Source organism: Phalangium opilio, unplaced genomic scaffold (assembly GCF_054372755.1).
Source record: "Phalangium opilio isolate 3A_F unplaced genomic scaffold, DU_Popi_V2 ptg000017l_1, whole genome shotgun sequence".
Lineage (NCBI taxonomy): Eukaryota > Metazoa > Arthropoda > Arachnida > Opiliones > Phalangiidae > Phalangium > Phalangium opilio.
The window spans coordinates 12918133-12990221 of NW_028324151.1; the positions used below are offsets into that span (position 1 = coordinate 12918133).

At 47.4% G+C, this 72089-nt stretch overlaps 11 non-coding genes across 11 annotated transcripts; all 11 read right to left on the minus strand.

The window, feature by feature from the left end:
* Positions 1 to 5113: 5113 nt before the first annotated feature.
* TRNAK-CUU (transfer RNA lysine (anticodon CUU)) lies at positions 5114 to 5186 on the minus strand. The gene has a single exon. It is a non-coding gene; the product is annotated as a tRNA-Lys (tRNA).
* Positions 5187 to 5995: 809 nt separating this feature from the next.
* Positions 5996 to 6068, minus strand: TRNAK-CUU (transfer RNA lysine (anticodon CUU)). The gene has a single exon. It is a non-coding gene; the product is annotated as a tRNA-Lys (tRNA).
* Positions 6069 to 6877: 809 nt separating this feature from the next.
* TRNAK-CUU (transfer RNA lysine (anticodon CUU)) lies at positions 6878 to 6950 on the minus strand. Its single transcript has one exon. It is a non-coding gene; the product is annotated as a tRNA-Lys (tRNA).
* Positions 6951 to 7464: 514 nt separating this feature from the next.
* TRNAK-CUU (transfer RNA lysine (anticodon CUU)) lies at positions 7465 to 7537 on the minus strand. The gene has a single exon. It is a non-coding gene; the product is annotated as a tRNA-Lys (tRNA).
* A 514-nt stretch (positions 7538 to 8051) lies between these two features.
* On the minus strand, positions 8052 to 8124 carry TRNAK-CUU (transfer RNA lysine (anticodon CUU)). The gene has a single exon. It is a non-coding gene; the product is annotated as a tRNA-Lys (tRNA).
* Positions 8125 to 8933: 809 nt separating this feature from the next.
* TRNAK-CUU (transfer RNA lysine (anticodon CUU)) lies at positions 8934 to 9006 on the minus strand. The gene has a single exon. It is a non-coding gene; the product is annotated as a tRNA-Lys (tRNA).
* A 514-nt stretch (positions 9007 to 9520) lies between these two features.
* TRNAK-CUU (transfer RNA lysine (anticodon CUU)) lies at positions 9521 to 9593 on the minus strand. Its single transcript has one exon. It is a non-coding gene; the product is annotated as a tRNA-Lys (tRNA).
* Positions 9594 to 34602: 25009 nt separating this feature from the next.
* TRNAY-GUA (transfer RNA tyrosine (anticodon GUA)) lies at positions 34603 to 34675 on the minus strand. The gene has a single exon. It is a non-coding gene; the product is annotated as a tRNA-Tyr (tRNA).
* Positions 34676 to 37983: 3308 nt separating this feature from the next.
* TRNAY-GUA (transfer RNA tyrosine (anticodon GUA)) lies at positions 37984 to 38056 on the minus strand. Its single transcript has one exon. It is a non-coding gene; the product is annotated as a tRNA-Tyr (tRNA).
* A 1396-nt stretch (positions 38057 to 39452) lies between these two features.
* TRNAY-GUA (transfer RNA tyrosine (anticodon GUA)) lies at positions 39453 to 39525 on the minus strand. The gene has a single exon. It is a non-coding gene; the product is annotated as a tRNA-Tyr (tRNA).
* Positions 39526 to 44442: 4917 nt separating this feature from the next.
* Positions 44443 to 44515, minus strand: TRNAY-GUA (transfer RNA tyrosine (anticodon GUA)). Its single transcript has one exon. It is a non-coding gene; the product is annotated as a tRNA-Tyr (tRNA).
* Positions 44516 to 72089: the final 27574 nt, after the last annotated feature.

A 72089-nucleotide genomic window follows, 5' to 3' on the forward strand; every position in this document is an offset into this window, starting at 1 on the left:
TAACAGCCGAACGCGATAACCATTTTGCCACCGGAGATCAGAAATTAAATGGTTGTCATGTATTGTGGAAAAGTTATGACTTTTCACGCTACATCTGAGACCCAACAACACCTCTCCCGGGTGGGCTCGAAACACCAACCTTACGGTTAACAGCTGAACGCGCTAACCATTGTGCCACGGAAGCCCAAAAATTAAATGTTCGTCAGGTATTGTGGAAAAACTCTGACTTTTTACGTTACATTCGAGATCCCATAACACCTCTCCCGGGTGGGCTCGAACCACCAACCTTTCGGTTAACAGCTGAACGCGCTAACCATTGCGCCACGGAAGCCCAAAAATTAAATGTTCGTCAGGTATTGTGGAAAAACTCTGACTTTTTACGTTACATTTGAGATCCCATAACACCGCTCCCGGGTGGGCTCGAACCACCAACCTATTGGTTAACAGCCGAACGCGCTAACAATTGAGCCACGGAAGCTCAGAAATTAAATGGATGTCAGGTATTGTGAAAAAGTTATGACTTTTCACGCTACATCTGAGACCCCACGTCACCTCTCCCGGGTGGGCTCGAACCACCAACCTATTGGTTAACAGCCGAACGCGACAACCATTGAGCCAAGGGAGCTCAGAAATTAAATGTTCGTCAGGTATTGTGGAAAACCTCTGACTTTTTACGTTACATTTGAGGTCCCTTAACACCGCTCCCGGGTGGGCTCGAACCACCAACCTTTCGGTTAACAGCCGAACGTGCTAACCATTGCGCCACGGAAGCCCAAAAATAAAAATGGTCGTCAGGTATTGTGGAAAAGTTATGACTTTTCACGCTACATCTGAGACCCCATAACACCTCTCCCGGGTGGGCTCGAACCACCAACCTTTCGGTTAACAGCTGAACGCGCTAACCATTGCGCCACGGAAGCCCAAAAATTAAATGTTCGTCAGGTATTGTGGAAAAACTCTGACTTTCTACGTTACATTTGAGATCCCATAACACCGCTCCCGGGTGGGCTCGAACAACCAACCTATTGGTTAGCAGCCGAACGCGCTAACCATTGAGCCACGGAAGCTGAGAAAATAAATGGTTGTCAGGTATTGTGGAAAAGTTATGACTTTTCACGCTACATCTGAGACCCCACTACACCTCTCCCGGGTGGGCTCTAACCACCAACCTATTGGTTAACAGCCGAACGCGCTTACCATTGCGCCACGGAAGCCCAAAAATTAGATGGTCGTCAGGTATTGTGGAAAAACTTTGGCTTTTTACGTTACATTTGAGATCCCACAACACCGCTCCCGGGTGGGCTCGAACCACCAAACTATTGGTTAACAGCCGAACGCGATAACCATTGAGCCACCGGAGATCAGAAATTAAATGGTTGTCATGTATTGTGGAAAAGTTATGACTTTTCACGCTACATCTGAGACCCCACAACACCTCTCCCGGGTGGGCTCGAAACACCAACCTTTCGGTTAACAGCTGAACGCGCTAACCATTGTGCCACGGAAGCCCAAAAATTAAATGTTCGTCAGGTATTGTGGAAAAACTCTGACTTTTTACGTTACATTTGAGATCCCATAACACCGCTCCCGGGTGGGCTCGAACCACCAACTTATTGGTTAACAAGCCGAACGCGCTAACCATTGAGCCACGGAAGCTCAGAAAATAAATGTTTGTCACGTATTGTGGAAAAGTTATGACTTTTCACGCTACATCTGAGACCCCACTACACCGCTCCCGGGTGGGCTCGAACAACCAACCTATTGGTTAACAGCCGAACGCGCTATCCATTGAGCCACGGAAGCTCAGAAAATAAATGGTTGTCAGGTATTGTGGAAAAGTTATGACTTTTCACGCTACATCTGAGACCCCACTACACCTCTCCCGGGTGGGCTCTAACCACCAACCTATTGGTTAACAGCCGAACGCGCTTACCATTGCGCCAAAGAAGCCCAAAAATTAGAGGGTCGTCAGGTATTGTGGAAAAACTTTGGCTTTTTACGTTACATTTGAGATCCCACAACACCGCTCCCGGGTGGGCTCGAACCACCAAACTATTGGTTAACAGCCGAACGCGATAACCATTTTGCCACCGGAGATCAGAAATTAAATGGTTGTCATGTATTGTGGAAAAGTTATGACTTTTCACGCTACATCTGAGACCCAACAACACCTCTCCCGGGTGGGCTCGAAACACCAACCTTACGGTTAACAGCTGAACGCGCTAACCATTGTGCCACGGAAGCCCAAAAATTAAATGTTCGTCAGGTATTGTGGAAAAACTCTGACTTTTTACGTTACATTCGAGATCCCATAACACCTCTCCCGGGTGGGCTCGAACCACCAACCTTTCGGTTAACAGCTGAACGCGCTAACCATTGCGCCACGGAAGCCCAAAAATTAAATGTTCGTCAGGTATTGTGGAAAAACTCTGACTTTTTACGTTACATTTGAGATCCCATAACACCGCTCCCGGGTGGGCTCGAACCACCAACCTATTGGTTAACAGCCGAACGCGCTAACAATTGAGCCACGGAAGCTCAGAAATTAAATGGATGTCAGGTATTGTGAAAAAGTTATGACTTTTCACGCTACATCTGAGACCCCACGTCACCTCTCCCGGGTGGGCTCGAACCACCAACCTATTGGTTAACAGCCGAACGCGACAACCATTGAGCCAAGGGAGCTCAGAAATTAAATGTTCGTCAGGTATTGTGGAAAACCTCTGACTTTTTACGTTACATTTGAGGTCCCTTAACACCGCTCCCGGGTGGGCTCGAACCACCAACCTTTCGGTTAACAGCCGAACGTGCTAACCATTGCGCCACGGAAGCCCAAAAATAAAAATGGTCGTCAGGTATTGTGGAAAAGTTATGACTTTTCACGCTACATCTGAGACCCCATAACACCTCTCCCGGGTGGGCTCGAACCACCAACCTTTCGGTTAACAGCTGAACGCGCTAACCATTGCGCCACGGAAGCCCAAAAATTAAATGTTCGTCAGGTATTGTGGAAAAACTCTGACTTTCTACGTTACATTTGAGATCCCATAACACCGCTCCCGGGTGGGCTCGAACAACCAACCTATTGGTTAGCAGCCGAACGCGCTAACCATTGAGCCACGGAAGCTGAGAAAATAAATGGTTGTCAGGTATTGTGGAAAAGTTATGACTTTTCACGCTACATCTGAGACCCCACTACACCTCTCCCGGGTGGGCTCTAACCACCAACCTATTGGTTAACAGCCGAACGCGCTTACCATTGCGCCACGGAAGCCCAAAAATTAGATGGTCGTCAGGTATTGTGGAAAAACTTTGGCTTTTTACGTTACATTTGAGATCCCACAACACCGCTCCCGGGTGGGCTCGAACCACCAAACTATTGGTTAACAGCCGAACGCGATAACCATTGAGCCACCGGAGATCAGAAATTAAATGGTTGTCATGTATTGTGGAAAAGTTATGACTTTTCACGCTACATCTGAGACCCCACAACACCTCTCCCGGGTGGGCTCGAAACACCAACCTTTCGGTTAACAGCTGAACGCGCTAACCATTGTGCCACGGAAGCCCAAAAATTAAATGTTCGTCAGGTATTGTGGAAAAACTCTGACTTTTTACGTTACATTTGAGATCCCATAACACCGCTCCCGGGTGGGCTCGAACCACCAACTTATTGGTTAACAAGCCGAACGCGCTAACCATTGAGCCACGGAAGCTCAGAAAATAAATGTTTGTCACGTATTGTGGAAAAGTTATGACTTTTCACGCTACATCTGAGACCCCACTACACCGCTCCCGGGTGGGCTCGAACAACCAACCTATTGGTTAACAGCCGAACGCGCTATCCATTGAGCCACGGAAGCTCAGAAAATAAATGGTTGTCAGGTATTGTGGAAAAGTTATGACTTTTCACGCTACATCTGAGACCCCACTACACCTCTCCCGGGTGGGCTCTAACCACCAACCTATTGGTTAACAGCCGAACGCGCTTACCATTGCGCCAAAGAAGCCCAAAAATTAGAGGGTCGTCAGGTATTGTGGAAAAACTTTGGCTTTTTACGTTACATTTGAGATCCCACAACACCGCTCCCGGGTGGGCTCGAACCACCAAACTATTGGTTAACAGCCGAACGCGATAACCATTTTGCCACCGGAGATCAGAAATTAAATGGTTGTCATGTATTGTGGAAAAGTTATGACTTTTCACGCTACATCTGAGACCCAACAACACCTCTCCCGGGTGGGCTCGAAACACCAACCTTACGGTTAACAGCTGAACGCGCTAACCATTGTGCCACGGAAGCCCAAAAATTAAATGTTCGTCAGGTATTGTGGAAAAACTCTGACTTTTTACGTTACATTTGAGATCCCATAACACCGCTCCCGGGTGGGCTCGAACCACCAACCTATTGGTTAACAGCCGAACGCGCTAACAATTGAGCCACGGAAGCTCAGAAATTAAATGGATGTCAGGTATTGTGAAAAAGTTATGACTTTTCACGCTACATCTGAGACCCCACGTCACCTCTCCCGGGTGGGCTCGAACCACCAACCTATTGGTTAACAGCCGAACGCGACAACCATTGAGCCAAGGGAGCTCAGAAATTAAATGTTCGTCAGGTATTGTGGAAAACCTCTGACTTTTTACGTTACATTTGAGGTCCCTTAACACCGCTCCCGGGTGGGCTCGAACCACCAACCTATTGGATAACAGCCGAACAAGCTAACCATTGCGCCAAGGAAGCCCAAAAAATAAATGGTCGTCAGGTATTGTGGAAAAACTTTTCTTTTTACGTAACCTTTGAGACTACACAACACCGCTCCCGGGTGTGCTCGAACCACCAACCTTTCGGTTAACAGCCGAACGTGCTAACCATTGCGCCACGGAAGCCCAAAAATAAAAATGGTCGTCAGGTATTGTGGAAAAGTTATGACTTTTCACGCTACATCTGAGACCCCACAACACCTCTCCCGGGTGGGCTCGAACCACCAACCTTTCGGTTAACAGCTGAACGCGCTAACCATTGCGCCACGGAAGCCCAAAAATTAAATGTTCGTCAGGTATTGTGGAAAAACTCTGACTTTCTACGTTACATTTGAGATCCCATAACACCGCTCCCGGGTGGGCTCGAACCACCAACCTATTGGTTAAGAGCCGAACGCGCTAACCATTGAGCCACGGAAGCTCAGAAATTAAATATTTGTCACGTATTGTTTAAAAGTTTTGACTTTTTACGCTACATCTGAGACCCCACAACACCTCTCCCGGGTGGGTTAGAACCACCAACCTTTGGGTTAACAGCTGAACGTGCTAACCATTGCGCCACGGAAGCCCAAAAATTAAATGTTCGTCAGGTATTGTGGAAAAACTCTGTCTTTTTACGTTACATTTGAGATCCCATAACACCGCTCCCGGGTGGGTCGAACCACCAACCTATTGGTTAACAGCCGAACGCGCTAACCATTGAGCCACGGAATCTCAAAAATTAAATGGTTGTCAGGTATTGTGGAAAAGTTATGACTTTTCACGCTACATCTGAGACCCCACAACACCTCTCCCGGGTGGGCTCGAACCACCAACCTTTCGGTTAACAGCTGAACGCGCTAACCATTGCGCCACGGAAGCCCAAAAATTAAATGTTCGTCAGGTATTGTGGAAAAACTCTGACTTTCTACGTTACATTTGAGATCCCATAACACCGCTCCCGGGTGGGCTCGAACAACCAACCTTTCGGTTAACAGCCGAACGTGCTAACCATTGCGCCACGGAAGCCCAAAAATAAAAATGGTCGTCAGGTATTGTGGAAAAGTTATGACTTTTCACGCTACATCTGAGACCCCACAACACCTCTCCCGGGTGGGCTCGAACCACCAACCTTTCGGTTAACAGCTGAACGCGCTAACCATTGCGCCACGGAAGCCCAAAAATTAAATGTTCGTCAGGTATTGTGGAAAAACTCTGACTTTCTACGTTACATTTGAGATCCCATAACACCGCTCCCGGGTGGGCTCGAACCACCAACCTATTGGTTAAGAGCCGAACGCGCTAACCATTGAGCCACGGAAGCTCAGAAATTAAATATTTGTCACGTATTGTTTAAAAGTTTTGACTTTTTACGCTACATCTGAGACCCCACAACACCTCTCCCGGGTGGGTTAGAACCACCAACCTTTGGGTTAACAGCTGAACGTGCTAACCATTGCGCCACGGAAGCCCAAAAATTAAATGTTCGTCAGGTATTGTGGAAAAACTCTGTCTTTTTACGTTACATTTGAGATCCCATAACACCGCTCCCGGGTGGGTCGAACCACCAACCTATTGGTTAACAGCCGAACGCGCTAACCATTGAGCCACGGAATCTCAAAAATTAAATGGTTGTCAGGTATTGTGGAAAAGTTATGACTTTTCACGCTACATCTGAGACCCCACAACACCTCTCCCGGGTGGGCTCGAACCACCAACCTTTCGGTTAACAGCTGAACGCGCTAACCATTGCGCCACGGAAGCCCAAAAATTAAATGTTCGTCAGGTATTGTGGAAAAACTCTGACTTTCTACGTTACATTTGAGATCCCATAACACCGCTCCCGGGTGGGCTCGAACAACCAACCTTTCGGTTAACAGCCGAACGTGCTAACCATTGCGCCACGGAAGCCCAAAAATAAAAATGGTCGTCAGGTATTGTGGAAAAGTTATGACTTTTCACGCTACATCTGAGACCCCACAACACCTCTCCCGGGTGGGCTCGAACCACCAACCTTTCGGTTAACAGCTGAACGCGCTAACCATTGCGCCACGGAAGCCCAAAAATTAAATGTTCGTCAGGTATTGTGGAAAAACTCTGACTTTCTACGTTACATTTGAGATCCCGTAACACCGCTCCCGGGTGGGCTCGAACCACCAACCTATTGGTTAAGAGCCGAACGCGCTAACCATTGAGCCACGGAAGCTCAGAAATTAAATATTTGTCACGTATTGTTTAAAAGTTTTGACTTTTTACGCTACATCTGAGACCCCACAACACCTCTCCCGGGTGGGTTAGAACCACCAACCTTTGGGTTAACAGCTGAACGCGCTAACCATTGCGCCACGGAAGCCCAAAAATTAAATGTTCGTCAGGTATTGTGGAAAAACTCTGTCTTTTTACGTTACATTTGAGATCCCATAACACCGCTCCCGGGTGGGTCGAACCACCAACCTATTGGTTAACAGCCGAACGCGCTAACCATTGAGCCACGGAATCTCAAAAATTAAATGGTTGTCAGGTATTGTGGAAAAGTTATGACTTTTAACGCTACATCTGAGACCCCACAACACCTCTCCCGGGTGGGCTCGAACCATCAACCTTTCGGTTAACAGCTGAACGCGCTAACCATTGCGCCAGGGAAGCCCAAAAATTAAATGTTCGTCAGGTATTGTGGAAAAACTCTGACTTTCTACGTTACATTTGAGATCCCATAACACCGCTCCCGGGTGGGCTCGAACCACCAACCTATTGGTTAAGAGCCGAACGCGCTAACCATTGAGCCACGGAAGCTCAGAAATTAAATATTTGTCACGTATTGTTTAAAGGTTTTGACTTTTTACGCTACATCTGAGACCCCACAACACCTCTCCCGGGTGGGTTAGAACCACCAACCTTTGGGTTAACAGCTGAACGCGCTAACCATTGCGCCACGGAAGCCCAAAAATTAAATGTTCGTCAGGTATTGTGGAAAAACTCTGTCTTTTTACGTTACATTTGAGATCCCATAACACCGCTCCCGGGTGGGTCGAACCACCAACCTATTGGTTAACAGCCGAACGCGCTAACCATTGAGCCACGGAATCTCAAAAATTAAATGGTTGTCAGGTATTGTGGAAAAGTTATGACTTTTCACGCTACATCTGAGACCCCACAACACCTCTCCCGGGTGGGCTCGAACCACCAACCTTTCGGTTAACAGCTGAACGCGCTAACCATTGCGCCACGGAAGCCCAAAAATTAAATGTTCGTCAGGTATTGTGGAAAAACTCTGACTTTCTACGTTACATTTGAGATCCCATAACACCGCTCCCGGGTGGGCTCGAACCACCAACCTATTGGTTAAGAGCCGAACGCGCTAACCATTGAGCCACGGAAGCTCAGAAATTAAATATTTGTCACGTATTGTTTAAAAGTTTTGACTTTTTACGCTACATCTGAGACCCCACAACACCTCTCCCGGGTGGGTTAGAACCACCAACCTTTGGGTTAACAGCTGAACGTGCTAACCATTGCGCCACGGAAGCCCAAAAATTAAATGTTCGTCAGGTATTGTGGAAAAACTCTGTCTTTTTACGTTACATTTGAGATCCCATAACACCGCTCCCGGGTGGGTCGAACCACCAACCTATTGGTTAACAGCCGAACGCGCTAACCATTGAGCCACGGAATCTCAAAAATTAAATGGTTGTCAGGTATTGTGGAAAAGTTATGACTTTTCACGCTACATCTGAGACCCCACAACACCTCTCCCGGGTGGGCTCGAACCACCAACCTTTCGGTTAACAGCTGAACGCGCTAACCATTGCGCCACGGAAGCCCAAAAATTAAATGTTCGTCAGGTATTGTGGAAAAACTCTGACTTTCTACGTTACATTTGAGATCCCATAACACCGCTCCCGGGTGGGCTCGAACAACCAACCTTTCGGTTAACAGCCGAACGTGCTAACCATTGCGCCACGGAAGCCCAAAAATAAATATGGTCGTCAGGTATTGTGGAAAAGTTATGACTTTTCACGCTACATCTGAGACCCCACAACACCTCTCCCGGGTGGGCTCGAACCACCAACCTTTCGGTTAACAGCTGAACGCGCTAACCATTGCGCCACGGAAGCCCAAAAATTAAATGTTCGTCAGGTATTGTGGAAAAACTCTGACTTTCTACGTTACATTTGAGATCCCATAACACCGCTCCCGGGTGGGCTCGAACCACCAACCTATTGGTTAAGAGCCGAACGCGCTAACCATTGAGCCACGGAAGCTCAGAAATTAAATATTTGTCACGTATTGTTTAAAAGTTTTGACTTTTTACGCTACATCTGAGACCCCACAACACCTCTCCCGGGTGGGTTAGAACCACCAACCTTTGGGTTAACAGCTGAACGCGCTAACCATTGCGCCACGGAAGCCCAAAAATTAAATGTTCGTCAGGTATTGTGGAAAAACTCTGTCTTTTTACGTTACATTTGAGATCCCATAACACCGCTCCCGGGTGGGTCGAACCACCAACCTATTGGTTAACAGCCGAACGCGCTAACCATTGAGCCACGGAATCTCAAAAATTAAATGGTTGTCAGGTATTGTGGAAAAGTTATGACTTTTCACGCTACATCTGAGACCCCACAACACCTCTCCCGGGTGGGCTCGAACCATCAACCTTTCGGTTAACAGCTGAACGCGCTAACCATTGCGCCACGGAAGCCCAAAAATTAAATGTTCGTCAGGTATTGTGGAAAAACTCTGACTTTCTACGTTACATTTGAGATCCCATAACACCGCTCCCGGGTGGGCTCGAACCACCAACCTATTGGTTAAGAGCCGAACGCGCTAACCATTGAGCCACGGAAGCTCAGAAATTAAATATTTGTCACGTATTGTTTAAAGGTTTTGACTTTTTACGCTACATCTGAGACCCCACAACACCTCTCCCGGGTGGGTTAGAACCACCAACCTTTGGGTTAACAGCTGAACGCGCTAACCATTGCGCCACGGAAGCCCAAAAATTAAATGTTCGTCAGGTATTGTGGAAAAACTCTGTCTTTTTACGTAACATTTGAGATCCCATAACACCGCTCCCGGGTGGGTCGAACCACCAACCTATTGGTTAACAGCCGAACGCGCTAACCATTGAGCCACGGAAGCCCAAAAATTAGATGGTCGTCAGGTATTGTGGAAAAACTTTGGGTTTTTACGTTACATTTGAGATCCCACAACACCGCTCCCGGGTGGGCTCGAACCACCAAACTATTGGTTAACAGCCGAACACGCTAACCATTGAGCCACGGAAGCTCAGAAAATAAATGTTTGTCACGTATTGTGGAAAAGTTTTGACTTTTTACGCTACATCTGAGACCCCACAACACCTCTCTCGGGTGGGCTCGAACCACCAACCTTTGGGTTAACAGCTGAACGCGCTAACCATTGCGCCACGGAAGCCCAAAAATTAAATGTTCGTCAGGTATTGTGGAAAATCTCTGTCTTTTTACGTTACATTTGAGATCCCATAACACCGCTCCCGGGTGGGTCGAACCACCAACCTATTGGTTAACAGCCGAACGCGCTAACCATTGAGCCACGGAATCTCAAAAATTAAATGGTTGTCAGGTATTGTGGAAAAGTTATGACTTTTCACGCTACATCTGAGACCCCACAACACCTCTCCCGGGTGGGCTCGAACCACCAACCTTTCGGTTAACAGCTGAACGCGCTAACCATTGCGCCACGGAAGCCCAAAAATTAAATGTTCGTCAGGTATTGTGGAAAAACTCTGACTTTCTACGTTACATTTGAGATCCCATAACACCGCTCCCGGGTGGGCTCGAACAACCAACCTATTGGTTAACAGCCGAACGCGCTAACCATTGAGCCACGAAAGCTGAGAAAATAAATGGTTGTCAGGTATTGTGGAAAAGTTATAACTTTTCACGCTACATCTGAGACCCCACTACACCTCTCCCGGGTGGGCTCTAACCACCAACCTATTGGTTAACAGCCGAACGCGCTTACCATTGCGCCACGGAAGCCCAAAAATTAGATGGTCGTCAGGTATTGTGGAAAAACTTTGGCTTTTTACGTTACATTTGAGATCCCACAACACCGCTCCCGGGTGGGCTCGAACCACCAAACTATTGGTTAACAGCCGAACGCGCTAACCATTGAGCCACGGAAGCTCAGAAAATAAATGTTTGTCACGTATTGTGGAAAAGTTTTGACTTTTTACGCTACATCTGAGACCCCACAACACCTCTCTCGGGTGGGCTCGAACCACCAACCTTTCGGTTAACAGCCGAACAAGCTAACCATTGCGCCAAGGAAGCCCAAAAAATAAATGGTCGTCAGGTATTGTGGAAAAACTTTTCTTTTTACGTAACCTTTGAGACTACACAACACCGCTCCCGGGTGTGCTCGAACCACCAACCTTTCGGTTAACAGCCGAACGTGCTAACCATTGCGCCACGGAAGCCCAAAAATAAAAATGGTCGTCAGGTATTGTGGAAAAGTTATGACTTTTCACGCTACATCTGAGACCCCACAACACCGCTCCCGGGTGTGCTCGAACCACCAACCTTTCGGTTAACAGCTGAACGCGCTAACCATTGCGCCACGGAAGCCCAAAAATTAAATGTTCGTCAGGTATTGTGGAAAAACTCTGACTTTCTACGTTACATTTGAGATCCCATAACACCGCTCCCGGGTGGGCTCGAACAACCAACCTATTGGTTAACAGCCGAACGCGCTAACCATTGAGCCACGGAAGCTCAGAAATTAAATGGTTGTCAGGTATTGTGGAAAAGTTATGACTTTAAACGCTACATCTGAGACCCCACAACACCTCTCCCGGGTGGGCTCGAACCACCAACCTTTCGGTTAACAGCTGAACGCGCTAACCATTGTGCCACGGAAGCCCAAAAATTAAATGTTCGTCAGGTATTGTGGAAAAACTCTGACTTTTTACGTTACATTTGAGATCCCATAACACCGCTCCCGGGTGGGCTCGAACCACCAACTTATTGGTTAACAAGCCGAACACGCTAACCATTGAGCCACGGAAGCTCAGAAAATAAATGTTTGTCATGTATTGTGGAAAAGTTTTGACTTTTTACGCTACATCTGAGACCCCACAACACCTCTCTCGGGTGGGCTCGAACCACCAACCTTTCGGTTAACAGCCGAACAAGCTAACCATTGCGCCAAGGAAGCCCAAAAAATAAATGGTCGTCAGGTATTGTGGAAAAACTTTTCTTTTTACGTAACCTTTGAGACTACACAACACCGCTCCCGGGTGGGCTCGAACCACCAACCTTTCGGTTAACAGCCGAACGTGCTAACCATTGCGCCACGGAAGCCCAAAAATAAAAATGGTCGTCAGGTATTGTGGAAAAGTTATGACTTTTCACGCTACATCTGAGACCCCACAACACCTCTCCCGGGTGGGCTCGAACCACCAACCTTTCGGTTAACAGCTGAACGCGCTAACCATTGCGCCACGGAAGCCCAAAAATTAAATGTTCGTCAGGTATTGTGGAAAAACTCTGACTTTCTACGTTACATTTGAGATCCCATAACACCGCTCCCGGGTGGGCTCGAACAACCAACCTATTGGTTAACAGCCGAACGCGCTAACCATTGAGCCACGGAAGCTGAGAAAATAAATGGTTGTCAGGTATTGTGGAAAAGTTATGACTTTTCACGCTACATCTGAGACCCCACTACACCTCTCCCGGGTGGGCTCTAACCACCAACCTATTGGTTAACAGCCGAACGCGCTTACCATTGCGCCACGGAAGCCCAAAAATTAGATGGTCGTCAGGTATTGTGGAAAAACTTTTCTTTTTACGTAACCTTTGAGACTACACAACACCGCTCCCGGGTGTGCTGGAACCACCAACCTTTCGGTTAACAGCCGAACGTGCTAACCATTGCGCCACGGAAGCCCAAAAATAAAAATGGTCGTCAGGTATTGTGGAAAAGTTATGACTTTTCACGCTACATCTGAGACCCCACAACACCTCTCCCGGGTGGGCTCGAACCACCAACCTATTGGATAACAGCCGAACAAGCTAACCATTGCGCCAAGGAAGCCCAAAAAATAAATGGTCGTCAGGTATTGTGGAAAAACTTTTCTTTTTACGTAACCTTTGAGACTACACAACACCGCTCCCGGGTGTGCTCGAACCACCAACCTTTCGGTTAACAGCCGAACGTGCTAACCATTGCGCCACGGAAGCCCAAAAATAAAAATGGTCGTCAGGTATTGTGGAAAAGTTATGACTTTTCACGCTACATCTGAGACCCCACAACACCTCTCCCGGGTGGGCTCGAACCACCAACCTTTCGGTTAACAGCCGAACGCGCTTACCATTGCGCCACGGAAGCCCAAAATTTAGATGGTCGTCAGGTATTGTGGAAAAACTTTGGCTTTTTACGTTACATTTGAGATCCCACAACACCGCTCCCGGGTGGGCTCGAACCACCAAACTATTTGTTAACAGCCGAACGCGCTAACCATTGAGCCACGGAAGCTCAGAAAATAAATGTTTGTCACGTATTGTGGAAAAGTTTTGACTTTTTACGCTACATCAGAGACCCCACAACACCTCTCTCGGGTGGGCTCGAACCACCAACCTTTCGGTTAACAGCCGAACAAGCTAACCATTGCGCCAAGGAAGCCCAAAAAATAAATGGTCGTCAGGTATTGTGGAAAAACTTTTCTTTTTACGTAACTTTTGAGACTACACAACACCGCTCCCGGGTGTGCTCGAACCACCAACCTTTCGGTTAACAGCCGAACGTGCTAACCATTGCGCCACGGAAGCCCAAAAATAAAAATGGTCGTCAGGTATTGTGGAAAAGTTATGACTTTTCACGCTACATCTGAGACCCCACAACACCTCTCCCGGGTGGGCTCGAACCACCAACCTTTCGGTTAACAGCTGAACGCGCTAACCATTGCGCCACGGAAGCCCAAAAATTAAATGTTCGTCAGGTATTGTGGAAAAACTCTGACTTTCTACGTTACATTTGAGATCCCATAACACCGCTCCCGGGTGGGCTCGAACAACCAACCTATTGGTTAACAGCCGAACGCGCTAACCATTGAGCCACGGAAGCTCAGAAAATAAATGGTTGTCAGGTATTGTGGAAAAGTTATGACTTTTCACGCTACATCTGAGACCCCACTACACCTCTCCCGGGTGGGCTCTAACCACCAACCTATTGGTTAACAGCCGAACGCGCTTACCATTGCGCCACGGAAGCCCAAAAATTAGAGGGTCGTCAGGTATTGTGGAAAAACTTTGGCTTTTTACGTTACATTTGAGATCCCACAACACCGCTCCCGGGTGGGCTCGAACCACCAAACTATTGGTTAACAGCCGAACGCGATAACCATTGAGCCACCGGAGATAAGAAATTAAATGGTTGTCATGTATTGTGGAAAAGTTATGACTTTTCACGCTACATCTGAGACCCCACAACACCTCTCCCGGGTGGGCTCGAAACACCAACCTTTCGGTTAACAGCTGAACGCGCTAACCATTGTGCCACGGAAGCCCAAAAATTAAATGTTCGTCAGGTATTGTGGAAAAACTCTGACTTTTTACGTTACATTCGAGATCCCATAACACCTCTCCCGGGTGGGCTCGAACCACCAACCTTTCGGTTAACAGCTGAACGCGCTAACCATTGCGCCACGGAAGCCCAAAAATTAAATTTTCGTCAGGTATTGTGGAAAAACTCTGACTTTTTACGTTACATTTGAGGTCCCTTAACACCGCTCCCGGGTGTGCTCGAACCACCAACCTATTGGTTAACAGCCGAACGCGCTAACCATTGAGCCACGGAAGCTCAGAAATTAAATGGTTGTCAGGTATTGTGGAAAAGTTATGACTTTTCACGCTACATCTGAGACCCCACGTCACCTCTCCCGGGTGGGCTCGAACCACCAACCTATTGGATAACAGCCGAACAAGCTAACCATTGCGCCAAGGAAGCCCAAAAAATAAATGGTCGTCAGGTATTGTGGAAAAACTTTTCTTTTTACGTAACCTTTGAGACTACACAACACCGCTCCCGGGTGTGCTCGAACCACCAACCTTTCGGTTAACAGCCGAACGTGCTAACCATTGCGCCACGGAAGCCCAAAAATAAAAATGGTCGTCAGGTATTGTGGAAAAGTTATGACTTTTCACGCTACATCTGAGACCCCACAACACCTCTCCCGGGTGGGCTCGAACCACCAACCTTTCGGTTAACAGCTGAACGCGCTAACCATTGCGCCTCGGAAGCCCAAAAATTAAATGTTCGTCAGGTATTGTGGAAAAACTCTGACTTTCTACGTTACATTTGAGATCCCATAACACCGCTCCCGGGTGGGCTCGAACAACCAACCTATTGGTTAACAGCCGAACGCGCTAACCATTGAGCCACGGAAGCTCAGAAAATAAATGGTTGTCAGGTATTGTGGAAAAGTTATGACTTTTCACGCTACATCTGAGACCCCACTACACCTCTCCCGTGTGGGCTCTAACCACCAACCTATTGGTTAACAGCTGAACGCGCTAACCATTGTGCCACGGAAGCCCAAAAATTAAATGTTCGTCAGGTATTGTGGAAAAACTCTGACTTTTTACGTTACATTCGAGATCCCATAACACCTCTCCCGGGTGGGCTCGAACCACCAAACTTTCGGTTAACAGCTGAACGCGCTAACCATTGTGCCACGGAAGCCCAAAAATTAAATGTTCGTCAGGTATTGTGGAAAAACTCTGACTTTTTACGTTACATTTGAGATCCCATAACACCGCTCCCGGGTGGGCTCGAACCACCAACCTATTGGTTAACAGCCGAACGCGCTAACAATTGAGCCACGGAAGCTCAGAAATTAAATGGATGTCAGGTATTGTGAAAAAGTTATGACTTTTCACGCTACATCTGAGACCCCACGTCACCTCTCCCGGGTGGGCTCGAACCACCAACCTATTGGTTAACAGCCGAACGCGACAACCATTGAGCCAAGGGAGCTCAGAAATTAAATGGTTGTCACGTATTGGGGAAAAGTTATGACTTTTCACGCTACATCTGAGACCCCACAACACCTCTCCCGGGTGGGCTCGAACCACCAACCTTTCGGTTAACAGCTGAACGCGCTAACCATTGCGCCACGGAAGCCCAAAAATTAAATGTTCGTCAGGTATTGTGGAAAAACTCTGACTTTTTACGTTACATTTGAGGTCCCTTAACACCGCTCCCGGGTTGGCTCGAACCACCAACCTATTGGTTAACAGCCGAACGCGCTAACCATTGAGCCACGGAAGCTCAGAAATTAAATGGTTGTCAGGTATTGTGGAAAAGTTATGATTTTCACGCTACATCTGAGACCCCACGTCACCTCTCCCGGGTGGGCTCGAACCACCAACCTATTGGATAACAGCCGAACGCGCTAACCATTGAGCCACGGAAGCTCAGTAATTAAATGGTTGTCACGTATTGTGGAAAAGTTTTGACTTTTTACGCTACATCTGAGACCCCACGTCACCTCTCCCGGGTGGGCTCGAACCACCAACCTTTCGGTTAACAGCTGAACGCGCTAACCATTGCGCCACGGAAGCCCAAAAATTAAATGTTCGTCAGGTATTGTGGAAAAACTCTGTCTTTTTACGTTACATTTGAGATCCCATAACACCGCTCCCGGGTGGGTCGAACCACCAACCTATTGGTTAACAGCCGAACGCGCTAACCATTGAGCCACGGAATCTCAAAAATTAAATGGTTGTCAGGTATTGTGGAAAAGTTATGACTTTTCACGCTACATCTGAGACCCCACAACACCTCTCCCGGGTGGGCTCGAACCACCAACCTTTCGGTTAACAGCTGAACGCGCTAACCATTGCGCCACGGAAGCCCAAAAATTAAATGTTCGTCAGGTATTGTGGAAAAACTCTGACTTTTTACGTTACATTCGAGATCCCATAACACCTCTCCCGGGTGGGCTCGAACCACCAAACTTTCGGTTAACAGCTGAACGCGCTAACCATTGTGCCACGGAAGCCCAAAAATTAAATGTTCGTCAGGTATTGTGGAAAAACTCTGACTTTTTACGTTACATTTGAGATCCCATAACACCGCTCCCGGGTGGGCTCGAACCACCAACCTATTGGTTAACAGCCGAACGCGCTAACAATTGAGCCACGGAAGCTCAGAAATTAAATGGATGTCAGGTATTGTGAAAAAGTTATGACTTTTCACGCTACATCTGAGACCCCACGTCACCTCTCCCGGGTGGGCTCGAACCACCAACCTATTGGTTAACAGCCGAACGCGACAACCATTGAGCCAAGGGAGCTCAGAAATTAAATGGTTGTCACGTATTGGGGAAAAGTTATGACTTTTCACGCTACATCTGAGACCCCACAACACCTCTCCCGGGTGGGCTCGAACCACCAACCTTTCGGTTAACAGCTGAACGCGCTAACCATTGCGCCACGGAAGCCCAAAAATTAAATGTTCGTCAGGTATTGTGGAAAAACTCTGACTTTTTACGTTACATTTGAGGTCCCTTAACACCGCTCCCGGGTTGGCTCGAACCACCAACCTATTGGTTAACAGCCGAACGCGCTAACCATTGAGCCACGGAAGCTCAGAAATTAAATGGTTGTCAGGTATTGTGGAAAAGTTATGATTTTCACGCTACATCTGAGACCCCACGTCACCTCTCCCGGGTGGGCTCGAACCACCAACCTATTGGATAACAGCCGAACGCGCTAACCATTGAGCCACGGAAGCTCAGTAATTAAATGGTTGTCACGTATTGTGGAAAAGTTTTGACTTTTTACGCTACATCTGAGACCCCACGTCACCTCTCCCGGGTGGGCTCGAACCACCAACCTTTCGGTTAACAGCTGAACGCGCTAACCATTGCGCCACGGAAGCCCAAAAATTAAATGTTCGTCAGGTATTGTGGAAAAACTCTGTCTTTTTACGTTACATTTGAGATCCCATAACACCGCTCCCGGGTGGGTCGAACCACCAACCTATTGGTTAACAGCCGAACGCGCTAACCATTGAGCCACGGAATCTCAAAAATTAAATGGTTGTCAGGTATTGTGGAAAAGTTATGACTTTTCACGCTACATCTGAGACCCCACAACACCTCTCCCGGGTGGGCTCGAACCACCAACCTTTCGGTTAACAGCTGAACGCGCTAACCATTGCGCCACGGAAGCCCAAAAATTAAATGTTCGTCAGGTATTGTGGAAAAACTCTGACTTTCTACGTTACATTTGAGATCCCATAACACCGCTCCCGGGTGGGCTCGAACAACCAACCTATTGGTTAACAGCCGAACGCGCTAACCATTGAGCCACGGAAGCTCAGAAATTAAATGGTTGTCAGGTATTGTGGAAAAGTTATGACTTTTCACGCTACATCTGAGACCCCACTACACCTCTCCCGGGTGGGCTCTAACCACCAACCTATTGGTTAACAGCCGAACGCGCTTACCATTGTGCCACGGAAGCCCAAAAATTAGATGGTCGTCAGGTATTGTGGAAAAACTTTGGCTTTTTACGTTACATTTGAGATCCCACAACACCGCTCCCGGGTGGGCTCGAACCACCAAACTATTGGTTAACAGCCGAAAGCGATAACCATTGAGCCACCGGAGATCAGAAACTAAATGGTTGTCATGTATTGTGGAAAAGTTATGACTTTTCACGCTACATCTGAGACCCCACAACACCTCTCCCGGGTGGGCTCGAAACACCACCCTTTCGGTTAACAGCTGAACGCGCTAACCATTGTGCCACGGAAGCCCAAAAATTAAATGTTCGTCAGGTATTGTGGAAAAACTCTGACTTTTTACGTTACATTCGAGATCCCATAACACCGCTCCCGGGTGGGCTCGAACCACCAACCTATTGGTTAACAGCCGAACGCGCTAACAATTGAGCCACGGAAGCTCAGAAATTAAATGGATGTCAGGTATTGTGAAAAAGTTATGACTTTTCACGCTACATCTGAGACCCCACGTCACCTCTCCCGGGTGGGCTCGAACCACCAACCTATTGGTTAACAGCCGAACGCGACAACCATTGAGCCAAGGGAGCTCAGAAATTAAATGGTTGTCACGTATTGGGGAAAAGTTATGACTTTTCACGCTACATCTGAGACCCCACAACACCTCTCCCGGGTGGGCTCGAACCACCAACCTTTCGGTTAACAGCTGAACGCGCTAACCATTGCGCCACGGAAGCCCAAAAATTAAATGTTCGTCAGGTATTGTGGAAAAACTCTGACTTTCTACGTTACATTTGAGATCCCATAACACCGCTCCCGGGTGGGCTCGAACAACCAACCTATTGGTTAACAGCCGAACGCGCTAACCATTGAGCCACGGAAGCTCAGAAAATAAATGGTTGTCAGGTATTGTGGAAAAGTTATAACTTTTCACGCTACATCTGAGACCCCACTACACCTCTCCCGGGTGGGATCTAACCACCAACCTATTGGTTAACAGCCGAACGCGCTTACCATTGCGCCACGGAAGCCCAAAAATTAGATGGTCGTCAGGTATTGTGGAAAAACTTTGGCTTTTTACGTTACATTTGAGATCCCACAACACCGCTCTCGGGTGGGCTCGAACCACCAAACTATTGGTTAACAGCCGAACGCGATAACCATTGAGCCACCGGAGATCAGAAATTAAATGGTTGTCATGTATTGTGGAAAAGTTATGACTTTTCACGCTACATCTGAGACCCCACAACACCTCTCCCGGGTGGGCTCGAAACACCAACCTTTCGGTTAACAGCTGAACGCGCTAACCATTGTGCCACGGAAGCCCAAAAATTAAATGTTCGTCAGGTATTGTGGAAAAACTCTGACTTTTTACGTTACATTCGAGATCCCATAACACCTCTCCCGGGTGGGCTCGAACCACCAAACTTTCGGTTAACAGCTGAACGCGCTAACCATTGTGCCACGGAAGCCCAAAAATTAAATGTTCGTCAGGTATTGTGGAAAAACTCTGACTTTTTACGTTACATTTGAGATCCCATAACACCGCTCCCGGGTGGGCTCGAACCACCAACCTATTGGTTAACAGCCGAACGCGCTAACAATTGAGCCACGGAAGCTCAGAAATTAAATGGATGTCAGGTATTGTGAAAAAGTTATGACTTTTCACGCTACATCTGAGACCCCACGTCACCTCTCCCGGGTGGGCTCGAACCACCAACCTATTGGTTAACAGCCGAACGCGACAACCATTGAGCCAAGGGAGCTCAGAAATTAAATGGTTGTCACGTATTGGGGAAAAGTTATGACTTTTCACGCTACATCTGAGACCCCACAACACCTCTCCCGGGTGGGCTCGAACCACCAACCTTTCGGTTAACAGCTGAACGCGCTAACCATTGCGCCACGGAAGCCCAAAAATTAAATGTTCGTCAGGTATTGTGGAAAAACTCTGACTTTCTACGTTACATTTGAGATCCCATAACACCGCTCCCGGGTGGGCTCGAACAACCAACCTATTGGTTAACAGCCGAACGCGCTAACCATTGAGCCACGGAAGCTCAGAAAATAAATGGTTGTCAGGTATTGTGGAAAAGTTATAACTTTTCACGCTACATCTGAGACCCCACTACACCTCTCCCGGGTGGGATCTAACCACCAACCTATTGGTTAACAGCCGAACGCGCTTACCATTGCGCCACGGAAGCCCAAAAATTAGATGGTCGTCAGGTATTGTGGAAAAACTTTGGCTTTTTACGTTACATTTGAGATCCCACAACACCGCTCTCGGGTGGGCTCGAACCACCAAACTATTGGTTAACAGCCGAACGCGATAACCATTGAGCCACCGGAGATCAGAAATTAAATGGTTGTCATGTATTGTGGAAAAGTTATGACTTTTCACGCTACATCTGAGACCCCACAACACCTCTCCCGGGTGGGCTCGAAACACCAACCTTTCGGTTAACAGCTGAACGCGCTAACCATTGTGCCACGGAAGCCCAAAAATTAAATGTTCGTCAGGTATTGTGGAAAAACTCTGACTTTTTACGTTACATTCGAGATCCCATAACACCTCTCCCGGGTGGGCTCGAACCACCAAACTTTCGGTTAACAGCCGAACGCGCTAACAATTGAGCCACGGAAGCTCAGAAATTAAATGGATGTCAGGTATTGTGAAAAAGTTATGACTTTTCACGCTACATCTGAGACCCCACGTCACCTCTCCCGGGTGGGCTCGAACCACCAACCTATTGGTTAACAGCCGAACGCGACAACCATTGAGCCAAGGGAGCTCAGAAATTAAATGGTTGTCACGTATTGGGGAAAAGTTATGACTTTTCACGCTACATCTGAGACCCCACAACACCTCTCCCGGGTGGGCTCGAACCACCAACCTTTCGGTTAACAGCTGAACGCGCTAACCATTGCGCCACGGAAGCCCAAAAATTAAATGTTCGTCAGGTATTGTGGAAAAACTCTGACTTTTTACGTTACATTTGAGGTCCCTTAACACCGCTCCCGGGTTGGCTCGAACCACCAACCTATTGGTTAACAGCCGAACGCGCTAACCATTGAGCCACGGAAGCTCAGAAATTAAATGGTTGTCAGGTATTGTGGAAAAGTTATGATTTTCACGCTACATCTGAGACCCCACGTCACCTCTCCCGGGTGGGCTCGAACCACCAACCTATTGGATAACAGCCGAACGCGCTAACCATTGAGCCACGGAAGCTCAGTAATTAAATGGTTGTCACGTATTGTGGAAAAGTTTTGACTATATACGCTACATCTGAGACCCCACGTCACCTTTCCCGGGTGGGCTCGAACCACCAACCTTTCGGTTAACAGCTGAACGCGCTAACCATTGCGCCACGGAAGCCCAAAAATTAAATGTTCGTCAGGTATTGTGGAAAAACTTTTCCTTTTACGTTACATTTGAGACTACACAACACCGCTCCAGGGTGCGCTCGAACCACCAACCTTTTGGTTAACAACCGAACGCGCTAACCATTGCGCCACGGAAGCCCAACAATTAAATATTCGTCAGGTATTGTGGAAAAACTCTGACTTTTTACGCTACATCTGAGACCCCACAACACCTCTCCCGGGTGGGCTAGAACCACCAACCTTTGGGTTAACAGCTGAACGCGCTAACCATTGCGCCACGGAAGCCCAAAAATTAAATGTTCGTCAGGTATTGTGGAAAAACTCTGTCTTTTTACGTTACATTTGAGATCCCATAACACCGCTCCCGGGTGGGTCGAACCACCAACCTATTGGTTAACAGCCGAACGCGCTAACCATTGAGCCACGGAATCTCAAAAATTAAATGGTTGTCAGGTATTGTGGAAAAGTTATGACTTTTCACGCTACATCTGAGACCCCACAACACCTCTCCCGGGTGGGCTCGAACCACCAACCTTTCGGTTAACAGCTGAACGCGCTAACCATTGCGCCACGGAAGCCCAAAAATTAAATGTTCGTCAGGTATTGTGGAAAAACTCTGACTTTCTACGTTACATTTGAGATCCCATAACACCGCTCCCGGGTGGGCTCGAACAACCAACCTATTGGTTAACAGCCGAACGCGCTAACCATTGAGCCACGGAAGCTCAGAAATTAAATGGTTGTCAGGTATTGTGGAAAAGTTATGACTTTTCACGCTACATCTGAGACCCCACTACACCTCTCCCGGGTGGGCTCTAACCACCAACCTATTGGTTAACAGCCGAACGCGCTTACCATTGTGCCACGGAAGCCCAAAAATTAGATGGTCGTCAGGTATTGTGGAAAAACTTTGGCTTTTTACGTTACATTTGAGATCCCACAACACCGCTCCCGGGTGGGCTCGAACCACCAAACTATTGGTTAACAGCCGAACGCGATAACCATTGAGCCACCGGAGATCAGAAATTAAATGGTTGTCATGTATTGTGGAAAAGTTATGACTTTTCACGCTACATCTGAGACCCCACAACACCTCTCCCGGGTGGGCTCGAAACACCACCCTTTCGGTTAACAGCTGAACGCGCTAACCATTGTGCCACGGAAGCCCAAAAATTAAATGTTCGTCAGGTATTGTGGAAAAACTCTGACTTTTTACGTTACATTCGAGATCCCATAACACCGCTCCCGGGTGGGCTCGAACCACCAACCTTTCGGTTAACAGCTGAACGCGCTAACCATTGCGCCACGGAAGCCCAAAAATTAAATGTTCGTCAGGTATTGTGGAAAAACTCTGACTTTTTACGTTACATTTGAGATCCCATAACACCGCTCCCGGGTGGGCTCGAACCACCAACCTATTGGTTAACAGCCGAACGCGCTAACAATTGAGCCACGGAAGCTCAGAAATTAAATGGATGTCAGGTATTGTGAAAAAGTTATGACTTTTCACGCTACATCTGAGACCCCACGTCACCTCTCCCGGATGGGCTCGAACCACCAACCTATTGGTTAACAGCCGAACGCGACAACCATTGAGCCAAGGGAGCTCAGAAATTAAATGGTTGTCACGTATTGGGGAAAAGTTATGACTTTTCACGCTACATCTGAGACCCCACAACACCTCTCCCGGGTGGGCTCGAACCACCAACCTTTCGGTTAACAGCTGAACGCGCTAACCATTGCGCCACGGAAGCCCAAAAATTAAATGTTCGTCAGGTATTGTGGAAAAACTCTGACTTTCTACGTTACATTTGAGATCCCATAACACCGCTCCCGGGTGGGCTCGAACAACCAACCTATTGGTTAACAGCCGAACGCGCTAACCATTGAGCCACGGAAGCTCAGAAAATAAATGGTTGTCAGGTATTGTGGAAAAGTTATAACTTTTCACGCTACATCTGAGACCCCACTACACCTCTCCCGGGTGGGATCTAACCACCAACCTATTGGTTAACAGCCGAACGCGCTTACCATTGCGCCACGGAAGCCCAAAAATTAGATGGTCGTCAGGTATTGTGGAAAAACTTTGGCTTTTTACGTTACATTTGAGATCCCACAACACCGCTCTCGGGTGGGCTCGAACCACCAAACTATTGGTTAACAGCCGAACGCGATAACCATTGAGCCACCGGAGATCAGAAATTAAATGGTTGTCATGTATTGTGGAAAAGTTATGACTTTTCACGCTACATCTGAGACCCCACAACACCTCTCCCGGGTGGGCTCGAAACACCAACCTTTTGGTTAACAGCTGAACGCGCTAACCATTGTGCCACGGAAGCCCAAAAATTAAATGTTCGTCAGGTATTGTGGAAAAACTCTGACTTTTTACGTTACATTCGAGATCCCATAACACCTCTCCCGGGTGGGCTCGAACCACCAACCTTTCGGTTAACAGCTGAACGCTCTAACCATTGCGCCACGGAAGCCCAAAAATTAAATGTTCGTCAGGTATTGTGGAAAAACTCTGACTTTTTACGTTACATTTGAGATCCCATAACACCGCTCCCGGGTGGGCTCGAACCACCAACCTATTGGTTAACAGCCGAACGCGCTAACAATTGAGCCACGGAAGCTCAGAAATTAAATGGATGTCAGGTATTGTGAAAAAGTTATGACTTTTCACGCTACATCTGAGACCCCACGTCACCTCTCCCGGGTGGGCTCGAACCACCATTCTATTGGTTAACAGCCGAACGCGACAACCATTGAGCCAAGGGAGCTCAGAAATTAAATGGTTGTCACGTATTGGGGAAAAGTTATGACTTTTCACGCTACATCTGAGACCCCACAACACCTCTCCCGGGTGGGCTCGAACCACCAACCTTTCGGTTAACAGCTGAACGCGCTAACCATTGCGCCACGGAAGCCCAAAAATTAAATGTACGTCAGGTATTGTGGAAAAACTCTGACTTTCTACGTTACATTTGAGATCCCATAACACCGCTCCCGGGTGGGCTCGAACAACCAACCTATTGGTTAACAGCCGAACGCGCTAACCATTGAGCCACGGAAGCTCAGAAAATAAATGGTTGTCAGGTATTGTGGAAAAGTTATGACTTTTCACGCTACATCTGAGACCCCACTACACCTCTCCCGGGTGGGCTCTAACCACCAACCTATTGGTTAACAGCCGAACGCGCTTACCATTGCGCCACGGAAGCCCAAAAATTAGATGGTCGTCAGGTATTGTGGAAAAACTTTGGCTTTTTACGTTACATTTGAGATCCCACAACACCGCTCCCGGGTGGGCTCGAACCACCAAACTATTGGTTAACAGCCGAACGCGATAACCATTGAGCCACCGGAGATCAGAAATTAAATGGTTGTCATGTATTGTGGAAAAGTTATGACTTTTCACGCTACATCTGAGACCCCACAACACCTCTCCCGGGTGGGCTCGAAACACCAACCTTTCGGTTAACAGCTGAACGCGCTAACCATTGTGCCACGGAAGCCCAAAAATTAAATGTTCGTCAGGTATTGTGGAAAAACTCTGACTTTTTACGTTACATTCGAGATCCCATAACACCTCTCCCGGGTGGGCTCGAACCACCAACCTTTCGGTTAACAGCTGAACGCGCTAACCATTGCGCCACAGAAGCCCAAAAATTAAATGTTCGTCAGGTATTGTGGAAAAACTCTGACTTTTTACGTTACATTTGAGATCCCATAACACCGCTCCCGGGTGGGTCGAACCACCAACCTATTGGTTAACAAGTTGGGAAAACCATAATATTACCTCTCCGTGTCGAGAAGATTATATAACCTTAAGTATCCAATGAAAACGTCGACCTTTTTGCCCTCATCCTTTCCCGCGCTTTGCGCTTCCACATTTCATCCTTAGTCTCAACATTATCTTCCTCCATTTTACATACAAAAATCAAATACTCACAAAAAGAAGTGGCAAAAACCTGCTGGCTCTTTACAACCACTTAATATCCAATTTCCAACAACAATAATATACCGCTAGTTTAATTGACAACCTACTAGCATCGAAATTCTCATTAAGAATGGCTCCCGCGGATAAAAAAAGGCCAATTTTCAACTAGGTGGCGTTATCTCATTAGATTTGAAAAATATCATTTGTCTTTTTTACCAACGCCTAACCGTTTGGATTTTTTAAAAGCAATCTTAGCAGCAAAAAATATTTTTTGATACAAAATAAATGTTTTATATTCTTATTAAAAATAAAACAAGAGGATAAAAAAGGTCTGTCCTCTCGTAATTTTTTAAGCTTTTATCATGATTACTCTATACAACAGTAACAAGGAGTATAAACCCATTAGTGGAAGCAGTATTTTTTTTTCCGAAACAATCTCGCTTATGTTTATCCTCTCTAAACTTCGCTAAAAACGTATTACTCCTACGTAAAATATTAATAGACAGGCAAGGATTCATACCATTAAAGGAGCGCAATATTATCCATATTTTCATTTCATATACAGAGAAATGAAATTATTATGTTTCTGAGAGGAGCTTCCCATTTTTGTTGTTGTTTTGAAAAATATATCGCAATGATAGATATAGGAGGCAATGAATGAAATATATCACAATGCACGGGCCTTGATAGATATAGGAGGCAATGAAGGAAATATATCGCATGCACGGGCCTTGGTAGATATAGGAGGCAATGATAATCTCTCTCTTTGCACGAGAGGTTTATCTTTAATATTTAAATAAATATAATTATTTTTAATTATTTTAATCTTCAATAATTAACATTAATAATAGTTAAATCGTTTAAAATAAAGTTATACTTATTATCTTCTCAAACTTTGCTAATATTGACGTTTAAAGTGAAGGGTACCCCTCTTCCCGCTTTCTTCAAATTTTGGGGTATATATACGATTCGTTTCCATTATAATAGTAAGGAAAAACCGCAAATGCGAAAACCTTTGGTAGCGATCCTACCTTAGGGAGGCTAGACGTTTCTCGTAACCCTAGCTGATCGCCGCGTATATCCTAAAACCAAACGATGATAATGGAGTAGAAGCCAATGATACAGATTGGTGTCTATGTGGAATAGACGGAAGACCAGTGGATGGTGGTGTTAGAAGGCAGTGTAAGTGCAGACGGGTGTCAATGTGGAATTGACAAAGAACAGAAGATGGTGGTGATTAGAAGCCAGTATGTACAGACTGGTGTCCACGTGGAATGGACGAAGACCAGAAGATGGTGGTGATTAGCAGCCAGTAAGAACAGACTAGTGTCCGTGTGGTATGGACAAAGACCAGAAGATTGGTGGTGTGAGAACTCAAGTAGAGGAGCCATTTCCGTGACTGTGAAAGCAGTTCGGAAATGGCGAACACGTTTGCTCCGATACGCAAACTGCGAACGCGGTCACGTGGGTGTAACAACGGACAGACAGACACACACACACACAGACACGGCCGTTACAGAACCTCTCCTGGACTACGTCACACGGAGAGGTAACAGCCGAACGCGCTAACCATTGAGCCACGGAATCTCAAAAATTAAATGGTTGTCAGGTATTGTGGAAAAGTTATGACTTTTCACGCTACATCTGAGACCCCACAACACCTCTCCCGGGTGGGCTCGAACCACCAACCTTTCGGTTAACAGCTGAACGCGCTAACCATTGCGCCACGGAAGCCCAAAAATTAAATGTTCGTCAGGTATTGTGGAAAAACTCTGACTTTCTACGTTACATTTGAGATCCCATAACACCGCTCCCGGGTGGGCTCGAACAACCAACCTATTGGTTAACAGCCGAACGCGCTAACCATTGAGCCACGGAAGCTCAGAAATTTAATGGTTGTCAGGTATTGTGGAAAAGTTATGACTTTTCACGCTACATCTGAGACCCCACTACACCTCTCCCGGGTGGGCTCTAACCACCAACCTATTGGTTAACAGCCGAACGCGCTTACCATTGTGCCACGGAAGCCCAAAAATTAGATGGTCGTCAGGTATTGTGGAAAAACTTTGGCTTTTTACGTTACATTTGAGATCCCACAACACCGCTCCCGGGTGGGCTCGAACCACCAACCTATTGGTTAACAGCCGAACGCGCTAACAATTGAGCCACGGAAGCTCAGAAATTAAATGGATGTCAGGTATTGTGAAAACGTTATGACTTTTCACGCTACATCTGAGACCCCACAACACCTCTCCCGGGTGGGCTCGAACCACCAACCTTTCGGTTAACAGCTGAACGCGCTAACCATTGCGCCACGGAAGCCCAAAAATTAAATGTACGTCAGGTATTGTGGAAAAACTCTGACTTTCTACGTTACATTTGAGATCCCATAACACCGCTCCCGGGTGGGCTCGAACAACCAACCTATTGGTTAACAGCCGAACGCGCTAACCATTGAGCCACGGAAGCTCAGAAAATAAATGGTTGTCAGGTATTGTGGAAAAGTTATGACTTTTCACGCTACATCTGAGACCCCACTACACCTCTCCCGGGTGGGCTCTAACCACCAACCTATTGGTTAACAGCCGAACGCGCTTACCATTGCGCCACGGAAGCCCAAAAATTAGATGGTCGTCAGGTATTGTGGAAAAACTTTGGCTTTTTACGTTACATTTGAGATCCCACAACACCGCTCCCGGGTGGGCTCGAACCACCAAACTATTGGTTAACAGCCGAACGCGATAACCATTGAGCCACCGGAGATCAGAAATTAAATGGTTGTCATGTATTGTGGAAAAGTTATGACTTTTCACGCTACATCTGAGACCCCACAACACCTCTCCCGGGTGGGCTCGAAACACCAACCTTTCGGTTAACAGCTGAACGCGCTAACCATTGTGCCACGGAAGCCCAAAAATTAAATGTTCGTCAGGTATTGTGGAAAAACTCTGACTTTTTACGTTACATTCGAGATCCCATAACACCTCTCCCGGGTGGGTTCGAACCACCAACCTTTCGGTTAACAGCTGAACGCGCTAACCATTGCGCCACGGAAGCCCAAAAATTAAATGTTCGTCAGGTATTGTGGAAAAACTCTGACTTTTTACGTTACATTTGAGATCCCATAACACCGCTCCCGGGTGGGTCGAACCACCAACCTATTGGTTAACAGCCGAACGCGCTAACCATTGAGCCACGGAATCTCAAAAATTAAATGGTTGTCAGGTATTGTGGAAAAGTTATGACTTTTCACGCTACATCTGAGACCCCACAACACCTCTCCCGGGTGGGCTCGAACCACCAACCTTTCGGTTAACAGCTGAACGCGCTAACCATTGCGCCACGGAAGCCCAAAAATTAAATGTTCGTCAGGTATTGTGGAAAAACTCTGACTTTCTACGTTACATTTGAGATCCCATAACACCGCTCCCGGGTGGGCTCGAACAACCAACCTATTGGTTAACAGCCGAACGCGCTAACCATTGAGCCACGGAAGCTCAGAAATTAAATGGTTGTCAGGTATTGTGGAAAAGTTATGACTTTTCACGCTACATCTGAGACCCCACTACACCTCTCCCGGGTGGGCTCTAACCACCAACCTATTGGTTAACAGCCGAACGCGCTTACCATTGTGCCACGGAAGCCCAAAAATTAGATGGTCGTCAGGTATTGTGGAAAAACTTTGGCTTTTTACGTTACATTTGAGATCCCACAACACCGCTCCCGGGTGGGCTCGAACCACCAAACTATTGGTTAACAGCCGAACGCGATAACCATTGAGCCACCGGAGATCAGAAATTAAATGGTTGTCATGTATTGTGGAAAAGTTATGACTTTTCACGCTACATCTGAGACCCCACAACACCTCTCCCGGGTGGGCTCGAAACACCACCCTTTCGGTTAACAGCTGAACGCGCTAACCATTGTGCCACGGAAGCCCAAAAATTAAATGTTCGTCAGGTATTGTGGAAAAACTCTGACTTTTTACGTTACATTCGAGATCCCATAACACCGCTCCCGGGTGGGCTCGAACCACCAACCTTTCGGTTAACAGCTGAACGCGCTAACCATTGCGCCACGGAAGCCCAAAAATTAAATGTTCGTCAGGTATTGTGGAAAAACTCTGACTTTTTACGTTACATTTGAGATCCCATAACACCGCTCCCGGGTTGGCTCGAACCACCAACCTATTGGTTAACAGCCGAACGCGCTAACAATTGAGCCACGGAAGCTCAGAAATTAAATGGATGTCAGGTATTGTGAAAAAGTTATGACTTTTCACGCTACATCTGAGACCCCACGTCACCTCTCCCGGGTGGGCTCGAACCACCAACCTATTGGTTAACAGCCGAACGCGACAACCATTGAGCCAAGGGAGCTCAGAAATTAAATGGTTGTCACGTATTGGGGAAAAGTTATGACTTTTCACGCTACATCTGAGACCCCACAACACCTCTCCCGGGTGGGCTCGAACCACCAACCTTTCGGTTAACAGCTGAACGCGCTAACCATTGCGCCACGGAAGCCCAAAAATTAAATGTTCGTCAGGTATTGTGGAAAAACTCTGACTTTCTACGTTACATTTGAGATCCCATAACACCGCTCCCGGGTGGGCTCGAACAACCAACCTATTGGTTAACAGCCGAACGCGCTAACCATTGAGCCACGGAAGCTCAGAAAATAAATGGTTGTCAGGTATTGTGGAAAAGTTATGACTTTTCACGCTACATCTGAGACCCCACTACACCTCTCACGGGTGGGCTCTAACCACCAACCTATTGGTTAACAGCCAAACGCGCTTACCATTGCGCCACGGAAGCCCAAAAATTAGATGGTCGTCAGGTATTGTGGAAAAACTTTGGCTTTTTACGTTACATTTGAGATCCCACAACACCGCTCCCGGGTGGGCTCGAACCACCAAACTATTGGTTAACAGCCGAACGCGATAACCATTGAGCCACCGGAGATCAGAAATTAAATGGTTGTCATGTATTGTGGAAAAGTTATGACTTTTCACGCTACATCTGAGACCCCACAACACCTCTCCCGGGTGGGCTCGAAACACCACCCTTTCGGTTAACAGCTGAACGCGCTAACCATTGTGCCACGGAAGCCCAAAAATTAAATGTTCGTCAGGTATTGTGGAAAAACTCTGACTTTTTACGTTACATTCGAGATCCCATAACACCGCTCCCGGGTGGGCTCGAACCACCAACCTTTCGGTTAACAGCTGAACGCGCTAACAATTGCGCCACGGAAGCCCAAAAATTAAATGTTCGTCAGGTATTGTGGAAAAACTCTGACTTTTTACGTTACATTTGAGATCCCATAACACCGCTCCCGGGTGGGCTCGAACCACCAACCTATTGGTTAACAGCCGAACGCGCTAACAATTGAGCCACGGAAGCTCAGAAATTAAATGGATGTCAGGTATTGTGAAAAAGTTATGACTTTTCACGCTACATCTGAGACCCCACGTCACCTCTCCCGGGTGGGCTCGAACCACCAACCTATTGGTTAACAGCCGAACGCGACAACCATTGAGCCAAGGGAGCTCAGAAATTAAATGGTTGTCACGTATTGGGGAAAAGTTATGACTTTTCACGCTACATCTGAGACCCCACAACACCTCTCCCGGGTGGGCTCGAACCACCAACCTTTCGGTTAACAGCTGAACGCGCTAACCATTGCGCCACGGAAGCCCAAAAATTAAATGTTCGTCAGGTATTGTGGAAAAACTCTGACTTTCTACGTTACATTTGAGATCCCATAACACCGCTCCCGGGTGGGCTCGAACAACCAACCTATTGGTTAACATCCGAACGCGCTAACCATTGAGCCACGGAAGCTCAGAAAATAAATGGTTGTCAGGTATTGTGGAAAAGTTATGACTTTTCACGCTACATCTGAGACCCCACTACACCTCTCACGGGTGGGCTCTAACCACCAACCTATTGGTTAACAGCCGAACGCGCTTACCATTGCGCCACGGAAGCCCAAAAATTAGATGGTCGTCAGGTATTGTGGAAAAACTTTGGCTTTTTACGTTACATTTGAGATCCCACAACACCGCTCCCGGGTGGGCTCGAACCACCAAACTATTGGTTAACAGCCGAACGCGATAACCATTGAGCCACCGGAGATCAGAAATTAAATGGTTGTCATGTATTGTGGAAAAGTTATGACTTTTCACGCTACATCTGAGACCCCACAACACCTCTCCCGGGTGGGCTCGAAACACCAACCTTTCGGTTAACAGCTGAACGCGCTAACCATTGTGCCACGGAAGCCCAAAAATTAAATGTTCGTCAGGTATTGTGGAAAAACTCTGACTTTTTACGTTACATTCGAGATCCCATAACACCTCTCCCGGGTGGGCTCGAACCACCAACCTTTCGGTAAACAGCTGAACGCGCTAACCATTGCGCCACGGAAGCCCAAAAATTAAATGTTCGTCAGGTATTGTGGAAAAACTCTGACTTTTTACGTTACATTTGAGATCCCATAACACCGCTCCCGGGTGGGCTCGAACCACCAACCTATTGGTTAACAGCCGAACGCGCTAACAATTGAGCCACGGAAGCTCAGAAATTAAATGGATGTCAGGTATTGTGAAAAAGTTATGACTTTTCACGCTACATCTGAGACCCCACGTCACCTCTCCCGGGTGGGCTCGAACCACCAACCTATTGGTTAACAGCCGAACGCGACAACCATTGAGCCAAGGGAGCTCAGAAATTAAATGGTTGTCACGTATTGGGGAAAAGTTATGACTTTTCACGCTACATCTGAGACCCCACAACACCTCTCCCGGGTGGGCTCGAACCACCAACCTTTCGGTTAACAGCTGAACGCGCTAACCATTGCGCCACGGAAGCCCAAAAATTAAATGTTCGTCAGGTATTGTGGAAAAACTCTGACTTTTTACGTTACATTTGAGATCCCATAACACCGCTCCCGGGTGGGCTCGAACCACCAACCTATTGGTTAACAGCCGAACGCGCTAACAATTGAGCCACGGAAGCTCAGAAATTAAATGGATGTCAGGTATTGTGAAAAAGTTATGACTTTTCACGCTACATCTGAGACCCCACGTCACCTCTCCCCGGTGGGCTCGAACCACCAACCTATTGGTTAACAGCCGAACGCGACAACCATTGAGCCAAGGGAGCTCAGAAATTAAATGGTTGTCACGTATTGGGGAAAAGTTATGACTTTTCACGCTACATCTGAGACCCCACAACACCTCTCCCGGGTGGGCTCGAACCACCAACCTTTCGGTTAACAGCTGAACGCGCTAACCATTGCGCCACGGAAGCCCAAAAATTAAATGTACGTCAGGTATTGTGGAAAAACTTAGGCTTTTTACGTTACATTTGAGATCCCACAACACCGCTCCCGGGTGGGCTCGAACCACCAAACTATTGGTTAACAGCCGAACGCGATAACCATTGAGCCACCGGAGATCAGAAATTTAATGGTTGTCATGTATTGTGGAAAAGTTATGACTTTTCACGCTACATCTGAGACCCCACAACACCTCTCCCGGGTGGGCTCGAAACACCAACCTTTCGGTTAACAGCTGAACGCGCTAACCATTGTGCCACGGAAGCCCAAAAATTAAATGTTCGTCAGGTATTGTGGAAAAACTCTGACTTTTTACGTTACATTCGAGATCCCATAACACCTCTCCCGGGTGGGCTCGAACCACCAACCTTTCGGTTAACAGCTGAACGCGCTAACCATTGCGCCACGGAAGCCCAAAAATTAAATGTTCGTCAGGTATTGTGGAAAAGTTATGAATTTTCACGCTACATCTGAGACCCCACGTCACCTCTCCCGGGTGGGCTCGAACCACCAACCTATTGGTTAACAGCCGAACGCGACAACCATTGAGCCAAGGGAGCTCAGAAATTAAATGGTTGTCACGTATTGGGGAAAAGTTATGACTTTTCACGCTACATCTGAGACCCCACATCACCTCTCCCGGGTGGGCTCGAACCACCAACCTTTCGGTTAACAGCTGAACGCGCTAACCATTGCGCCACGGAAGCCCAAAAATCAAATGTTCGTCAGGTATTGTGGAAAAACTCTGACTTTTTACGTTACATTTGAGGTCCCTTAACACCGCTCCCGGGTTTGCTCGAACCACCAACCTATTGGTTAACAGCCGAACGCGCTAACCATTGAGCCACGGAAGCTCAGAAATTACATGGTTGTCAGGTATTGTGGAAAAGTTATGACTTTTCACGCTACATCTGAGACCCCACGTCACCTCTCCCGGGTGGGCTCGAACCACCAACCTATTGGTTAACAGCCGAACGCGCTAACCATTGAGCCACGGAAGCTCAGAAATTAAATGGTTGTCACGTATTGTGGAAAAGTTTTGACTTTTTACGCTACATCTGAGACCCCACGTCACCTCTCCCGGGTGGGCTCGAACCACCAACCTTTCGGTTAACAGCTGAACGCGCTAACCATTGCGCCACGGAAGCCCAAAAATTAAATGTTCGTCAGGTATTGTGGAAAAACTCTGACTTTTTACGTTACATTTAAGATCCCTTAACACCGCTCCCGGGTGGGCTCGAACCACCAACCTATTGGTTAACAGCCGAACGCGCTAAACATTTAGCCACGCAAGCTTAGAAATTTAATGGTTGTCACGTATTGTGGAAAAGTTTTGACTTTTTACGCTACATCTGAGACCCCACAACACCTCTCCCGGGTGGGCTCGAACCACCAACCTATTGGTTAACAGCCGAACGCGCTAACCATTGAGCCACGGAAGCTCAGAAATTAAATGGTTGTCAGGTATTGTGGAAAAGTTATGACTTTAAACGCTACATCTGAGACCCAACAACACCTCTCCCGGGTGGGCTCGAACCACCAACCTTTCGGTTAACAGCTGAACGCGCTAACCATTGCGCCACGGAAGCCCAAAAATTATATGTTCGTCAGGTATTGTGGAAAAACTCTGACTTTTTACGTTACATTTGAGATCCCATAACACCGCTCCCGGGTGGGCTCGAACCACCAACTTATTGGTTTACAGCCGAACGCGCTAACCATTGAGCCACGGAAGCTCAGAAAATAAATGTTTGTCACGTATTGTGGAAAAGTTTTGACTTTTTACGCTACATCTGAGACCCCACAACACCTCTCTCGGGTGGGCTCGAACCACCAACCTTTCGGTTAACAGCCGAACAAGCTAACCATTGCGCCAAGGAAGCCCAAAAAATAAATGGTCGTCAGGTATTGTGGAAAAACTTTTCTTTTTACGTAACCTTTGAGACTACACAACACCGCTCCCGGGTGGGCTCGAACCACCAACCTTTCGGTTAACAGCCGAACGTGCTAACCATTGCGCCACGGAAGCCCAAAAATAAAAATGGTCGTCAGGTATTGTGGAAAAGTTATGACTTTTCACGCTACATCTGAGACCCCACAACACCTCTCCCGGGTGGGCTCGAACCACCAACCTTTCGGTTAACAGCTGAACGCGCTAACCATTGCGCCACGGAAGCCCAAAATTTAAATGTTCGTCAGGTATTGTGGTAAAACTCTGACTTTTTACGTTACATTTGAGATCCCATAACACCGCTCCCGGGTGGGCTCGAACCACCAACCTATTGGTTAACAGCCGAACGCGCTAACAATTGAGCCACGGAAGCTCAGAAATTAAATGGATGTCAGGTATTGTGAAAAAGTTATGACTTTTCACGCTACATCTGAGACCCCACGTCACCTCTCCCGGGTGGGCTCGAACCACCAACCTATTGGTTAACAGCCGAACGCGACAACCATTGAGCCAAGGGAGCTCAGAAATTAAATGGTTGTCACGTATTGGGGAAAAGTTATGACTTTTCACGCTACATCTGAGACCCCACAACACCTCTCCCGGGTGGGCTCGAACCACCAACCTTTCGGTTAACAGCTGAACGCGCTAACCATTGCGCCACGGAAGCCCAAAAATTAAATGTTCGTCAGGTATTGTGGAAAAACTCTGACTTTTTACGTTACATTTGAGATCCCATAACACCGCTCCCGGGTGGGCTCGAACCACCAACCTATTGGTTAACAGCCGAACGCGCTAACAATTGAGCCACGGAAGCTCAGAAATTAAATGGATGTCAGGTATTGTGAAAAAGTTATGACTTTTCACGCTACATCTGAGACCCCACGTCACCTCTCCCCGGTGGGCTCGAACCACCAACCTATTGGTTAACAGCCGAACGCGACAACCATTGAGCCAAGGGAGCTCAGAAATTAAATGGTTGTCACGTATTGGGGAAAAGTTATGACTTTTCACGCTACATCTGAGACCCCACAACACCTCTCCCGGGTGGGCTCGAACCACCAACCTTTCGGTTAACAGCTGAACGCGCTAACCATTGCGCCACGGAAGCCCAAAAATTAAATGTACGTCAGGTATTGTGGAAAAACTCTGACTTTCTACGTTACATTTGAGATCCCATAACACCGCTCCCGGGTGGGCTCGAACAACCAACCTATTGGTTAACAGCCGAACGCGCTAACCATTGAGCCACGGAAGCTCAGAAAATAAATGGTTGTCAGGTATTGTGGAAAAGTTATGACTTTTCACGCTACATCTGAGACCCCACTACACCTCTCCCGGGTGGGCTCTAACCACCAACCTATTGGTTAACAGCCGAACGCGCTTACCATTGCGCCACGGAAGCCCAAAAATTAGATGGTCGTCAGGTATTGTGGAAAAACTTTGGCTTTTTACGTTACATTTGAGATCCCACAACACCGCTCCCGGGTGGGCTCGAACCACCAAACTATTGGTTAACAGCCGAACGCGATAACCATTGAGCCACCGGAGATCAGAAATTAAATGGTTGTCATGTATTGTGGAAAAGTTATGACTTTTCACGCTACATCTGAGACCCCACAACACCTCTCCCGGGTGGGCTCGAAACACCAACCTTTCGGTTAACAGCTGAACGCGCTAACCATTGTGCCACGGAAGCCCAAAAATTAAATGTTCGTCAGGTATTGTGGAAAAACTCTGACTTTTTACGTTACATTCGAGATCCCATAACACCTCTCCCGGGTGGGCTCGAACCACCAACCTTTCGGTTAACAGCTGAACGCGCTAACCATTGCGCCACGGAAGCCCAAAAATTAAATGTTCGTCAGGTATTGTGGAAAAGTTATGACTTTTCACGCTACATCTGAGACCCCACGTCACCTCTCCCGGGTGGGCTCGAACCACCAACCTATTGGTTAACAGCCGAACGCGACAACCATTGAGCCAAGGGAGCTCAGAAATTAAATGGTTGTCACGTATTGGGGAAAAGTTATGACTTTTCACGCTACATCTGAGACCCCACATCACCTCTCCCGGGTGGGCTCGAACCACCAACCTTTCGGTTAACAGCTGAACGCGCTAACCATTGCGCCACGGAAGCCCAAAAATCAAATGTTCGTCAGGTATTGTGGAAAAACTCTGACTTTTTACGTTACATTTGAGGTCCCTTAACACCGCTCCCGGGTGGGCTCGAACCACCAACCTATTGGTTAACAGCCGAACGCGCTAACCATTGAGCCACGGAAGCTCAGAAATTACATGGTTGTCAGGTATTGTGGAAAAGTTATGACTTTTCACGCTACATCTGAGACCCCACGTCACCTCTCCCGGGTGGGCTCGAACCACCAACCTATTGGTTAACAGCCGAACGCGCTAACCATTGAGCCACGGAAGCTCAGAAATTAAATGGTTGTCACGTATTGTGGAAAAGTTTTGACTTTTTACGCTACATCTGAGACCCCACGTCACCTCTCCCGGGTGGGCTCGAACCACCAACCTTTCGGTTAACAGCTGAACGCGCTAACCATTGCGCCACGGAAGCCCAAAAATTAAATGTTCGTCAGGTATTGTGGAAAAACTCTGACTTTTTACGTTACATTTAAGATCCCTTAACACCGCTCCCGGGTGGGCTCGAACCACCAACCTATTGGTTAACAGCCGAACGCGCTAAACATTTAGCCACGCAAGCTTAGAAATTTAATGGTTGTCACGTATTGTGGAAAAGTTTTGACTTTTTACGCTACATCTGAGACCCCACAACACCTCTCCCGGGTGGGCTCGAACCACCAACCTATTGGTTAACAGCCGAACGCGCTAACCATTGAGCCACGGAAGCTCAGAAATTAAATGGTTGTCAGGTATTGTGGAAAAGTTATGACTTTAAACGCTACATCTGAGACCCAACAACACCTCTCCCGGGTGGGCTCGAACCACCAACCTTTCGGTTAACAGCTGAACGCGCTAACCATTGCGCCACGGAAGCCCAAAAATTATATGTTCGTCAGGTATTGTGGAAAAACTCTGACTTTTTACGTTACATTTGAGATCCCATAACACCGCTCCCGGGTGGGCTCGAACCACCAACTTATTGGTTTACAGCCGAACGCGCTAACCATTGAGCCACGGAAGCTCAGAAAATAAATGTTTGTCACGTATTGTGGAAAAGTTTTGACTTTTTACGCTACATCTGAGACCCCACAACACCTCTCTCGGGTGGGCTCGAACCACCAACCTTTCGGTTAACAGCCGAACAAGCTAACCATTGCGCCAAGGAAGCCCAAAAAATAAATGGTCGTCAGGTATTGTGGAAAAACTTTTCTTTTTACGTAACCTTTGAGACTACACAACACCGCTCCCGGGTGGGCTCGAACCACCAACCTTTCGGTTAACAGCCGAACGTGCTAACCATTGCGCCACGGAAGCCCAAAAATAAAAATGGTCGTCAGGTATTGTGGAAAAGTTATGACTTTTCACGCTACATCTGAGACCCCACAACACCTCTCCCGGGTGGGCTCGAACCACCAACCTTTCGGTTAACAGCTGAACGCGCTAACCATTGCGCCACGGAAGCCCAAAATTTAAATGTTCGTCAGGTATTGTGGAAAAACTCTGACTTTCTACGTTACATTTGAGATCCCATAACACCGCTCCCGGGTGGGCTTGAACAACCAACCTATTGGTTAACAGCCGAACGCGCTAACCATTGAGCCACGGAAGCTCAGAAAATAAATGGTTGTCAGGTATTGTGGAAAAGTTATGACTTTTCACGCTACATCTGAGACCCCACTACACCTCTCCCGGGTGGGCTCTAACCACCAACCTATTGGTTAACAGCCGAACGCGCTTACCATTTCGCCACGGAAGCCCAAAAATTAGATGGTCGTCAGGTATTGTGGAAAAACTTTGGCTTTTTACGTTACATTTGAGATCCCACAACACCGCTCCCGGGTGGGCTCGAACCACCAAACTATTGGTTAACAGCCGAACGCGCTAACCATTGCGCCACGGAAGCCCAACAATTAAATATTCGTCAGGTATTGTGGAAAAACTCTGACTTTAACGTTACATTTAAGATCCCTTAACACCGCTCCCGGGTGGGCTCGAACCACCAACCTATTGGTTAACAGCCGAACGCGCTAAACATTTAGCCACGCAAGCTTAGAAATTTAATGGTTGTCACGTATTGTGGAAAAGTTTTGACTTTTTACGCTACATCTGAGACCCCACAACACCTCTCCCGGGTGGGCTCGAACCACCAACCTATTGGTTAACAGCCGAACGCGCTAACCATTGAGCCACGGAAGCTCAGAAATTAAATGGTTGTCAGGTATTGTGGAAAAGTTATGACTTTAAACGCTACATCTGAGACCCAACAACACCTCTCCCGGGTGGGCTCGAACCACCAACCTTTCGGTTAACAGCTGAACGCGCTAACCATTGCGCCACGGAAGCCCAAAAATTATATGTTCGTCAGGTATTGTGGAAAAACTCTGACTTTTTACGTTACATTTGAGATCCCATAACACCGCTCCCGGGTGGGCTCGAACCACCAACTTATTGGTTTACAGCCGAACGCGCTAACCATTGAGCCACGGAAGCTCAGAAAATAAATGTTTGTCACGTATTGTGGAAAAGTTTTGACTTTTTACGCTACATCTGAGACCCCACAACACCTCTCTCGGGTGGGCTCGAACCACCAACCTTTCGGTTAACAGCCGAACAAGCTAACCATTGCGCCAAGGAAGCCCAAAAAATAAATGGTCGTCAGGTATTGTGGAAAAACTTTTCTTTTTACGTAACCTTTGAGACTACACAACACCGCTCCCGGGTGGGCTCGAACCACCAACCTTTCGGTTAACAGCCGAACGTGCTAACCATTGCGCCACGGAAGCCCAAAAATAAAAATGGTCGTCAGGTATTGTGGAAAAGTTATGACTTTTCACGCTACATCTGAGACCCCACAACACCTCTCCCGGGTGGGCTCGAACCACCAACCTTTCGGTTAACAGCTGAACGCGCTAACCATTGCGCCACGGAAGCCCAAAATTTAAATGTTCGTCAGGTATTGTGGAAAAACTCTGACTTTCTACGTTACATTTGAGATCCCATAACACCGCTCCCGGGTGGGCTTGAACAACCAACCTATTGGTTAACAGCCGAACGCGCTAACCATTGAGCCACGGAAGCTCAGAAAATAAATGGTTGTCAGGTATTGTGGAAAAGTTATGACTTTTCACGCTACATCTGAGACCCCACTACACCTCTCCCGGGTGGGCTCTAACCACCAACCTATTGGTTAACAGCCGAACGCGCTTACCATTGCGCCACGGAAGCCCAAAAATTAGATGGTCGTCAGGTATTGTGGAAAAACTTTGGCTTTTTACGTTACATTTGAGATCCCACAACACCGCTCCCGGGTGGGCTCGAACCACCAAACTATTGGTTAACAGCCGAACGCGCTAACCATTGCGCCACGGAAGCCCAACAATTAAATATTCGTCAGGTATTGTGGAAAAACTCTGACTTTAACGTTACATTTAAGATCCCTTAACACCGCTCCCGGGTGGGCTCGAACCACCAACCTATTGGTTAACAGCCGAACGCGCTAAACATTTAGCCACGCAAGCTTAGAAATTTAATGGTTGTCACGTATTGTGGAAAAGTTTTGACTTTTTACGCTACATCTGAGACCCCACAACACCTCTCCCGGGTGGGCTCGAACCACCAACCTTTCGGTTAACAGCTGAACGCGCTAACCATTGCGTCACGGAAGCCCAAAAATTAAATGTTCGTCAGGTATTGTGGAAAAACTCTGACTTTTTACGTTTACATTTGAGATCCCTTAACACCGCTTCCGGGTGGGCTTGAACAACCAACCTGTTGGTTAACAGCCGAACGCGCTAACCATTGAGCCACGGAAGCTCAGAAATTAAATGGTTGTCAGGTATTGTGGAAAAGTTATGATTTTCACGCTACATCTGAGACCCCACAACACCTCTCCCGGGTGGGCTCGAACCACCAACCTTTCGGTTAACAGCTGAACGCGCTAACCATTGCGCCACGGAAGCCCAAAAATTAAATGTTCGTCAGGTATTGTGGAAAACTTTTCTTTTTACGTTACATTTGAGACTACACAACACCGCTCCCGGGTGCGCTCGAACCACCAACCTTTCGGTTAACAACCGAACGCGCTAACCATTGCTTCACGGAAGCAAAAAATTAAATGTTCGTCAGGTATTGTGGAAAAACTCTGACTTTTTACGTTACATTTAAGATCCCTTAACACCGCTCCCGGGTAGGCTCGAACCACGAACCTATTGGTTAACAGCCGATCGCGCTAACTATTGAGCCACGGAAGCTCAGAAATTAAATGGTTGTCACGTATTGTGGAAAAGTTTTGACTTTTTACGCTACATCTGAGACCCCACGTCACCTCTCCCGGGTGGGCTCGAACCACCAACTTATTGGTTTACAGCCGAACGCGCTAACCATTGAGCCACGGAAGCTCAGAAAATAAATGTTTGTCACGTATTGTGGAAAAGTTTTGACTTTTTACGCTACATCTGAGACCCCACAACACCTCTCTCGGGTGGGCTCGAACCACCAACCTTTCGGTTAACAGCCGAACAAGCTAACCATTGCGCCAAGGAAGCCCAAAAAATAAATGGTCGTCAGGTATTGTGGAAAAACTTTTCTTTTTACGTAACCTTTGAGACTACACAACACCGCTCCCGGGTGGGCTCGAACCACCAACCTTTCGGTTAACAGCCGAACGTGCTAACCATTGCGCCACGGAAGCCCAAAAATAAAAATGGTCGTCAGGTATTGTGGAAAAGTTATGACTTTTCACGCTACATCTGAGACCCCACAACACCTCTCCCGGGTGGGCTCGAACCACCAACCTTTCGGTTAACAGCTGAACGCGCTAACCATTGCGCCACGGAAGCCCAAAATTTAAATGTTCGTCAGGTATTGTGGAAAAACTCTGACTTTCTACGTTACATTTGAGATCCCATAACACCGCTCCCGGGTGGGCTTGAACAACCAACCTATTGGTTAACAGCCGAACGCGCTAACCATTGAGCCACGGAAGCTCAGAAAATAAATGGTTGTCAGGTATTGTGGAAAAGTTATGACTTTTCACGCTACATCTGAGACCCCACTACACCTCTCCCGGGTGGGCTCTAACCACCAACCTATTGGTTAACAGCCGAACGCGCTTACCATTGCGCCACGGAAGCCCAAAAATTAGATGGTCGTCAGGTATTGTGGAAAAACTTTGGCTTTTTACTTTACATTTGAGATCCCACAACACCGCTCCCGGGTGGGCTCGAACCACCAAACTATTGGTTAACAGCCGAACGCGCTAACCATTGCGCCACGGAAGCCCAACAATTAAATATTCGTCAGGTATTGTGGAAAAACTCTGACTTTAACGTTACATTTAAGATCCCTTAACACCGCTCCCGGGTGGGCTCGAACCACCAACCTATTGGTTAACAGCCGAACGCGCTAAACATTTAGCCACGCAAGCTTAGAAATTTAATGGTTGTCACGTATTGTGGAAAAGTTTTGACTTTTTACGCTACATCTGAGACCCCACAACACCTCTCCCGGGTGGGCTCGAACCACCAACCTTTCGGTTAACAGCTGAACGCGCTAACCATTGCGTCACGGAAGCCCAAAAATTAAATGTTCGTCAGGTATTGTGGAAAAACTCTGACTTTTTACGTTACATTTGAGATCCCTTAACACCGCTTCCGGGTGGGCTTGAACAACCAACCTGTTGGTTAACAGCCGAACGCGCTAACCATTGAGCCACGGAAGCTCAGAAATTAAATGGTTGTCAGGTATTGTGGAAAAGTTATGATTTTCACGCTACATCTGAGACCCCACAACACCTCTCCCGGGTGGGCTCGAACCACCAACCTTTCGGTTAACAGCTGAACGCGCTAACCATTGCGCCACGGAAGCCCAAAAATTAAATGTTCGTCAGGTATTGTGGAAAACTTTTCTTTTTACGTTACATTTGAGACTACACAACACCGCTCCCGGGTGCGCTCGAACCACCAACCTTTCGGTTAACAACCGAACGCGCTAACCATTGCTTCACGGAAGCCCAAAAATTAAATGTTCGTCAGGTATTGTGGAAAAACTCTGACTTTTTACGTTACATTTAAGATCCCTTAACACCGCTCCCGGGTAGGCTCGAACCACGAACCTATTGGTTAACAGCCGATCGCGCTAACTATTGAGCCACGGAAGCTCAGAAATTAAATGGTTGTCACGTATTGTGGAAAAGTTTTGACTTTTTACGCTACATCTGAGACCCCACGTCACCTCTCCCGGGTGGGCTCGAACCACCAACCTATTGGTTAACAGCCGAACGCGACAACCATTGAGCCACGGGAGCTCAGAAATTAAATGGTTGTCACGTATAGGGGAAAAGTTATGACTTTTCACGCTACATCTGAGACCCCACGTCACCTCTCCCGGGTGGGCTCGAACCACCAACCTATTGGTTAACAGCCGAACGCGCTAACCATTGAGCCACGGAAGCTCAGAAATTAAATGGTTGTCACGTATTGTGGAAAAGTTATGACTTTTCACGCTACATCTGAGACCCCACAACACCTCTCCCGGGTGGGCTCGAACCACCAACCTTTCGGTTAACAGCTGAACGCGCTAACCATTGCGCCACGGAAGCTCAAAATTTAAATGTTCGTCAGGTATTGTGGAAAAACTCTGACTTTCTACGTTACATTTGAGATCCCATAACACCGCTCCCGGGTGGGCTCGAACAACCAACCTATTGGTTAACAGCCGAACGCGCTAACCATTGAGCCACGGAAGCTCAGAAAATAAATGGTTGTCAGGTATTGTGGAAAAGTTATGACTTTTCACGCTACATCTGAGACCCCACTACACCTCTCCCGGGTGGGCTCTAACCACCAACCTATTGGTTAACAGCCGAACGCGCTTACCATTGCGCCACGGAAGCCCAAAAATTAGATGGTCGTCAGGTATTGTGGAAAAACTTTGGCTTTTTACCATACATTTGAGATCCCACAACACCGCTCCCGGGTGGGCTCGAACCACCAAACTATTGGTTAAAAGCCGAACGCGATAACCATTGAGCCACCAGAGATCAGAAATTAAATGGTTGTCATGTATTGTGGAAAAGTTATGACTTTTCACGCTACATCTGAGACCCCACAACACCTCTCCCGGGTGGGCTCGAAACACCAACCTTTCGGTTAACAGCTGAACGCGCTAACCATTGTGCCACGGAAGCCCAAAAATTAAATGTTCGTCAGGTATTGTGGAAAAACTCTGACTTTTTACGTTACATTCGAGATCCCATAACACCTCTCCCGGGTGGGCTCGAACCACCAACCTTTCGGTTAACAGCTGAACGCGCTAACCATTGCGCCACGGAAGCCCAAAAATTAAATGTTCGTCAGGTATTGTGGAAAAACTCTGACTTTTTTCGTTACATTTGAGGTCCCTTAACACCGCTCCCGGGTGGGCTCGAACCACCAACCTATTGGTTTACAGCCGAAAGCGCTAACCATTGAGCCACGGAAGCTCAGAAATTAAATGTTTGTCACGTATTGTGGAAAAGTTTTGACTTTTTACGCTACATCTGAGACCCCACGTCACCTCTCCCGGGTGGGCTCGAACCACCAACCTTTCGGTTAACAGCTGAACGCGCTAACCATTGCGCCACGGAAGCCCAAAAATTAAATGTTCGTCAGGTATTGTGGAAAAACTTTTCTTTTTACGTTACATTTGGAACTACACAACACCGCTCCAGGGTGCGCTCGAACCACCAACCTTTCGGTTAACAACCGAACGCGCTAACCATTGCGCCACGGAAGCCCAACAATTAAATATTCGTCAGGTATTGTGGAAAAACTCTGACTTTTTACGTTACATTTAAGATCCCTTAACACCGCTCCCGGGTGGGCTCGAACCACCAACCTATTGGTTAACAGCCGAACGCGCTAAACATTTAGCCACGCAAGCTTAGAAATTTAATGGTTGTCACGTATTGTGGAAAAGTTTTGACTTTTTACGCTACATCTGAGACCCCACAACACCTCTCCCGGGTGGGCTCGAACCACCAACCTTTCGGTTAACAGCTGAACGCGCTAACCATTGCGTCACGGAAGACCAAAAATTAAATGTTCGTCAGGTATTGTGGAAAAACTGTGACTTTTTACGTTACATTTGAGATCCCTTAACACCGCTCCCGGGTGGGCTTGAACAACCAACCTGTTGGTTAACAGCCGAACGCGCTAACCATTGAGCCACGGAAGCTCAGAAATTAAATGGTTGTCAGGTATTGTGGAAAAGTTATGACTTTTCACGCTACATCTGAGACCCCACAACACCTCTCCCGGGTGGGCTCGAACCACCAACCTTTCGGTTAACAGCTGAACGCGCTAACCATTGCGCCACGGAAGCCCAAAAATTAAATGTTCGTCAGGTATTGTGGAAAACTTTTCTTTTTACGTTACATTTGAGACTACACAACACCGCTCCCGGGTGCGCTCGAACCACCAACCTTTCGGTTAACAACCGAACGCGCTAACCATTGCTTCACGGAAGCCCAAAAATTAAATGTTCGTCAGGTATTGTGGAAAAACTCTGACTTTTTACGTTACATTTAAGATCCCTTAACACCGCTCCCGGGTAGGCTCGAACCACGAACCTATTGGTTAACAGCCGATCGCGCTAACTATTGAGCCACGGAAGCTCAGAAATTAAATGGTTGTCACGTATTGTGGAAAAGTTTTGACTTTTTACGCTACATCTGAGACCCCACGTCACCTCTCCCGGGTGGGCTCGAACCACCAACCTATTGGTTAACAGCCGAACGCGACAACCATTGAGCCACGGGAGCTCAGAAATTAAATGGTTGTCACGTATAGGGGAAAAGTTATGACTTTTCACGCTACATCTGAGACCCCACGTCACCTCTCCCGGGTGGGCTCGAACCACCAACCTATTGGTTAACAGCCGAACGCGCTAACCATTGAGCCACGGAAGCTCAGAAATTAAATGGTTGTCACGTATTGTGGAAAAGTTTTGACTTTTTACGCTACATCTGAGACCCCACGTCACCTCTCCCGGGTGGGCTCGAACCACCAACCTTTCGGTTAACAGCTGAACGCGCTAACCATTGCGCCACGGAAGCCCAAAAATTAAATGTTCGTCAGGTATTGTGGAAAAACTCTGACTTTTTACGTTACATTTGAGGTCCCTTAACACCGCTCCCGGGTGGGCTCGAACCACCAACCTATTGGTTAACAGCCGAACGCGCTAACCATTGAGCCACGGAAGCTCAGAAATTAAATGGTTGTCAGGTATTGTGGAAAAGTTATGACTTTTCACGCTACATCTGAGACCCACGTCACCTCTCCCGGGTGGGCTCGAACCACCAACCTTTTGGTTAACAGCTGAACGCGCTAACCATTGCGCCACGGAAGCCCAAAAATTAAATGTTCGTCAGGTATTGTGGAAAAACTTTTCTTTTTACGTTACATTTGAGACTACACAACACCGCTCCAGGGTGCGCTCGAACCACCAAACTTTCGGTTAACAACCGAACGCGCTAACCATTGCGCCACGGAAGCCCAACAATTAAATATTCGTCAGGTATTGTGGAAAAACTCTGACTTTTTACGTTACATTTGAGATCCCTTAACACCGCTCCCGGGTGGGCTTGAACAACCAACCTGTTGGTTAACAGCCGAACGCGCTAACCATTGAGCCACGGAAGCTCAGAAATTAAATGGTTGTCAGGTATTGTGGAAAAGTTATGACTTTTCACGCTACATCTGAGACCCCACAACACCTCTCCCGGGTGGGCTCGAACCACCAACCTTTCGGTTAACAGCTGAACGCGCTAACCATTGCGCCACGGAAGCCCAAAAATTAAATGTTCGTCAGGTATTGTGGAAAACTTTTCTTTTTACGTTACATTTGAGACTACACAACACCGCTCCCGGGTGCGCTCGAACCACCAACCTTTCGGTTAACAACCGAACGCGCTAACCATTGCTTCACGGAAGCCCAAAAATTAAATGTTCGTCAGGTATTGTGGAAAAACTCTGACTTTTTACGTTACATTTAAGATCCCTTAACACCGCTCCCGGGTAGGCTCGAACCACGAACCTATTGGTTAACAGCCGATCGCGCTAACTATTGAGCCACGGAAGCTCAGAAATTAAATGGTTGTCACGTATTGTGGAAAAGTTTTGACTTTTTACGCTACATCTGAGACCCCACGTCACCTCTCCCGGGTGGGCTCGAACCACCAACCTATTGGTTAACAGCCGAACGCGACAACCATTGAGCCACGGGAGCTCAGAAATTAAATGGTTGTCACGTATAGGGGAAAAGTTATGACTTTTCACGCTACATCTGAGACCCCACGTCACCTCTCCCGGGTGGGCTCGAACCACCAACCTATTGGTTAACAGCCGAACGCGCTAACCATTGAGCCACGGAAGCTCAGAAATTAAATGGTTGTCACGTATTGTGGAAAAGTTTTGACTTTTTACGCTACATCTGAGACCCCACGTCACCTCTCCCGGGTGGGCTCGAACCACCAACCTTTCGGTTAACAGCTGAACGCGCTAACCATTGCACCACGGAAGCCCAAAAATTAAATGTTCGTCAGGTATTGTGGAAAAACTCTGACTTTTTACGTTACATTTGAGGTCCCTTAACACCGCTCCCGGGTGGGCTCGAACCACCAACCTATTGGTTAACAGCCGAACGCGCTAACCATTGAGCCACGGAAGCTCAGAAATTAAATGGTTGTCAGGTATTGTGGAAAAGTTATGACTTTTCACGCTACATCTGAGACCCCACGTCACCTCTCCCGGGTGGGCTCGAACCACCAACCTTTTGGTTAACAGCTGAACGCGCTAACCATTGCGCCACGGAAGCCCAAAAATTAAATGTTCGTCAGGTATTGTGGAAAAACTTTTCTTTTTACGTTACATTTGAGACTACACAACACCGCTCCCGGGTGGGCTCGAACCACCAACCTATTGGTTAACAGCCGAACGCGCTAAACATTTAGCCACGCAAGCTTAGAAATGTAATGGTTGTCACGTATTGTGGAAAAGTTTTGACTTTTTACGCTACATCTGAGACCCCACAACACCTCTCCCGGGTGGGCTCGAACCACCAACCTTTCGGTTAACAACCGAACGCGCTAACCATTGCGCCACGGAAGCCCAACAATTAAATATTCGTCAGGTATTGTGGAAAAACTCTGAATTTTACGTTACATTTAAGATCCCTTAACACCGCTCCCGGGTAGGCTCGAACCACGAACCTATTGGTTAACAGCTGAACGCGCTAACCATTTAGCCACGCAAGCTTAGAAATTTAATGGTTGTCACGTATTGTGGAAAAGTTTTGACTTTTTACGCTACATCTGAGACCCCACAACACCTCTCCTGGGTGCGCTCGAACCACCAACCTTTCGGTTAACAACCGAACGCGCTAACCATTGCTTCACGGAAGCCCAAAAATTAAATGTTCGTCAGGTATTATGGAAAAACTCTGACTTTTTACGTTACATTTAAGATCCCTTAACACCGCTCCCGGGTAGGCTCGAACCACGAACCTATTGGTTAACAGCCGAACGCGCTAACTATTGAGCCACGGAAGCTCAGAAATTAAATGGTTGTCACGTATTGTAGAAAAGTTTTGACTTTTTACGCTACATCTGAGACCCCACGTCACCTCTCCCGGGTGGGCTCGAACCACCAACCTATTGGTTAACAGCCGAACGCGACAACCATTGAGCCACAGGAGCTCAGAAATTAAATGGTTGTCACGTATAGGGGAAAAGTTATGACTTTTCACGCTACATCTGAGACCCCACGTCACCTCTCCCGGGTGGGCTCGAACCACCAACCTATTGGTTAACATACGAACGCGCTAACCATTGAGCCACGGAAGCTCAGAAATTAAATGGTTGTCACGTATTGTGGAAAAGTTTTGACTTTTTACGCTACATCTGAGACCCCAAGTCACCTCTCCCGGGTGGGCTCGAACCACCAACCTTTCGGTTAACAGCTGAACGCGCTAACCATTGCGCCTCGGAAGCCCAAAAATTAAATGTTCGTCAGGTATTGTGGAAAAACCCTGACTTTTTACGTTACATTTGAGGTCCCTTAACACCGCTCCCGGGTGGGCTCGAACCACCAACCTATTGGTTAACAGCCGAACGCGCTAACCATTGAGCCACGGAAGCTCAGAAATTAAATGGTTGTCAGGTATTGTGGAAAAGTTATGACTTTTCACGCTACATCTGAGACCCCACGTCACCTCTCCCGGGTGGGCTCGAACCACCAACCTTTTGGTTAACAGCTGAACGCGCTAACCATTGCGCCACGGAAGCCCAAAAATTAAATGTTCGTCAGGTATTGTGGAAAAACTCTGACTTTTTACGTTTCATTTAAGATCCCTTAACACCGCTCCCGGGTAGGCTCGAACCACGAACCTATTGGTTAACAGCTGAACGCGCTAACCATTGCGCCACGGAAGCCCAAAAATTAAATGTTCGTCAGGTATTGTGGAAAACTTTTCTTTTTACGTTACATTTGAGACTACACAACACCGCTCCTGGGTGCGCTCGAACCACCAACCTTTCGGTTAACAACCGAACGCGCTAACCATTGCTTCAAGGAAGCCCAAAAATTAAATGTTCGTCAGGTATTATGGAAAAACTCTGACTTTTTACGTTACATTTAAGATCCCTTAACACCGCTCCCGGGTAGGCTCGAACCACGAACCTATTGGTTAACAGCCGAACGCGCTAACTATTGAGCCACGGAAGCTCAGAAATTAAATGGTTGTCACGTATTGTAGAAAAGTTTTGACTTTTTACGCTACATCTGAGACCCCACGTCACCTCTCCCGGGTGGGCTCGAACCACCAACCTATTGGTTAACAGCCGAACGCGACAACCATTGAGCCACGGGAGCTCAGAAATTAAATGGTTGTCACGTATAGGGGAAAAGTTATGACTTTTCACGCTACATCTGAGACCCCACGTCACCTCTCCCGGGTGGGCTCGAACCACCAACCTATTGGTTAACATACGAACGCGCTAACCATTGAGCCACGGAAGCTCAGAAATTAAATGGTTGTCACGTATTGTGGAAAAGTTTTGACTTTTTACGCTACATCTGAGACCCCAAGTCACCTCTCCCGGGTGGGCTCGAACCACCAACCTTTCGGTTAACAGCTGAACGCGCTAACCATTGCGCCTCGGAAGCCCAAAAATTAAATGTTCGTCAGGTATTGTGGAAAAACCCTGACTTTTTACGTTACATTTGAGGTCCCTTAACACCGCTCCCGGGTGGGCTCGAACCACCAACCTATTGGTTAACAGCCGAACGCGCTAACCATTGAGCCACGGAAGCTCAGAAATTAAATGGTTGTCAGGTATTGTGGAAAAGTTATGACTTTTCACGCTACATCTGAGACCCCACGTCACCTCTCCCGGGTGGGCTCGAACCACCAACCTTTTGGTTAACAGCTGAACGCGCTAACCATTGCGCCACGGAAGCCCAAAAATTAAATGTTCGTCAGGTATTGTGGAAAAACTCTGACTTTTTACGTTACATTTGAGGTCCCTTAACACCGCTCCCGGGTGGGCTCGAACCACCAACCTATTGGTTAACAGCCGAAAGCGCTAACCATTGAGCCACGGAAGCTCAGAAATTAAATGTTTGTCACGTATTGTGGAAAAGTTTTGACTTTTTACGCTACATCTGAGACCCCACGTCACCTCTCCCGGGTGGGCTCGAACCACCAACCTTTCGGTTAACAGCTGAACGCGCTAACCATTGCGCCACGGAAGCCCAAAAATTAAATGTTCGTCAGGTATTGTGGAAAAACTTTTCTTTTTACGTTACATTTGAGACTACACAACACCGCTCCAGGGTGCGCTCGAACCACCAACCTTTCGGTTAACAACCGAACGCGCTAACCATTGCGCCACGGAAGCCCAACAATTAAATATTCGTCAGGTATTGTGGAAAAACTCTGACTTTTTACGTTACATTTAAGATCCCTTAACACCGCTCCCGGGTGGGCTCGAACCACCAACCTATTGGTTAACAGCCGAACGCGCTAAACATTTAGCCACGGAAGCTCAGAAATTAAATGGTTGTCACGTATTGTAGAAAAGTTTTGACTTTTTACGCTACATCTGAGACCCCACGTCACCTCTCCCGGGTGGGCTCGAACCACCAACCTATTGGTTAACAGCCGAACGCGACAACCATTGAGCCACGGGAGCTCAGAAATTAAATGGTTGTCACGTATAGGGGAAAAGTTATGACTTTTCACGCTACATCTGAGACCCCACGTCACCTCTCCCGGGTGGGCTCGAACCACCAACCTATTGGTTAACATACGAACGCGCTAACCATTGAGCCACGGAAGCTCAGAAATTAAATGGTTGTCACGTATTGTGGAAAAGTTTTGACTTTTTACGCTACATCTGAGACCCCAAGTCACCTCTCCCGGGTGGGCTCGAACCACCAACCTTTCGGTTAACAGCTGAACGCGCTAACCATTGCGCCTCGGAAGCCCAAAAATTAAATGTTCGTCAGGTATTGTGGAAAAACCCTGACTTTTTACGTTACATTTGAGGTCCCTTAACACCGCTCCCGGGTGGGCTCGAACCACCAACCTATTGGTTAACAGCCGAACGCGCTAACCATTGAGCCACGGAAGCTCAGAAATTAAATGGTTGTCAGGTATTGTGGAAAAGTTATGACTTTTCACGCTACATCTGAGACCCCACGTCACCTCTCCCGGGTGGGCTCGAACCACCAACCTTTTGGTTAACAGCTGAACGCGCTAACCATTGCGCCACGGAAGCCCAAAAATTAAATGTTCGTCAGGTATTGTGGAAAAACTCTGACTTTTTACGTTACATTTGAGGTCCCTTAACACCGCTCCCGGGTGGGCTCGAACCACCAACCTATTGGTTAACAGCCGAAAGCGCTAACCATTGAGCCACGGAAGCTCAGAAATTAAATGTTTGTCACGTATTGTGGAAAAGTTTTGACTTTTTACGCTACATCTGAGACCCCACGTCACCTCTCCCGGGTGGGCTCGAACCACCAACCTTTCGGTTAACAGCTGAACGCGCTAACCATTGCGCCACGGAAGCCCAAAAATTAAATGTTCGTCAGGTATTGTGGAAAAACTTTTCTTTTTACGTTACATTTGAGACTACACAACACCGCTCCAGGGTGCGCTCGAACCACCAACCTTTCGGTTAACAACCGAACGCGCTAACCATTGCGCCACGGAAGCCCAACAATTAAATATTCGTCAGGTATTGTGGAAAAACTCTGACTTTTTACGTTACATTTAAGATCCCTTAACACCGCTCCCGGGTGGGCTCGAACCACCAACCTATTGGTTAACAGCCGAACGCGCTAAACATTTAGCCACGGAAGCTCAGAAATTAAATGGTTGTCACGTATTGTAGAAAAGTTTTGACTTTTTACGCTACATCTGAGACCCCACGTCACCTCTCCCGGGTTGGCTCGAACCACCAACCTATTGGTTAACAGCCGAACGCGACAACCATTGAGCCACGGGAGCTCAGAAATTAAATGGTTGTCACGTATAGGGGAAAAGTTATGACTTTTCACGCTACATCTGAGACCCCACGTCACCTCTCCCGGGTGGGCTCGAACCACCAACCTATTGGTTAACATACGCACGCGCTAACCATTGAGCCACGGAAGCTCAGAAATTAAATGGTTGTCACGTATTGTGGAAAAGTTTTGACTTTTTACGCTACATCTGAGACCCCAAGTCACCTCTCCCGGGTGGGCTCGAACCACCAACCTTTCGGTTAACAGCTGAACGCGCTAACCATTGCGCCTCGGAAGCCCAAAAATTAAATGTTCGTCAGGTATTGTGGAAAAACCCTGACTTTTTACGTTACATTTGAGGTCCCTTAACACCGCTCCCGGGTGGGCTCGAACCACCAACCTATTGGTTAACAGCCGAACGCGCTAACCATTGAGCCACGGAAGCTCAGAAATTATATGGTTGTCAGGTATTGTGGAAAAGTTATGACTTTTCACGCTACATCTGAGACCCCACGTCACCTCTCCCGGGTGGGCTCGAACCACCAACCTTTTGGTTAACAGCTGAACGCGCTAACCATTGCGCCACGGAAGCCCAAAAATTAAATGTTCGTCAGGTATTGTGGAAAAACTCTGACTTTTTACGTTACATTTGAGGTCCCTTAACACCGCTCCCGGGTGGGCTCGAACCACCAACCTATTGGTTAACAGCCGAAAGCGCTAACCATTGAGCCACGGAAGCTCGGAAATTAAATGTTTGTCACGTATTGTGGAAAAGTTTTGACTTTTTACGCTACATCTGAGACCCCACGTCACCTCTCCCGGGTGGGCTCGAACCACCAACCTTTCGGTTAACAGCTGAACGCGCTAACCATTGCGCCACGGAAGCCCAAAAATTAAATGTTCGTCAGGTATTGTGGAAAAACTTTTCTTTTTACGTTACATTTGAGACTACACAACACCGCTCCAGGGTGCGCTCGAACCACCAACCTTTCGGTTAACAACCGAACGCGCTAACCATTGCGCCACGGAAGCCCAACAATTAAATATTCGTCAGGTATTGTGGAAAAACTCTGACTTTTTACGTTACATTTAAGATCCCTTAACACCGCTCCCGGGTGGGCTCGAACCACCAACCTATTGGTTAACAGCCGAACGCGCTAAACATTTAGCCACGCAAGCTTAGAAATTTAATGGTTGTCACGTATTGTGGAAAAGTTTTGACTTTTTACGCTACATCTGAGACCCCACGTCACCTCTCCCGGGTGGGCTCGAACCACCAACCTATTGGTTAACAGCCGAACGCGACAACCATTTAGCCACGGGAGCTCAGAAATTAAATGGTTGTCACGTATAGGGGAAAAGTTATGACTTTTCACGCTACATCTGAGACCCCACGTCACCTCTCCCGGGTGGGCTCGAACCACCAACCTATTGGTTAACAGCCGAACGCGACAACCATTGAGCCACGGGAGCTCAGAAATTAAATGGTTGTCACGTATAGGGGAAAAGTTATGACTTTTCACGCTACATCTGAGACCCCACGTCACCTCTCCCGGGTGGGCTCGAACCACCAACCTATTGGTTAACATACGAACGCGCTAACCATTGAGCCACGGAAGCTCAGAAATTAAATGGTTGTCACGTATTGTGGAAAAGTTTTGACTTTTTACGCTACATCTGAGACCCCAAGTCACCTCTCCCGGGTGGGCTCGAACCACCAACCTTTCGGTTAACAGCTGAACGCGCTAACCATTGCGCCTCGGAAGCCCAAAAATTAAATGTTCGTCAGGTATTGTGGAAAAACCCTGACTTTTTACGTTACATTTGAGGTCCCTTAACACCGCTCCCGGGTGGGCTCGAACCACCAACCTATTGGTTAACAGCCGAACGCGCTAACCATTGAGCCACGGAAGCTCAGAAATTAAATGGTTGTCAGGTATTGTGGAAAAGTTATGACTTTTCACGCTACATCTGAGACCCCACGTCACCTCTCCCGGGTGGGCTCGAACCACCAACCTTTTGGTTAACAGCTGAACGCGCTAACCATTGCGCCACGGAAGCCCAAAAATTAAATGTTCGTCAGGTATTGTGGAAAAACTCTGACTTTTTACGTTATATTTGAGGTCCCTTAACACCGCTCCCGGGTGGGCTCGAACCACCAACCTATTGGTTAACAGCCGAAAGCGCTAACCATTGAGCCACGGAAGCTCAGAAATTAAATGTTTGTCACGTATTGTGGAAAAGTTTTGACTTTTTACGCTACATCTGAGACCCCACGTCACCTCTCCCGGGTGGGCTCGAACTACCAACCTTTCGGTTAACAGCTGAACGCGCTAACCATTGCGCCACGGAAGCCCAAAAAATAAATGTTCGTCAGGTATTGTGGAAAAACTTTTCTTTTTACGTTACATTTGAGACTACACAACACCGCTCCAGGGTGCGCTCGAACCACCAACCTTTCGGTTAACAACCGAACGCGCTAACCATTGCGCCACGGAAGCCCAACAATTAAATATTCGTCAGGTATTGTGGAAAAACTCTGACTTTTTACGTTACATTTAAGATCCCTTAACACCGCTCCCGGGTGGGCTCGAACCACCAACCTATTGGTTAACAGCCGAACGCGCTAAACATTTAGCCACGCAAGCTTAGAAATTTAATGGTTGTCACGTATTGTGGAAAAGTTTTGACTTTTTACGCTACATCTGAGACCCCACAACACCTCTCCCGGGTGGGCTCGAACCACCAACCTTTCGGTTAACAGCTGAACGCGCTAACCATTGCGTCACGGAAGCCCTAAAATTAAATGTTCGTCAGGTATTGTGGAAAAACTCTGACTTTTTACGTTACATTTGAGATCCCTTAACACCGCTCCCGGGTGGGCTTGAACAACCAACCTGTTGGTTAACAGCCGAACGCGCTAACCATTGAGCCACGGAAGCTCAAAAATTAAATGGTTGTCAGGTATTGTGGAAAAGTTATGACTTTTCACGCTACATCTGAGACCCCACGTCACCTCTCTCGGGTGGGCTCGAACCACCAACCTTTTGGTTAACAGCTGAACGCGCTAACCATTGCGCCACGGAAGCCCAAAAATTAAATGTTCGTCAGGTATTGTGGAAAAACTCTGACTTTTTACGTTACATTTGAGGTCCCTTAACACCGCTCCCGGGTGGGCTCGAACCACCAACCTATTGGTTAACAGCCGAAAGCGCTAACCATTGAGCCACGGAAGCTCAGAAATTAAATGTTTGTCACGTATTGTGGAAAAGTTTTGACTTTTTACGCTACATCTGAGACCCCACGTCACCTCTCCCGGGTGGGCTCGAACCACCAACCTTTCGGTTAACAGCTGAACGCGCTAACCATTGCGCCACGGAAGCCCAAAAATTAAATGTTCGTCAGGTATTGTGGAAAAACTTTTCTTTTTACGTTACATTTGAGACTACACAACACCGCTCCAGGGTGCGCTCGAACCACCAACCTTTCGGTTAACAACCGAACGCGCTAACCATTGCGCCACGGAAGCCCAACAATTAAATATTCGTCAGGTATTGTGGAAAAACTCTGACTTTTTACGTTACATTTAAGATCCCTTAACACCGCTCCCGGGTGGGCTCGAACCACCAACCTATTGGTTAACAGCCGAACGCGCTAAACATTTAGCCACGCAAGCTTAGAAATTTAATGGTTGTCACGTATTGTGGAAAAGTTTTGACTTTTTACGCTACATCTGAGACCCCACGTCACCTCTCCCGGGTGGGCTCGAACCACCAACCTATTGGTTAACAGCCGAACGCGACAACCATTTAGCCACGGGAGCTCAGAAATTAAATGGTTGTCACGTATAGGGGAAAAGTTATGACTTTTCACGCTACATCTGAGACCCCACGTCACCTCTCCCGGGTGGGCTCGAACCACCAACCTATTGGTTAACAGCCGAACGCGACAACCATTGAGCCACGGGAGCTCAGAAATTAAATGGTTGTCACGTATAGGGGAAAAGTTATGACTTTTCACGCTACATCTGAGACCCCACGTCACCTCTCCCGGGTGGGCTCGAACCACCAACCTATTGGTTAACATACGAACGCGCTAACCATTGAGCCACGGAAGCTCAGAAATTAAATGGTTGTCACGTATTGTGGAAAAGTTTTGACTTTTTACGCTACATCTGAGACCCCAAGTCACCTCTCCCGGGTGGGCTCGAACCACCAACCTTTCGGTTAACAGCTGAACGCGCTAACCATTGCGCCTCGGAAGCCCAAAAATTAAATGTTCGTCAGGTATTGTGGAAAAACCCTGACTTTTTACGTTACATTTGAGGTCCCTTAACACCGCTCCCGGGTGGGCTCGAACCACCAACCTATTGGTTAACAGCCGAACGCGCTAACCATTGAGCCACGGAAGCTCAGAAATTAAATGGTTGTCAGGTATTGTGGAAAAGTTATGACTTTTCACGCTACATCTGAGACCCCACGTCACCTCTCCCGGGTGGGCTCGAACCACCAACCTTTTGGTTAACAGCTGAACGCGCTAACCATTGCGCCACGGAAGCCCAAAAATTAAATGTTCGTCAGGTATTGTGGAAAAACTCTGACTTTTTACGTTATATTTGAGGTCCCTTAACACCGCTCCCGGGTGGGCTCGAACCACCAACCTATTGGTTAACAGCCGAAAGCGCTAACCATTGAGCCACGGAAGCTCAGAAATTAAATGTTTGTCACGTATTGTGGAAAAGTTTTGACTTTTTACGCTACATCTGAGACCCCACGTCACCTCTCCCGGGTGGGCTCGAACCACCAACCTTTCGGTTAACAGCTGAACGCGCTAACCATTGCGCCACGGAAGCCCAAAAATTAAATGTTCGTCAGGTATTGTGGAAAAACTTTTCTTTTTACGTTACATTTGAGACTACACAACACCTCTCCAGGGTGCGCTCGAACCACCAACCTTTCGGTTAACAACCGAACGCGCTAACCATTGCGCCACGGAAGCCCAACAATTAAATATTCGTCAGGTATTGTGGAAAAACTCTGACTTTTTACGTTACATTTAAGATCCCTTAACACCGCTCCCGGGTGGGCTCGAACCACCAACCTATTGGTTAACAGCCGAACGCGCTAAACATTTAGCCACGCAAGCTTAGAAATTTAATGGTTGTCACGTATTGTGGAAAAGTTTTGACTTTTTACGCTACATCTGAGACCCCACAACACCTCTCCCGGGTGGGCTCGAACCACCAACCTTTCGGTTAACAGCTGAACGCGCTAACCATTGCGTCACGGAAGCCCTAAAATTAAATGTTCGTCAGGTATTGTGGAAAAACTCTGACTTTTTACGTTACATTTGAGATCCCTTAACACCGCTCCCGGGTGGGCTTGAACAACCAACCTGTTGGTTAACAGCCGAACGCGCTAACCATTGAGCCACGGAAGCTCAGAAATTAAATGGTTGTCAGGTATTGTGGAAAAGTTATGACTTTTCACGCTACATCTGAGACCCCACAACACCTCTCCCGGGTGGGCTCGAACCACCAACCTTTCGGTTAACAGCTGAACGCGCTAACCATTGCGCCACGGAAGCCCAAAAATTAAATGTTCGTCAGGTATTGTGGAAAACTTTTCTTTTTACGTTACATTTGAGACTACACAACACCGCTCCCGGGTGCGCTCGAACCACCAACCTTTCGGTTAACAACCGAACGCGCTAACCATTACTTCACGGAAGCCCAAAAATTAAATGTTCGTCAGGTATTGTGGAAAAACTCTGACTTTTTACGTTACATTTAAGATCCCTTAACACCGCTCCCGGGTAGGCTCGATCCACGAACCTATTGGTTAACAGCCGATCGCGCTAACTATTGAGCCACGGAAGCTCAGAAATTAAATGGTTGTCACGTATTGTGGAAAAGTTTTGACTTTTTACGCTACATCTGAGACCCCACGTCACCTCTCCCGGGTGGGTTCGAACCACCAACCTATTGGTTAACAGCCGAACGCGACAACCATTGAGCCACGGGAGCTCAGAAATTAAATGGTTGTCACGTATAGGGGAAAAGTTATGACTTTTCACGCTACATCTGAGACCCCACGTCACCTCTCCCGGATGGGCTCGAACCACCAACCTATTGGTTAACAGCCGAACGCGCTAACCATTGAGCCACGGAAGCTCAGAAATTAAATGGTTGTCACGTATTGTGGAAAAGTTTTGACTTTTTACGCTACATCTGAGACCCCACGTCACCTCTCCCGGGTGGGCTCGAACCACCAACCTTTCGGTTAACAGCTTAACGCGCTAACCATTGCGCTACGGAAGCCCAAAAATTAAATGTTCGTCAGGTATTCTGGAAAAACTCTGACTTTTTACGCTACATTTGAGGTCCCTTAACACCGCTCCCGGGTGGGCTCGAACCACCAACCTATTGGTTAACAGCCGAACGCGCTAACCATTGAGCCACGGAAGCTCAGAAATTAAATGGTTGTCAGGTATTGTGGAAAAGTTATGACTTTTCACGCTACATCTGAGACCCCACGTCACCTCTCCCGGGTGGGCTCGAACCACCAACCTTTTGGTTAACAGCTGAACGCGCTAACCATTGCGCCACGGAAGCCCAAAAATTAAATGTTCGTCAGGTATTGTGGAAAAACTTTTCTTTTTACGTTACATTTGAGACTACACAACACCGCTCCAGGGTGCGCTCGAACCACCAACCTTTCGGTTAACAACCGAACGCGCTAACCATTGCGCCACGGAAGCCCAACAATTAAATATTCGTCAGGTATTGTGGAAAAACTCTGACTTTTTACGTTACATTTAAGATCCCTTAACACCGCTCCCGGGTGGGCTCGAACCACCAACCTATTGGTTAACAGCCGAACGCGCTAAACATTTAGCCACGCAAGCTTAGAAATGTAATGGTTGTCACGTATTGTGGAAAAGTTTTGACTTTTTACGCTACATCTGAGACCCCACAACACCTCTCCCGGGTGGGCTCGAACCACCAACCTTTCGGTTAACAGCTGAACGCACTAACCATTGCTTCACAGAAGCCCAAAAATTAAATGTTCCTCAGGTATTGTGGAAAAACTCTGACTTTTTACGTTTCATTTAAGATCCCTTAACACCGCTCCCGGGTAGGCTCGAACCACGAACCTATTGGTTAACAGCTGAACGCGCTAACCATTGCGCCACGGAAGCCCAAAAATTAAATGTTCGTCAGGTATTGTGGAAAACTTTTCTTTTTACGTTACATTTGAGACTACACAACACCGCTCCTGGGTGCGCTCGAACCACCAACCTTTCGGTTAACAACCGAACGCGCTAACCATTGCTTCACGGAAGCCCAAAAATTAAATGTTCGTCAGGTATTATGGAAAAACTCTGACTTTTTACGTTACATTTAAGATCCCTTAACACCGCTCCCGGGTAGGCTCGAACCACGAACCTATTGGTTAACAGCCGAACGCGCAAACTATTGAGCCACGGAAGCTCAGAAATTAAATGGTTGTCACGTATTGTAGAAAAGTTTTGACTTTTTACGCTACAACTGAGACCCCACGTCACGTCTCCCGGGTGGGCTCGAACCACCAACCTATTGGTTAACAGCCGAACGCGACAACCATTGAGCCACGGGAGCTCAGAAATTAAATGGTTGTCACGTATAGGGGAAAAGTTATGACTTTTCACGCTACATCTGAGACCCCACGTCACCTCTCCCGGGTGGGCTCGAACCACCAACCTATTGGTTAACAGCCGAACGCGCTAACCATTGAGCCACGGAAGCTCAGAAATTAAATGGTTGTCACGTATTGTGGAAAAGTTTTGACTTTTTACGCTACATCTGAGACCCCAAGTCACCTCTCCCGGGTGGGCTCGAACCACCAACCTTTCGGTTAACAGCTGAACGCGCTAACCATTGCGCCTCGGAAGCCCAAAAATTAAATGTTCGTCAGGTATTGTGGAAAAACCCTGACTTTTTACGTTACATTTGAGGTCCCTTAACACCGCTCCCGGGTGGGCTCGAACCACCAACCTTTCGGTTAACAACCGAACGCGCTAACCATTGCGCCACGGAAGCCCAACAATTAAATATTCGTCAGGTATTGTGGAAAAACTCTGACTTTTTACGTTACAGTTAAGATCCCTTAACACCGCTCCCGGGTGGGCTCGAACCACCAACCTATTGGTTAACAGCCGAACGCACTAAACATTTAGCCACGCAAGCTTAGAAATTTAATCGTTGTCACGTATTGTGGAAACGTTTTGACTTTTTACGCTACATCTGAGACCCCACAACACCTCTCCCGGGTGGGCTCGAACCACCAACCTTTCGGTTAACAGCTGAACGTGCTAACCATTGCGTCACGGAAGCCCAAAAATTAAATGTTCGTCAGGTATTGTGGAATAACTCTGACTTTTTACGTTACATTTGAGATCCCTTAACACCGCTCCCGGGTGGGCTTGAACAACCAACCTGTTGGTTAACAGCCGAACGCGCTAACCATTGAGCCACGGAAGCTCAGAAATTAAATGGTTGTCAGGTATTGTGGAAAAGTTATGACTTTTCACACTACATCTGAGACCCCACAACACCTCTCCCGGGTGGGCTCGAACTACCAGCCTTTCGGTTAACAGCTGAACGCGCTAACCATTGCGCCACGGAATCCCAAAAATTAAATGTTCGTCAGGTATTGTGGAAAACTTTTCTTTTTACGTTACATTTGAGACTACACAACACCGCTCCCGGGTGCGCTCGAACCACCAACCTTTCGGTTAACAACCGAACGCGCTAACCATTGCTTCACGGAAGCCCAAAAATTAAATGTTCGTCAGGTATTGTGGAAAAACTCTGACTTTCTACGTTACATTTAAGATCCCTTAACACCGCTCCCGGGTGGGCTCGAACCACGAACCTATTGGTTAACAGCCGAACGCGCTAACCATTGAGCCACGGAAGCTCAGAAATTAAATGGTTGTCACGTATTGTGGAAAAGTTTTGACTTTTTACGCTACATCTGAGACCCCACGTCACCTCTCCCGGGTGGGCTCGAACCACCAACCTATTGGTTAACAGCCGAACGCGACAACCATTGAGCCACGGGAGCTCAGAAATTAAATGGTTGTCACGTATAGGGGAAAAGTTATGACTTTCCACGCTACATCTGAGACCCCACGTCACCGCTCCTGGGTGGGCTCGAACCACCAACCTATTGGTTAACAGCCGAACGCGCTAACCATTGAGCCACGGAAGCTCAGAAATTAAATGTTCGTCAGGTATTGTGGAAAAACTCTGACTTTTTACGTTACATTTGAGGTCCCTTAACACCGCTCCCGGGTGGGCTCGAACCACCAACCTATTGGTTAACAGCCGAACGCGCTAACCATTGAGCCACGGAAGCTCAGAAATTAAATGGTTGTCAGGTATTGTGGAAAAGTTATGACTTTTCACGCTACATCTGAGACCCCACGTCACCTCTCCCGGGTGGGCTCGAACCACCAACCTTTTGGTTAACAGCTGAACGCGCTAACCATTGCGCCACGGAAGCCCAAAAATTAAATTTTCGTCAGGTATTGTGGAAAAACTTTTCTTTTTACGTTACATTTGAGACTACACAACACCGCTCCAGGGTGCGCTCGAACCACCAACCTTTCGGTTAACAACCGAACGCGCTAACCATTGCGCCACGGAAGCCCAACAATTAAATATTCGTCAGGTATTGTGGAAAAACTCTGACTTTTAACGTTACAGTTAAGATCCCTTAACACCGCTCCCGGGTGGGCTCGAACCACCAACCTATTGGTTAACAGCCGAACGCGCTAAACATTTAGCCACGCAAGCTTAGAAATTTAATCGTTGTCACGTATTGTGGAAACGTTTTGACTTTACGCTACATCTGAGACCCCACAACACCTCTCCCGGGTGGGCTCGAACCACCAACCTTTCGGTTAACAGCTGAACGCGCTAACCATTGCGTCACGGAAGCCCAAAAATTAAATGTTCGTCAGGTATTGTGGAAAAACTCTGACTTTTTACGTTACATTTGAGATCCCTTAACACCGCTCCCGGGTGGGCTTGAACAACCAACCTGTTGGTTAACAGCCGAACGCGCTAACCATTGAGCCACGGAAGCTCAGAAATTAAATGGTTGTCAGGTATTGTGGAAAAGTTATGACTTTTCACGCTACATCTGAGACCCCACAACACCTCTCCCGGGTGGGCTCGAACCACCAACCTTTCGGTTAACAGCTGAACGCGCTAACCATTGCGCCACGGAAGCCCAAAAATTAAATGTTCGTCAGGTATTGTGGAAAAACTCTGACTTTTTACGTTACATTTGAGATCCCTTAACACCGCTCCCGGGTGGGCTTGAACAACCAACCTGTTGGTTAACAGCCGAACGCGCTAACCATTGAGCCACGGAAGCTCAGAATTTAAATGGTTGTCAGGTATTGTGGAAAAGTTATGACTTTTCACGCTACATCTGAGACCCCACAACACCTCTCCCGGGTGCGCTCGAACCACCAACCTTTCGGTTAACAGCTGAACGCGCTAACCATTGCGTCACGGAAGCCCAAAAATTAAATGTTCGTCAGGTATTGTGGAAAAACTCTGACTTTTTACGTTACATTTGAGATCCCTTAACACCGCTCCCGGGTGGGCTTGAACAACCAACCTGTTGGTTAACAGCCGAACGCGCTAACCATTGAGCCACGGAAGCTCAGAAATTAAATGGTTGTCAGGTATTGTGGAAAAGTTATGACTTTTCACGCTACATCTGAGACCCCACAACACCTCTCCCGGGTGGGCTCGAACCACCAACCTTTCGGTTAACAGCTGAACGCGCTAACCATTGCGCCACGGAAGCCCAAAAATTAAATGTTCGTCAGGTATTGTGGAAAAACTTTTCTTTTTACGTTACATTTGAGACTACACAACACCGCTCCAGGGTGCGCTCGAACCACCAACCTTTCGGTTAACAACCGAACGCGCTAACCATTGCGCCACGGAAGCCCAACAATTAAATATTCGTCAGGTATTGTGGAAAAACTCTGACTTTTTACGTTACATTTAAGATCCCTTAACACCGCTCCCGGGTGGGCTCGAACCACCAACCTATTGGTTAACAGCCGAACGCGCTAAACATTTAGCCACGCAAGCTTAGAAATTTAATGGTTGTCACGTATTGTGGAAAAGTTTTGACTTTTTACGCTACATCTGAGACCCCACAACACCTCTCCCGGGTGGGCTCGAACCACCAACCTTTCGGTTAACAGCTGAACGCGCTAACCATTGCGTCACGGAAGCCCAAAAATTAAATGTTCGTCAGGTATTGTGGAAAAACTGTGACTTTTTACGTTACATTTGAGATCCCTTAACACCGCTCCCGGGTGGGCTTGAACAACCAACCTGTTGGTTAACAGCCGAACGCGCTAACCATTGAGCCACGGAAGCTCAGAAATTAAATGGTTGTCAGGTATTGTGGAAAAGTTATGACTTTTCACGCTACATCTGAGACCCCACAACACCTCTCCCGGGTGGGCTCGAACCACCAACCTTTCGGTTAACAGCTGAACGCGCTAACCATTGCGCCACGGAAGCCCAAAAATTAAATGTTTGTCAGGTATTGTGGAAAACTTTTCTTTTTACGTTACATTTGAGACTACACAACACCGCTCCCGGGTGCGCTCGAACCACCAACCTTTCGGTTAACAACCGAACGCGCTAACCATTGCTTCACGGAAGCCCAAAAATTAAATGTTCGTCAGGTATTGTGGAAAAACTCTGACTTTTTACGTTACATTTAAGATCCCTTAACACCGCTCCCGGGTAGGCTCGAACCACGAACCTATTGGTTAACAGCCGATCGCGCTAACTATTGAGCCACGGAAGCTCAGAAATTAAATGGTTGTCACGTATTGTGGAAAAGTTTTGACTTTTTACGCTACATCTGAGACCCCACGTCACCTCTCCCGGGTGGGCTCGAACCACCAACCTATTGGTTAACAGCCGAACGCGACAACCATTGAGCCACGGGAGCTCAGAAATTAAATGGTTGTCACGTATAGGGGAAAAGTTATGACTTTTCACGCTACATCTGAGACCCCACGTCACCTCTCCCGGGTGGGCTCGAACCACCAACCTATTGGTTAACAGCCGAACGCGCTAACCATTGAGCCACGGAAGCTCAGAAATTAAATGGTTGTCACGTATTGTGGAAAAGTTTTGACTTTTTACGCTACATCTGAGACCCCACGTCACCTCTCCCGGGTGGGCTCGAACCACCAACCTTTCGGTTAACAGCTGAACGCGCTAACCATTGCGCCACGGAAGCCCAAAAATTAAATGTTCGTCAGGTATTGTGGAAAAACTCTGACTTTTTACGTTACATTTAAGATCCCTTAACACCGCTCCCGGGTGGGCTCGAACCACCAACCTATTGGTTAACAGCCGAACGCGCTAAACATTTAGCCACGCAAGCTTAGAAATTTAATGGTTGTCACGTATTGTGGAAAAGTTTTGACTTTTTACGCTACATCTGAGACCCCACGTCACCTCTCCCGGGTGGGCTCGAACCACCAACCTATTGGTTAACAGCCGAACGCGACAACCATTTAGCCACGGGAGCTCAGAAATTAAATGGTTGTCACGTATAGGGGAAAAGTTATGACTTTTCACGCTACATCTGAGACCCCACGTCACCTCTCCCGGGTGGGCTCGAACCACCAACCTATTGGTTAACAGCCGAACGCGACAACCATTGAGCCACGGGAGCTCAGAAATTAAATGGTTGTCACGTATAGGGGAAAAGTTATGACTTTTCACGCTACATCTGAGACCCCACGTCACCTCTCCCGGGTGGGCTCGAACCACCAACCTATTGGTTAACATACGAACGCGCTAACCATTGAGCCACGGAAGCTCAGAAATTAAATGGTTGTCACGTATTGTGGAAAAGTTTTGACTTTTTACGCTACATCTGAGACCCCAAGTCACCTCTCCCGGGTGGGCTCGAACCACCAACCTTTCGGTTAACAGCTGAACGCGCTAACCATTGCGCCTCGGAAGCCCAAAAATTAAATGTTCGTCAGGTATTGTGGAAAAACCCTGACTTTTTACGTTACATTTGAGGTCCCTTAACACCGCTCCCGGGTGGGCTCGAACCACCAACCTATTGGTTAACAGCCGAACGCGCTAACCATTGAGCCACGGAAGCTCAGAAATTAAGTGGTTGTCAGGTATTGTGGAAAAGTTATGACTTTTCACGCTACATCTGAGACCCCACGTCACCTCTCCCGGGTGGGCTCGAACCACCAACCTTTTGGTTAACAGCTGAACGCGCTAACCATTGCGCCACGGAAGCCCAAAAATTAAATGTTCGTCAGGTATTGTGGAAAAACTCTGACTTTTTACGTTATATTTGAGGTCCCTTAACACCGCTCCCGGGTGGGCTCGAACCACCAACCTATTGGTTAACAGCCGAAAGCGCTAACCATTGAGCCACGGAAGCTCAGAAATTAAATGTTTGTCACGTATTGTGGAAAAGTTTTGACTTTTTACGCTACATCTGAGACCCCACGTCACCTCTCCCGGGTGGGCTCGAACCACCAACCTTTCGGTTAACAGCTGAACGCGCTAACCATTGCGCCACGGAAGCCCAAAAATTAAATGTTCGTCAGGTATTGTGGAAAAACTTTTCTTTTTACGTTACATTTGAGACTACACAACACCTCTCCAGGGTGCGCTCGAACCACCAACCTTTCGGTTAACAACCGAACGCGCTAACCATTGCGCCACGGAAGCCCAACAATTAAATATTCGTCAGGTATTGTGGAAAAACTCTGACTTTTTACGTTACATTTAAGATCCCTTAACACCGCTCCCGGGTGGGCTCGAACCACCAACCTATTGGTTAACAGCCGAACGCGCTAAACATTTAGCCACGCAAGCTTAGAAATTTAATGGTTGTCACGTATTGTGGAAAAGTTTTGACTTTTTACGCTACATCTGAGACCCCACAACACCTCTCCCGGGTGGGCTCGAACCACCAACCTTTCGGTTAACAGCTGAACGCGCTAACCATTGCGTCACGGAAGCCCTAAAATTAAATGTTCGTCAGGTATTGTGGAAAAACTCTGACTTTTTACGTTACATTTGAGATCCCTTAACACCGCTCCCGGGTGGGCTTGAACAACCAACCTGTTGGTTAACAGCCGAACGCGCTAACCATTGAGCCACGGAAGCTCAGAAATTAAATGGTTGTCAGGTATTGTGGAAAAGTTATGACTTTTCACGCTACATCTGAGACCCCACAACACCTCTCCCGGGTGGGCTCGAACCACCAACCTTTCGGTTAACAGCTGAACGCGCTAACCATTGCGCCACGGAAGCCCAAAAATTAAATGTTCGTCAGGTATTGTGGAAAACTTTTCTTTTTACGTTACATTTGAGACTACACAACACCGCTCCCGGGTGCGCTCGAACCACCAACCTTTCGGTTAACAACCGAACGCGCTAACCATTACTTCACGGAAGCCCAAAAATTAAATGTTCGTCAGGTATTGTGGAAAAACTCTGACTTTTTACGTTACATTTAAGATCCCTTAACACCGCTCCCGGGTAGGCTCGATCCACGAACCTATTGGTTAACAGCCGATCGCGCTAACTATTGAGCCACGGAAGCTCAGAAATTAAATGGTTGTCACGTATTGTGGAAAAGTTTTGACTTTTTACGCTACATCTGAGACCCCACGTCACCTCTCCCGGGTGGGTTCGAACCACCAACCTATTGGTTAACAGCCGAACGCGACAACCATTGAGCCACGGGAGCTCAGAAATTAAATGGTTGTCACGTATAGGGGAAAAGTTATGACTTTTCACGCTACATCTGAGACCCCACGTCACCTCTCCCGGATGGGCTCGAACCACCAACCTATTGGTTAACAGCCGAACGCGCTAACCATTGAGCCACGGAAGCTCAGAAATTAAATGGTTGTCACGTATTGTGGAAAAGTTTTGACTTTTTACGCTACATCTGAGACCCCACGTCACCTCTCCCGGGTGGGCTCGAACCACCAACCTTTCGGTTAACAGCTTAACGCGCTAACCATTGCGCTACGGAAGCCCAAAAATTAAATGTTCGTCAGGTATTCTGGAAAAACTCTGACTTTTTACGCTACATTTGAGGTCCCTTAACACCGCTCCCGGGTGGGCTCGAACCACCAACCTATTGGTTAACAGCCGAACGCGCTAACCATTGAGCCACGGAAGCTCAGAAATTAAATGGTTGTCAGGTATTGTGGAAAAGTTATGACTTTTCACGCTACATCTGAGACCCCACGTCACCTCTCCCGGGTGGGCTCGAACCACCAACCTTTTGGTTAACAGCTGAACGCGCTAACCATTGCGCCACGGAAGCCCAAAAATTAAATGTTCGTCAGGTATTGTGGAAAAACTTTTCTTTTTACGTTACATTTGAGACTACACAACACCGCTCCAGGGTGCGCTCGAACCACCAACCTTTCGGTTAACAACCGAACGCGCTAACCATTGCGCCACGGAAGCCCAACAATTAAATATTCGTCAGGTATTGTGGAAAAACTCTGACTTTTTACGTTACATTTAAGATCCCTTAACACCGCTCCCGGGTGGGCTCGAACCACCAACCTATTGGTTAACAGCCGAACGCGCTAAACATTTAGCCACGCAAGCTTAGAAATGTAATGGTTGTCACGTATTGTGGAAAAGTTTTGACTTTTTACGCTACATCTGAGACCCCACAACACCTCTCCCGGGTGGGCTCGAACCACCAACCTTTCGGTTAACAGCTGAACGCACTAACCATTGCTTCACAGAAGCCCAAAAATTAAATGTTCCTCAGGTATTGTGGAAAAACTCTGACTTTTTACGTTTCATTTAAGATCCCTTAACACCGCTCCCGGGTAGGCTCGAACCACGAACCTATTGGTTAACAGCTGAACGCGCTAACCATTGCGCCACGGAAGCCCAAAAATTAAATGTTCGTCAGGTATTGTGGAAAACTTTTCTTTTTACGTTACATTTGAGACTACACAACACCGCTCCTGGGTGCGCTCGAACCACCAACCTTTCGGTTAACAACCGAACGCGCTAACCATTGCTTCACGGAAGCCCAAAAATTAAATGTTCGTCAGGTATTATGGAAAAACTCTGACTTTTTACGTTACATTTAAGATCCCTTAACACCGCTCCCGGGTAGGCTCGAACCACGAACCTATTGGTTAACAGCCGAACGCGCAAACTATTGAGCCACGGAAGCTCAGAAATTAAATGGTTGTCACGTATTGTAGAAAAGTTTTGACTTTTTACGCTACAACTGAGACCCCACGTCACGTCTCCCGGGTGGGCTCGAACCACCAACCTATTGGTTAACAGCCGAACGCGACAACCATTGAGCCACGGGAGCTCAGAAATTAAATGGTTGTCACGTATAGGGGAAAAGTTATGACTTTTCACGCTACATCTGAGACCCCACGTCACCTCTCCCGGGTGGGCTCGAACCACCAACCTATTGGTTAACAGCCGAACGCGCTAACCATTGAGCCACGGAAGCTCAGAAATTAAATGGTTGTCACGTATTGTGGAAAAGTTTTGACTTTTTACGCTACATCTGAGACCCCAAGTCACCTCTCCCGGGTGGGCTCGAACCACCAACCTTTCGGTTAACAGCTGAACGCGCTAACCATTGCGCCTCGGAAGCCCAAAAATTAAATGTTCGTCAGGTATTGTGGAAAAACCCTGACTTTTTACGTTACATTTGAGGTCCCTTAACACCGCTCCCGGGTGGGCTCGAACCACCAACCTTTCGGTTAACAACCGAACGCGCTAACCATTGCGCCACGGAAGCCCAACAATTAAATATTCGTCAGGTATTGTGGAAAAACTCTGACTTTTTACGTTACAGTTAAGATCCCTTAACACCGCTCCCGGGTGGGCTCGAACCACCAACCTATTGGTTAACAGCCGAACGCACTAAACATTTAGCCACGCAAGCTTAGAAATTTAATCGTTGTCACGTATTGTGGAAACGTTTTGACTTTTTACGCTACATCTGAGACCCCACAACACCTCTCCCGGGTGGGCTCGAACCACCAACCTTTCGGTTAACAGCTGAACGTGCTAACCATTGCGTCACGGAAGCCCAAAAATTAAATGTTCGTCAGGTATTGTGGAATAACTCTGACTTTTTACGTTACATTTGAGATCCCTTAACACCGCTCCCGGGTGGGCTTGAACAACCAACCTGTTGGTTAACAGCCGAACGCGCTAACCATTGAGCCACGGAAGCTCAGAAATTAAATGGTTGTCAGGTATTGTGGAAAAGTTATGACTTTTCACACTACATCTGAGACCCCACAACACCTCTCCCGGGTGGGCTCGAACTACCAGCCTTTCGGTTAACAGCTGAACGCGCTAACCATTGCGCCACGGAATCCCAAAAATTAAATGTTCGTCAGGTATTGTGGAAAACTTTTCTTTTTACGTTACATTTGAGACTACACAACACCGCTCCCGGGTGCGCTCGAACCACCAACCTTTCGGTTAACAACCGAACGCGCTAACCATTGCTTCACGGAAGCCCAAAAATTAAATGTTCGTCAGGTATTGTGGAAAAACTCTGACTTTCTACGTTACATTTAAGATCCCTTAACACCGCTCCCGGGTGGGCTCGAACCACGAACCTATTGGTTAACAGCCGAACGCGCTAACCATTGAGCCACGGAAGCTCAGAAATTAAATGGTTGTCACGTATTGTGGAAAAGTTTTGACTTTTTACGCTACATCTGAGACCCCACGTCACCTCTCCCGGGTGGGCTCGAACCACCAACCTATTGGTTAACAGCCGAACGCGACAACCATTGAGCCACGGGAGCTCAGAAATTAAATGGTTGTCACGTATAGGGGAAAAGTTATGACTTTCCACGCTACATCTGAGACCCCACGTCACCGCTCCTGGGTGGGCTCGAACCACCAACCTATTGGTTAACAGCCGAACGCGCTAACCATTGAGCCACGGAAGCTCAGAAATTAAATGTTCGTCAGGTATTGTGGAAAAACTCTGACTTTTTACGTTACATTTGAGGTCCCTTAACACCGCTCCCGGGTGGGCTCGAACCACCAACCTATTGGTTAACAGCCGAACGCGCTAACCATTGAGCCACGGAAGCTCAGAAATTAAATGGTTGTCAGGTATTGTGGAAAAGTTATGACTTTTCACGCTACATCTGAGACCCCACGTCACCTCTCCCGGGTGGGCTCGAACCACCAACCTTTTGGTTAACAGCTGAACGCGCTAACCATTGCGCCACGGAAGCCCAAAAATTAAATTTTCGTCAGGTATTGTGGAAAAACTTTTCTTTTTACGTTACATTTGAGACTACACAACACCGCTCCAGGGTGCGCTCGAACCACCAACCTTTCGGTTAACAACCGAACGCGCTAACCATTGCGCCACGGAAGCCCAACAATTAAATATTCGTCAGGTATTGTGGAAAAACTCTGACTTTTAACGTTACAGTTAAGATCCCTTAACACCGCTCCCGGGTGGGCTCGAACCACCAACCTATTGGTTAACAGCCGAACGCGCTAAACATTTAGCCACGCAAGCTTAGAAATTTAATCGTTGTCACGTATTGTGGAAACGTTTTGACTTTACGCTACATCTGAGACCCCACAACACCTCTCCCGGGTGGGCTCGAACCACCAACCTTTCGGTTAACAGCTGAACGCGCTAACCATTGCGTCACGGAAGCCCAAAAATTAAATGTTCGTCAGGTATTGTGGAAAAACTCTGACTTTTTACGTTACATTTGAGATCCCTTAACACCGCTCCCGGGTGGGCTTGAACAACCAACCTGTTGGTTAACAGCCGAACGCGCTAACCATTGAGCCACGGAAGCTCAGAAATTAAATGGTTGTCAGGTATTGTGGAAAAGTTATGACTTTTCACGCTACATCTGAGACCCCACAACACCTCTCCCGGGTGGGCTCGAACCACCAACCTTTCGGTTAACAGCTGAACGCGCTAACCATTGCGCCACGGAAGCCCAAAAATTAAATGTTCGTCAGGTATTGTGGAAAAACTCTGACTTTTTACGTTACATTTGAGATCCCTTAACACCGCTCCCGGGTGGGCTTGAACAACCAACCTGTTGGTTAACAGCCGAACGCGCTAACCATTGAGCCACGGAAGCTCAGAATTTAAATGGTTGTCAGGTATTGTGGAAAAGTTATGACTTTTCACGCTACATCTGAGACCCCACAACACCTCTCCCGGGTGCGCTCGAACCACCAACCTTTCGGTTAACAGCTGAACGCGCTAACCATTGCGTCACGGAAGCCCAAAAATTAAATGTTCGTCAGGTATTGTGGAAAAACTCTGACTTTTTACGTTACATTTGAGATCCCTTAACACCGCTCCCGGGTGGGCTTGAACAACCAACCTGTTGGTTAACAGCCGAACGCGC